We start from the raw sequence: 50862 nt of genomic DNA on the forward strand, positions 1-50862 counted from the left end.
CACCTCGGCCTCCCAAAGTGCTGGGATTATAGGCATGAGCCACTGCGCCCAGCCTGTTGTTTGTGGGTTCTACATTGTGTTGATCCATTCATCAATTGATGGATCTTTGGATGGTTTTCTACTTTCGGCTGTTTCTGGCCAGAGCCCCAGAGAGCCCCCTCTAGACCCTCCATACTCATCTCTGAGTGAGGCAGTCATGCAGCCAGCGGGCCTCCAAGCTTCTGTGCCAAGTCAAACAGAGCTTGACCCTAATCCAACACAGAGAAAATTTGGCAACGCTAAGCCAAGTTCTTTGGTGAGGAGCACATTTGCCTCATGATCTGCCGCATGCCCTCTTCAGGGAACACCCTTTCCTCCTGGGGGCGGCTTCTCCCCCTACTCCAACCACGTGGCCCTAGCGGGGTTGCCATGCCATCCCGGAACCCTACCTGATGCAGGGTCTCTGCAGCTCGGCCTTTCCCACATGCAGAGCGGCCAAGTGTGCAGCTGCAGTTTTTGGTTGATTCTAGCAAATCCCTCCTTTCTGCCCAAGCTGGCTCATGTTGGATTTTGTCACTTTCAAGCCAGAGTCCTCACGAGGGCAGCTCCATCTCCCACCACAAATCCCAGGTGCTCCCTGAAGTGAAGAAAATGGGGCATCCTGCCTTGGCCCAGACTAGCACCCCCCCACAATATAATAACTCTGTGGGGTCCCCAGGTGTTTCATTTAACTTTGAGCTTCCTGGATGAACAGCATGGAGCTCCAATATTCATAAAACTGGACCTCTGGGGCACACCCAGGCTTGTCGACACCCTGGAGTTCAGAAAGTGCAAGAAAGTTCTCCAGGTGTTCCTTGCATAGTTTGCACCTGGTAACTGACCCTTAGCTTGTGGGATTCTCCCCACCCCATGTCATTTTGTGGCTAATGAATGGATCCTGCAGGGAGTCGCCATTCGCCTGGATAACATCCTTGGGTGGCATCCAGTGGGGCCTGGAAAAAGTTGCTGGCTTAGGCAGCATCGCCTCCAACCCAGCTGCTCCTAAGGACGGTGTTCCCACATGCAGAACACCTGGGCCCTCCTCTGTCCAGCCAGGACTTCTGCGTGCGTTGAACTGGCTATTGATACTTCCTAGGTAGAGTCCCCAGTGTCTTTGTCTGATCAGCAACCCTCCTCACCTCCTCCTCAGAACATATTGTGGAATCAGAAAGTATAAGATTTCCCTTTGGGGATAAGTAGTACAGAATGAGGCCAGGCGTGGTGGCTCACACCTGTAATCCCAGCACTTTGGGAGGCTGAGGTGGGGGATCACTGGAGGTCAGGAGTTCGAGACTAGCCTGGCCAACATGGTGAAAACCTGTCTCTACTAAAACTATAAAAATTAGCTGGTCATGGTGGTGTGCACCTGTAGTCCCAGCTACTCAGGAGGCTGAGGCAGGAGAATTGCTTGAACCTGGGAGGTGGAGATTGCAGTGAGCCGAAATCACACCATTGCACTCTAGCCTGGATGACAGGGCAAGACTCTGTCCAGACTCTGTCTAAAAAATAAAAAAAAACTGCAGGGCGCAGTGGCTCATGCCTGTAATCCCAACACTTTGGAAGGCCGAGGCGGGCAGATCACCCCAGGTCGGGAGTTCAAGACCAGCCTGGCCAACATGGAGAAACCGCATCCCTACTAAAAATACAAAATTAGCCGGGTGTGGTGGCGCATACCCGTAATCCCAGCTACTCGGGAGGCTGAGGCAGGAGAATCACTTAAACCCGGGAGGCGGAGGTTGCGGTGAGCCGAGATTGCGCCATTGCACTCCAGCCTAGGCAACAAGAGTGAAACTCTGTCTCAAAAAAAAAGTACAGAATGATAATTATGAAAATCAATTTTGTTTAATCTTCTCTAAAAGGGAACAATGAACCAAGCAATTTCCTGGGCCCAAAAAAAGAAGTAGTATTGCGGTTATTAAAATAGTGTTTACTTTGTGCTGATGGGAAAAGATGTGAAATATTAATGCCTCCACGGAGCCCCGATTATGTGACTCATTAGGCAAAGGCCCTATGTGCAATTAAAGTAGACTCTTCAGCATCTATCTTAAGTGACTTTGTGTTTTGTCCAGCCACTCCATACACAAGGATGAGTGGCCAGGTGCAGAGGCTCATGCCTGTAATCCCAGCACTTTGGAAGGCCAAAGCAGGAGGATCGTGAGCCTAGGAGTTCGAGACCAGCCTGGGCAACATAGTGGGACCCTCATCTCTACAAAAAAAAAAAAAAGAGAAAAAGATAATTTTTGTTGTTCTGATTTTTTTCTACAGAGCCTTTTTCATATAAAATATAGCCTTTAATATAATAACTTTGTGCCTCGGTTCCCTCATCTGTAAAATGGGATAATAGTACTTACTCCATAGGAATATTTTGAGGATTTACGACATATAACTCACTTAAAACTGTGCCTGATGCCGGGCACGGTGCCTCACGCCTGTAATCCTAGCACTTTAGGAGGCCAGAGCAGGCGAATCACTTGAGGTCAGGAGTTCATGACCAGCCCGGCCAACATGGTGAAACCCTGTCTCTACTAAAAATGCAACAAATTAGCTGTAAATCGCTTAAACCTGGGAGGCGGAGCTTGCAATGAGCTGAGATCTGCCACTGCACTCTAGCTTGAGACTCCATCTCAAAAAAAAACAAAAAACAAAAAAACCTGTGCCTGAAGAGTAGAAACAATAAGATACGTGAGTCATTATCATCCCCATTATCATCATTATAAATCTCAAGGATGTAGAACACACTTTAGGTAATTGAGTGAAATGAAGCTTCGATAGCACAGGACGCAGTCATGGTTCAGGACCTGCACCCACTGTCAATCACTTCAGCTGCAAATAAGCTCAGCAAACTCACTGGATTCTTGTCCTTTGTTTTGTGTTTCTTTTTCCGCATCTAAGCTAGGTCCCTCTGTTTCACTTACTAAGTGAGACCAGTCTGCTATTTTTCTCTGCAGATACTGGCTTTAAGATAAAGGTGCCTCTGGCTGTTTCTGAGTTTTAATGAAAGCAAAGCTTCTTTCTTTCCCCCAAGCCTCTGCCCCAGGCTGCAGGGTAAGGCCTATGATTCAGACTAAACTCGTTTCTCCTGGCTACAGAGGTTAGAAGCCAGACCCTTTGGATCTCTCTCTCCGGACTTTTCTGCCAAGCTTGCCTCACAGGCGCAGTGGGCAGGACTGGAAGGAGATGGCCTGGAGCCGCTGAAGCCCACAGGGGCTGGGTCTCTCACGGTGGCCTGTGAGGTCTGCAGAGACACCCCAGTTGCTGCCATTCTCAGCTTCCTGGTGTCCTTCCAATCGGGGCCCATTGTTTGATTTGGTTTTGACTCGTTTGAGTATACTTCCTAGGGTTCACCAGAGACACAAGAAACACCTACAGCCAGGCGCGGTGGCTCCCGCCTCTAATCCCAGCATTTGGGAGGCCAAGGTGGGCGGATCACTTGAGCCCTGGAGTTGGAGACCAGCCTGGACAACATAGTGAGATCTTGTCTCTACTAAAAATAAAAAATTAGCCGAGTGTTGTGGCGCACGCCTGTCTTCCCAGCTACTTGGGAGGCTGAGGCAGGAGGATTGCTTGAGGATGCGAGGTTGAAGCTGCAGTGAGCCATGACTGTGCCACTGCACTCCAGCCTGGGCCACAGAGCAAGACCCTGTCTCAAAAAACAAAACAAAAGTGAAACACTGTCACCTTTTTTCCGCCCCTCCTACCTCACAGCCAGCCTCCTAGAGAAGGAGAAAGGCCTGGTAGCAGCATGAGCTGCCAGGAGCTGAGAAACCAGTTTCTGTCTGTCCTCCTTGTTCCCTGAGCCACTTCACCCAGGGGAGTGCTATTTGTGCTCTGGTGGGGACATAAAATTGCAACAGGAAGCCAGCACAGGTGATCTCTGCCCCTGTCTATTTGGAGAAAGTTGGTCCTAGCTGAGGTCAACACTCCAGGCACAATTACACCCACAGTAAAGGAGGGGAATGAACCACTTTACAGGGTCTGGCTCCCCAAGATGGTACATCAGCACATCATAACATAATCATCCAAAGAAAATGACTTGGCTTGTGCCTCGTGAGGTTCAAATTCCACATCTGCTCCAGGCTAGGGGGAGCCAAAACTGCTGAACAGATACAGAATAGCCGGAGATGAAAGCTAAGAGATCTCAGGACCTAACGGCTTTGTGGCTATCTGTATTAGACAGGATCAGTTAATGCTGCAAGAAACAAGCCTGAGAATGATAATGGCACAAGCGTAGTGAGGTGGAATTCTCATTCACATAAACAGTCACAGGTGGGCCCAGTCCCTGGAGTTGGAGGAGGAGCTCTCTGCCACAGAGGTCTTCAATTACCCGTGATCTGTCACCTTCAACACATGGCTCCCAAGGTCACTTGGGATGTTGACATCCAGCAATGAAAGGGGAAAGGGCATGAAGAACTAGTTAAGTGGGGAAGGCTTTTATAGTTACAGGCAGGCCTAGAAAAGCAGTCACATTTCATCAGACTGTTCCCTCCACTGAGATGGAACTCAATCTCATGGCCACATCTAACTGCAAGAGAGGCTGGGCATATAGTCTTGCTGTGTGCCCAGATGAAAAGAGAGCACCCAGCAACGCTTGTCACACCATCCAGCTGTGGCTGCTGCAGTTGTGAGGATCACCTGTGTGCAGCATCTATGCTCCCAAATCGAGGAGCCATTGTGGTACCCTCAGAGGATGACTGCTAGGGAGCACTGGGCTGTCCTAGACCATCAGCTCCACTAGCTGCACCCTCCTTCTCTCCAGAGATGGCCACCACTCAGAGCTTCACTCCTCGGAGGGCTACCGCAGTCTACTGTGAATTACCCTCCAGGATTCTGAAGGCTCCTCCCATCATGGAGGACCCTGTTTAGCACTTGTGACCCTTGACCCTGACCTCAGACCGAGAGCCCATCTAGGGTCCCAGGGCTAAGGATTTCATTCCAGGTGAGGCCCCTGGTACCTGCACCCCACTGCCTCCACGGTTCCACCACCACCCTGAGAGCAGAGGACCCCTCAAGAAGACGGCATTGGCCATCTGTTACCTTGACTCATGCCAACCCCAGCCACTGCCGCTCTCTCCATGAATGATCCAGCCACCTGAAGTCCAGTTCCTGGCCCAGGTTGGATAAGCACAGCCACCTGTCAACCACTCATCACCCAACAGCCAAGGACCAAAGAGAACTTCTCAGCCACATCTCCCAGGAGTTAGGACAACAGCAGGATGAAGCTGAAACAGCCTCAGGTTCAGGTCGTCCTGGTTTCACAGCCCTTCTCTGCTACTGACTAGCAGAGCTTCTTGCTTAAGTCACTTACCTCTCTCTGAACCTCAGCACCTGGGCTATAATACCCTTGTGCAGGACTCGATGGAATAGTGTGCACAAAGCCCTGGCTCAGTGCCTGGCGTGCAGTAGGCCATCAGCTGAGCGCTGTTATAATGGGGGCTTTTTGCTGCTACAATGCAGCACCTTGGACCCTGGGGGTAACGATTCACTCAGGCTTCCATCCAGGGCGAATAGTCCCAAAGCAGCTGCAAGCTGAAGCTCTTGCTCAGCCAGCAATGCCCAAGGGAACTTGATCAGGGGCAGCTCTCCCCGCTCCTCCTCCTCCTCCTTGTCCTCCCCCTCCTCCTCTTCCTCCTCCTCCTCTTCCTCCTTCTCCTCTTCCTCCTCTTCCTCCTCCTCCTCTTCCTCCTCCTCCTCTTCCTCCTCCTCTTCCTCCTCCTCCTCTTCCTCCTCCTCCTCCTCTTCCTCCTCCTCCTCTTCCTCCTCCTCCTCTTCCTCCTCCTCTTCCTCCTCCTCCTCTTCCTCCTCCTCCTCCTCTTCCTCCTCCTTCTCCTCTAAGAAGGCCGCTCCCCAGCCTTCATAACTGCTATGCACAAGGAACAAGTTTCCAGCTGCCTGCCAGCCTGTGGCAAGCCCGCTGGCTTCAACCTCCTTCATGCTACACTCACGGAGGCCACCTCCCAATCACCAAACCCAATGATACATTCAGTTCTTGCATCACTTGACTTCTTGGCTGCCTCTGATGCTACTGACAATCCCATCTTCCCTAACCGTCCTCCGCCTGCCTTCTGAAGGCCCCTTTCTATCTCTTCCAGCCACTTATATACTCTCTCTGACCAGCTCCTCTTCCCGGCCTTCCCTCCCAGTTCTGACATTCCGAAAGGTGCGTCCTGGGCCACTTGTCTGCTCTGCGGGGTCATTCTCCCAGGTGGTCATACCACTGCCATGCGTTGGACCAATGACTTCCAAACAATTCCTGGCACCCCAGCAGCTTGCCCACTGCAGCCAGGATGATCCAATTCACAAATTGGATCAAGTCTTTACACTGCTTAAAACCCATCAGTGCCGTCCGGTGGCTCAGAAGATTAAACCCAAGCTCCCTGGTACAGACCCCATGTCGTCTGACTCCTGCCTGTGTCCTTGGCCTCAGCGCTTGCCCTTCCTGGCATCGGGGCTCATCCCAGTCCTGAGGGATGACTGGCACCCTCGGAGAGCCCCAGGGTCTCCAGGTCTCTGTTCCTTTGACTTGCATGCACTCTAACTGTAACATGTCCCCCATGGAGAATGCTCCCTGCCTCTCCAAACCAGATCCAGGGCCCTCCCCCAAGCCCTCTCCTCTGAGTGTAGCTGACCTCAGCATCTCTCCTGTTGTTTTGCTTTGGTCTCCCGGTCCGCATGTCCCTGCTATGTAATAAGTACTGGGTGAATGTTGGTGGAGCAAAGGAGGGAATTAATGACGAAGCCAGCCTGACTCTGAGGTGGGCTTGGGCTGACTCAGTGCTGTCTTAGGTCCTCCTGCTGGAAACCTGGCCCAGAGCTGAGCGGGCTTTGCACCCCTCCCTGACCCCAGCCTCACAGCCACCTCCCCCAGGGCCCAGTGGCTGGCCAGGGACTGTTGGTCAGGAAGCCCAGGCTGGAAACCTGGCTCCCTCCCTCCCTACTAACCCCTTGGAGCAGATCCGTGGGGAGAATTCTCCACTTGAAAGAAAAGCACCAGGTCTCCCCTCCTTCCCTGCCTTCCTGAGAGCCCCTGTCACCACCACATTCTTGCTGAGGCTGGAGGAGATTAACCGGGGGCTGGTGGCAGCAGCCGGTGCCCTAAGCTGCGTGCTGTGTGTTCCCAGCACGGTACCACTCACGAGCCGCCCTGGAAGGAAGGTTCTGGTGGCAGGAGCTGGACTTGGTCACCCAGGCACGGGCTGTGAAAGCCTCACAGCTCCTGGCTCTGCCAGGTCAGCGGCTGCTGGAGGCTGGTGTGAGGGTGGGGATGCCACAGTCCAAGGGTGTTCAGGGTCAGAGCTTCTTAGGGAAAGGTAAATTACCCCACAGGGCGTTATGGGTAGGACCGTGTTCCTATCACAAGGTATGCTCAAGGCCTAACCCCTAGTATCTCAGAATGTGACGTATTTGAAAATAGGATTGTTGCAGATGTAATTAGCAAAGGTGAGGTCATACTGGAGTGTAGGGTGGGTTCTTAATCCAACAGGACTGGTGTCCTTATAAAAGAAGCGAAGAGACAGAGAGACAGACATACGCTCCTGCTCTGTGTGAAAAAAAGAAGAGGCGGAGACTGCGGGGAGGCAGCCGCAAGCCTGGGCCTGCCAGGAGGACTGGCAACCACCGGAAGCCAGAAAGAGGCAAGAAGTCTTCCCCTCCAGGCTCGGAGGGAGCAGGCCCGTCCACACCTGAATTCCAGACTCCTGGCCTCCAGAACTGTAAGGCAATACCCTTCTGTTGTTTGCAGCTGCCTAGTGTGTGGTACTTAGTTACGGCAGCTCTAGAAGCAAATACACAGGGCCTCAGACGGGGAGGCCTCAGATTAGAGGGAAATGCCTCTGACTCCCTACGGTGATTGAGACACTGTCATATTCGTTCCTGTCCCCAGCCTTGCTTGTGAGGCCAAGAAAAGCAAAGGCTGAGTAATGACAGTGCTAGGCAGAGGGAAGCCTAGCTAACGTCAGGCCTCCCGCTCTCTCCTGATTCAGGGGTAGAAGGAAACAGACCGTGGGCTGCTGGACGAGGCGTCTCCTCACTCCTGGGTCCACCACTCCGCTCCGGCCACGCAGGGCTGCCTGACAGCTCAAGCTTCCGCCTGAGCTCACCCCTGTCTCTGCCACATCCTGAGCAAGGCCCTGCCTCTCTCCCAGCCTTGGGTTCTCCCTAGCCCTGAGGCTCCCACGGCCATGCCACCTGCTGATTCCAGACATCCCCTCCTCCCTGAACCCTCCCCTGACCCCTTCCCCAGACGCCTTCTGTGTTGGGGATGCCTCGGGACGACTGAAGAGGCCCTGTGCTGAACCATTACTGAAAAGGCCCCGTGCTGAACTGTTAAGGGAACGGGACAGTCAGACACACCTGCCTTCAAATTCAGGCATCACACTTGTAGCTGTGTGACTCCAAGCAAGTTCTACATGGCATCTATTTCCTGCTTTGTAAGGTAGTGATCCCAGCAGGGTTGTGGGAGGCAGCTAGTCAAGGTTGTAAGAGACCCTATAAGGCCGAAGCTCTTTCCCTGGGTCCCACAGGCTAGCCTCAGGAGGTCCATGAGAGCCCCGAGGCTGGGAGTGAAATAGCGCCTACAGCTGCCTACATTGCTCTCAAGCCTTAGCTCTTGCCTTGTTCTCAGAGGGGTTCATGACTCCAAGAAGTTAAGACCCCCACGTAAATCTCCCAGCCCAGAGCCCCTGAACACCTCTCCACTTTGGACTGAGCGTCTCTCCTGGGTCCTGCCACCTTGCATCTTGCCCTGAGCTGCATCTGCCGCGTGGTGTGGTGGCCTGTCCCCACAAGGAAAGGGGCCCTCACAAGGCCAGCCTCAGACCCTGTGCCTGACCCGGGGCTCCTTTGCAAAACAAGTTCTTTTTTTTTTTTTTCATACTTTAAGTTCTAGGGTACATGTGCACAACGTGCAGGTTTGTTACATATGTATACATGTGCCATGCTGGTGTGCTGCACCCATTAACTCATCATTTACATTAGGTATATCTCGTAATGCTATCCCTTCCCCCCCGCACCCCACAACAGGCCCCGGTGTGTGATGTTCCCCTTCCTGTGTCCAAGTGTTCTCATTGTTCAATTCCCACCTATGAGTGAGAACATGCGGTGTTTGTTTTTTTGTCCTTGCGATAGCAAAACAAGTTCTTAATACTGCTCCTTCCCGAGGGGCCCTGAGGCCCAGCTTGCCAAGCGCCCACAACGCACCTCCAGCCAAGGTTTCAACAGATCTCACGAACAACCCCAGTCCAATGGAACACACCATGGAAACCGTGTTGTTTACATTTCACAGATTTGCCGGGGATAAAGGCTACTTAATGAAGGAGGGCCTGAAAGTACTCATGGGAAAGGAGTTCCCTGGATTTTTGGAGAATCAAAAAGACCCTCTGGCTGCAGACATAACAATGAAGGACGTGGACCAGTGCCAAGACAGCACACTGAATTTCCAGAACTTGTTTTCACTCACTGCGGGGCTCACCACTGTGGACAACAACTATTTTGTAGTACCTATGAAGCAGAAGGGAACGAAGCAGGCAGAACTAAGCAATTACTCGGCCCCGTGAGAGTTCTCCCAAAGAGTCGCTATAGGAACCTGCCCACAGCTTTCCCCTGTAGAAGGCTTTCATGAGCAGACCAGGGCCAAGAAAACAGACACATCAAATCCAGATCTCATCTAACAAGCAAAGAAAGGAAATTAATTAAATAATAGGCTTTTGATCTTTAGATTGTTTGCATCCTCTTGGCCTCAATAGACACGTCCTTTTTAGTTTGGGAAAAATATATATATACTTTTTAAATTATTTTGTAAGCCTTTGCCTTGGTACATATATATTTTTATATTATATATATATAGTGTTTGGCTGGGCTCAGTGGCTCATGTGTGTAACCCTAGCACCTGGGGAGGCTGAGGTGGGTGGATCTTGGGCCCAGGAGTTTGAGACCAGCCTGGACAACATAGTGAGACTTCATCTCTACAAAAAAAAAAAAACAGCCAGGTGTGGTGGCGTGCATGCCAGTAGTATCAGCTACTCAGGAGGCTGAGGTGGGAGAATTGCCTGAACCCAGGAAGTTGAGGCTGCAGCGAGCTATGATCACCCCCACTGCACTCCAGCCTAGGTGACAGAGTGAAGACCCTGTCTCAAAAAAAAGTACATATATGTATGTATGTATGTATGTATGTATGTATACATATGTATCTAGAGTTTCTTCTCACTATGGTTTGAATGTGTACTCCCAAAAACATGTGTTGGAAACTTAATCCCCAATGCAACAGTGTTGAGGTAGGGCCTAATGAGAGGTGATTATGCTATGAAGTTCTGCCCTCAAGAAAGAGCTAATGCTGTTATCTCAGTGGGAGTGGGTTCCTTATAACAGGATGAATTTGGCCTCTTTCTCTCTCTCTGTCTCTACCTCTCTTGCCCTTCCACTGTCAGATGATGTGGCAAGAAGACCCTCACCAGATGCCGGCCCCTCAATATTAGACTTCCCAGCTTCCAGAACTATAAAAAATAAATCCCTGTTCCTCATAATTACCCAGTCTCAGGTACTCTGTTATTGCAGCATAAGACAGACTAAGACACTTCTCTCTCCACCACATTCCTTTTTTTTTTTTTTTTTTTGAGATGGAGTCTCACTCAGTTGCCAAGGCTGGAGTGCAATGGCACGGTCTCGGCTCACTGCAACCTCCGCCTCCCAGGTTCAAGCGATTCTCCTGCCTCAGCCTCCATAGTAGCTGGGATTACAGGCACCTGCTACCACGCCTGGCTAATTTTTGTATTTTTAGTAGAGAGGGGGTTTCACCATGTTGTCCAGGCTGGTCTTGAACTGCTGACCTTGTGTTCCGCCCGCCTCAGCCTCCTGAAGCGCTGGGATTACAGACGTGAGCCACTGCGCCCAGCCCATTCTTTTTTTTTGAGACAGAGTATCGCTCTGTCACCCAGGCTGGAATGCAGTGGTGTGAGCTCAGCTCACTGCAACCTCTGCCTCCCAGGTTCAAGCAATTCTCCTGCCTCAGCCTCCCGAGTAGCTGGAATTACAGGCACACACCATGACACCTGGCTAGTTTTTGTATTTTCAGTAGAGATGGGGTTTCACCATGTTGGCCAGGCTGGTCTCAAACTCCTGACCTCAAGTGATCCGCCTGCCTTGGCCTCCTAAAGTGCTGAGATTACAGACGTGAGCCGTCGTGCCTGGCCACCACATTCCTTTTCTTCCAGAAGGCCACTCTGCCCTCATCCTCTTCTTGCTTCCTTCTCAGTCTCCTTTGTGCCACCTCCGTGTCACCCACTCTTTAATGAGGTGTCCCCAGGGTCCTGCCTCTCCCTGCTCTGGCTGCTCTGCTTCAACTCTAGTTAAGGTGACACCAGCTGCTATTACAGGCAAACACCAAGGTTTCAGTGGCTTCATGTAATAGAAGTGTATTTCTTCATATGAAATCCAGTTGGCCTCAGTTCCATAAAGTCATAAAAGTTCTTTTTTGTTTGTTTTTTGAGACAGAATCTTGCTCTGTCACCCACCCAGACTGGAGTACAGTGGTGCAATCACGGCTCAGTGCAGCCTCAACCCCCTGGACTCAAGCAATCCTCCCACCTCAGCCTCCCAAGTAGCTGGGACTACAGATGTGAGCCACTGTGCCCGGCTAGTTTTTTATTTTATTATTTATTTATTTATTTATTTATTTATTTATTTATTTTTTAGATGGAGTCTCATTGCACTGTTGCCCAGGCTGGAGTGCAATGGCGCGATCTCGGCTCACTGCAACCTCTGCCTCCTGGGTTCAAGCGATTCTCCTGCCTCAGCCTCCCGAGTAGCTGGGATTATGGGCACCTGCCACCACGCCCAGCTAATTTTTTGTATTTTTTAGTAGAGACAGGGTTTCACTATGTTGGCCAGGCTGGTCTCGAACTCCTGACCTTGTGATCTGCCTGCCTCAGCCTCCCAAAGTGCTGGGATTACAGGCGTGAGCCACCACGACTGGCCCAGTTTTTAAATTTTTTGTAGAGATGGTGTCTCACTATGTTGCCCAGGCTGGTCTCAAACTCCTGGGTTCAAGTGATCCTCCTGCTTCAGCCTTCCACAGTGCTGGGATTACTGGTGTAAGCCACCATGCCCGGCCCCCTGCCATCTTTGACACATGGCTTCCACATTGGCCTTGGGCATCTGTATGCAGTCAGCAGCCTGGAGAGAACAAGGAGAATGGTTTGGAAGGTTGTGTGGGTTTTTATAATAGACAAGTACCTCACTTCCACCCACCTTCCACTGGCCAGAACTCCGCCCATGGCCACATCTAACGCAATGAAAGTGGGGAATGTGATCTAGCAGTTCCTCTGGCAGTAGAGGGGCTGGCGTTCGATATAGCTTAGATGTTTGGCCCCTCCAAATCTCATGTTGAAATATGAGCCCCAGTGTTAGGAGTGGGCCTGGTGGGAGGTGTTTGCATCATAGGGGTGGATCCCTCAGGAATGGCTTGGTGCCCTCCCCATGGTAATGAGTGAGCTCTCAATCTATTAGTTCATGTGGGTGCTTGGTTTTTGTCTGTTTGTTTTTTGGGACAGGGTCTCACTCTGTCATCCACACTGGAGTGCAGTGGTGCAATCACGGCTCACTGCAACTTCCACCTCCCAGGCTCAAGTGATTCTCTCACCTCAGCCTCCTGAGCAGGCCCACACCACCACACCTGGCTAATTTTTTTTTTTTTTTTTTTTTTTTTTGAGACAGAATCTCACTCTGTCACCTAGGCTGGAGTGCAGTGGCACAATTTTGGCTCACTACAACCTCTGCCTCCTGGGTTCAAGTGATTTTCATGCCTCGGCCTCCTGAGTAGCTGGGACTACAGGTGCCTGCCACCACACCCAGCTAATTTTTGTATTTTTAATAGAGACAAGGTTTTACCATGTTGGCCAGGCTGGCCTTGAACTCCTGGCCTCAAGTGATCTGCCTACCTCGGCCCTCCAAAGTGCTGGGATTACAGGTGTGAGCCACGGCGCCCAGCCTAATTTTTTTTAGAGATGGCGGCTTGCTATGTTGCCCAGACTGGTCTCAAACTTCTGGCCTGAAGCGATCCTCCTACGTTGGCCACAGTGCTGGGATTACAGGTGTGAGCCACTGCACCCGGCCTGGTTGTTTAAAGGAGCCTGGCATCGTTCTTGCCATGTGGCATGCCTGCTCCCCCTTGTCCTGAGGCCATAAGTAGAAGCTTCCTGGGGCCTTCCCCAGATGCAGGTGCTGGTATCATGCTTCCTGTACTGCCTGAAGAACCATGAGCCAAACACCCCTCTTTCTTTATAAATTACCAGCCTCAGGTTCCTTTACAGCAATGGAAAATGGACTAAGACAGTGTTCGTAAGCCTCTAGCCAGTCTCTGCCATGGGTTGCCCAATAGCTACTAAGTAGCCATTTCACTCTTCCTCTCACACATGGAACACGCTCACTGCTTCCCAGAGAGGCAGCTGAGTCCATACCATCACTGCCTCCTGAGGCCTCCGCCACAGTTTGGGATCTCCAGCACACACAGGATTCTCTCCTCCAGGTCCTCTGTGACTCCCTGTGGTCTGGAAACCAATGCCTAAAAGAACAAGTTATCTGTGTCCTTCCTTTCCCCACCCCAGTACAGACATACAACACACTTCCGGATCCAGTGGTGCGGCACAGACAGGGCAAGTACAGGACAACATCCTCTTCAGAGAAGGGAAGAATAGAAGATGCAAAGCAGGCTCTGATGACAGCGATGATGCCATTTGGTCAGGCGGGTGCTGGGAGCGCCCCCACCCTTGAAGGAATTGCCCTGATCTCTTCTCTATGACTCCCGGCCCTGCCCTCCACACTGTCCTCTTCCGCGTTGCTCCAAGGCCGCGTTCACAGCAGCCGTTGAGGGGTAGACCCTCCCGGGTTGCTGCTCATCTTTTGCAGCCTGCAGCTCCTTCGGGTAAAAGTTTTAAGACCTCAAAGTGGTTTTGTTTTGTTTTGTTTTGTGATGAAGCTTCGCTCTGTCACCCAGGCTGGAGTGCAATGGCGCAATCTCAGCTCACCGCAACTTCTGCCTCCCAGGTTCAAGCGATTCTCCTGCCTCAGCCTCCCAACTAGCTGGGATTACAGGCATGCGCCACCATGCTCGGTTAACTTTGTGTGTGTGTGTGTGTGTGTGTGTGTGTGTGTGTGTATTTAGTAGAGATGGGGTTTCACCATGTTGGTAAGGCTGGTCTCGAACTCCTGATCTCAGGTGATCCACATGCCTCAGCCTCTCAAAGTGCTGGGATTACAGGTGTCAGCCACCACATCCAGCCTCAAGGTGGTTTTAAGGCCCAAAAGTTCAAACACTTTCTCTCTTTTTTGTTTGTTTATTTTTTGAAGTTCAGGCTTATGGCTTATTTGACATGCAGTTCCCTGAAAATCTGAAAAGTCTCCTCTACTTGCTTCCAGTCATTTCTGGATGCCAGCAACCACGTGCAAAATTCACAGTCAGACACAGTTCTCCAGCCGGATTCTTCTCTTGTCCACCCTCAGGCCATTCTCTCTCAATGTGCTGATAGCAATCTTGAGGTTCTCAGGCCTGGGGAAGGACACTCCCTGACTCTGACCTTGCCTAAGGTTGAGGCTTCATGGGCCTTTGCTGCTCAAAGGCCTTTAAGCTATGATTTCCTTCTGTTTGGCATCTAGAAGCCATCAATGTTCCTAACCAAGACCCCGAATTCCGGGAGTCCCTATTTCGTCTTAGTTTTGCTTGCAAATCAGCCAGTGCTCACTGGTCCCATCTTATTCTTCTGAGACCTTGTTAAGTGCTGCCTGTACTTTATGACTTCTTCCCTTAGAGCTACAGGGTCAGAGGACAGCTGGCCTGTTTATCTCAGGCAACTATTTTACCAAATGTTTTGCTGTTGCCTAGCATGGGTCTCCATCTTTCCAAACCCTGTCTGACAAAGGTTTTCTCACCACCTTCCCCAACTACAAAACCAATGCCACACATTTTAGATTTTCATTATGGCAATATCCCGCTCCCAGTACCAATTCTATCTTAGTTAAAGTAACACTAACTCATGGAAGAGATATCCCCTGCCAAATTTCAGTTGCTAAACACAGTACAGGTTTATTTCTTACTCCATAAAAGGAGGATGGGGGCAAGGAATTAGGGGGCCTCCATTTCTGCTGTAAGAAACGGACAACCCCGATTCCTTGCACCCCATCTGCGTTTCTTGTCTGGGTTTCTTACAGTGTCTCAGACAACGGGAGGCTGTGCCACTTTCAACATGTGGCTCCTAAAGGCGATCTGAACATCAGAATCCAGGCAGCAAATAAGAGAGAGAGAAGAGTAGCTGTGGCCCTACTTTAGTAGATAAAGTTTTATTGAAACAGACACATTTACTTATTGCTTATGGCTGTCTTCACACAACAACGGCAGAGTTGATTAGGTGCAATAGAGATGGCATGGCTCATGAAGTCTAAAACCATTACCATCTGGTCCTTTGCAGAAAAAGTCGGCCAACACCTAGAGGAGAGGATTGGAGAGCTAAGGGTAGATTTTCATGGGCCAGACCTGGAAGTGGCTTTGCCACTTTACTCACATTCCGCTGGACAGAAAGCAGCCCCCTTGATGGAGGGAGGCTGCAAAGTGTGTTCTTTTGTTTTGTTTTGTTTTTTGAGACCAAGTCTGCCTCTGTTGCCCAGGCTGGAGTGCAGTGATGTGATCTTGGCTCACTGCAACCTTGAACTCCCAGGCTCCAGCAATCCTCCCACCTCAGCCTCCCAAGTAGCTGGGACTACAGGCACACACCACCATGCCCAGCTAATTTTTGTTGTTGTTGTTGTTGTTTGGTAGAGACGGGTTTCCGCTACGTTGGCCAGGCTGGTCTTGAACTCCTGGGCTCCAGCAATCTGCCTGCCTTGATCTCCTAAAGTACTAGGGTTACAGGCGTGAGCCACTGTGCCTGGCCCAAAGTATATTCTGGATGTGTCCCTAGAAGGAAAGGGAAACAGCTGGAGTTATCATCTGGTCGTTCTCTGCACAAGCACCATCCAGGTCCTGAGGATTTCTGACTGGGCACTTATGGGTCCAACTTCCTTCCTCAACTTCACATCCATGTTTCTAGAAATCTGCCAGTCATCTCACCCTTCGTGTCCTCAAACAGAACCTGATCCTTTTCCCTCCGAGCTGGCTTCTCCTTCTGTGCTCACTCTCAGTTAATAGTCCATCATTCACTCCAGTGCCCAAACTGGAACCCCCAGGAATGCCCATGGCCCTCCCAGTTCCTCAGCCTCATAACGCAACACTCTCCTAGCAGATATCATTGCTTCCTCTTCTCCGTAGCCTGCCACAGCCTCAGCGCAGGTTCTAGTATTCGTCTTGTTACTTGTCTCAATGACCAGAAACATCCCTGAAGCTTGCTCACAATTGTCTGAGTTCAGCTTCTTCAAAATCTCTTTTAACTAAATTGCTCCCCCATGTTAACTCTTGCTGTCCCCAAAGGACATGAACACATCACCTAAGGTCACCCATCTACACAGTGGCAGAGCTCAGATGGGAACTTTGGCTTATGAGCCTTCATGGGCCTCACTCTCCCATTCTTTGCAGGATAAAGCGCCAGGAAGCACAAAGAAAATTCTTTGCATAGCAGAAACTCTCAAATGGTAGAAAGTGAGCAACCCCATTTCCACACCCTCAGAGAAGAATTTTGCAGTGGGCTGAGCAGTTTTGCTCTGTGGGAACACAGCATATATACCTCTTATGGGTTCTCTGTTTCCTTTTTTTTTTTTTTTTTTTTTTTTTTGAGGCAGAGTCTCACTCTGTCACCTAGGCTGGAGTACAGTTGCATAATCTCAGCTCACTGCAACCTCTACCTCCTGGGTTCAAGTGATTCTCCTGCCTCAGCCTCCCAAGTAGCTGGGACTACAGGCATTCACCACTACTCCCAGCTCATTTTTGTATTTTCAGTAGAGATGGGGTTTCACAATGTTGGCCAGGCTGGTCTTGAACTCCTGACCTCAGGTGATCCGCCCGCCTTGGCCTCCCAAAGTGCTGGGATTATAGGTGTGAGCCACCACACCCGGCTGTTTCCTTTTTTTGAGACAGGGCTCCACTCTGTCTCGCAGGCTAAAGTGCAGTGGTGCAATCATAGTTCACTGCAGCCTCAAACTCCCAGGCTCAAGTGATCTCCTGCCTCACCCTCTCGAGTAGTTGGGACTGCAGGCATATGTGCCACCACGCCTGGCTAATTTTTTTTTTTTAATAGGGTCTTGTTCTGTTGTCCAGGCTGGAGTGCAACGGCATGATCTCAGCTCACTGCAACCTCTGGCTCCTGGGTTCAAGTGATTCTCCTGCCTCAGCCTCCCAAGTAGTTGGGATTACAGGCATGCACCAACACGCCTGGCTAATTTTTGTATTTTTAGTAGAGATGGGAATTCACCATGTTGGCCAGGCTGGTCTGGAGCTTCTGACCTCAGGTGCTCCACCTGCCTCAGCCTCCCACAGTGCTGGGGTTATAGGCATGAGCCACAGCGCCCTGCAAAGAGATTCTTCCTCTAGGACAAAGCCCTCCCCCAAAGACCCCTGAGGGTCACTGCGAGGCCGCTCCTCTTCCCTCCCCTTCCTAATGGTATAGCAGCCATTCTGTGGGACAAAAAGAAGACAAACTGAGGCAGGTCCTCCTGGGAGTCTGAGACTGGTCCTCGGGGCTGCCTGAGTGACCTCCTACCCAATTCCGATTCCCTGGCACTCCCCACCACCCTCTACTACTCCTTGTGACACCGTCCTTCTGTAAAATCATCTTCTCTTTTACACGTGTTTGCTTATTCATTACCTGTCTCTTCTACCTGGAGGTAAGGAACCAAATTAGACTGGCAACACCGCCTCTTGTTCTCCGCTATTTCCAGCATCCAGAAAAGTGTCCGGCTTATCCTTTGTGCTCCATAAATTTTTGCTGAATGAATGAATAAATGAACTCGTGAATGAACAGGATGGCTCATGAAACCCTGACGGCCTCCTGCTTCCCCCACACTGTGGAAGGTGGGGCTCCCCAAGCCTGCACTCCTACCTGAGATGCCAGTCTCTCTGTCTACCTCAGACACCAGGTTCCAAAGACCCTGTGCTCTCAGATACCTTTTATGTCTAAAGCAGAGGCTCTACCCCAGCACTCCCCATCTCACTAGACAGTAACTCCATTTACCCGCTTGTTCAAGTTCAAAATGTCAGTCATCCTTGGCGGGGCGCGGTGGCTCATGCCTATAATCTCAGCACCTTGGGAGGCCAAGGCGGGCAGATCACCTGAGGTCAGAAGTTTAAGACCAGCCTGGCCAACACGGTGAAACCCCCTCTCTACTAAAAAACACAAAAATTAGCCGGGCGTGGTGGCACGCACCTGTAATCCCAGTTACTTGTGAGGCTGAAGCAGGAGAACTGCTTGAACCCAGAAGGAGGAGGACGTAGTGAGCCAAGATTGCACCACTGCACTCCAGCCTGGGTGACAGAGTGAGACTCCATTCCAAAAAAAAAAAATAGTGTCAGTCATTTTTGACTCCTACCTCCCTTTCCTCCAATGCATTGGCGAATCCTATTTGGGCCCCCTTCAGCATGCATCCTGAATCTGACCACCATGGCTACCACGAACTCTCGCCTTGACGATGGCAATACCCTCCTAAGGGGACTCCCCACTTCCCTTCTTCCCCTTCTCCAACCCAGGTTCTGTCTGCACGTGGGGTGTTGGAAATATCATTCGGATTGCCTCACCTCCCTGCCTGCGACCCACTAACAGTCCTCTCTCTGCTTTGCTCACTCTGTTCCAGCCACTGAAACTGTCCCCACAGGGTTAACAAGAATCACATGTCAGGTTCTGGACAGAAATAGAGTTATAATTAAGCTTTAATTCAGCTGCACTCTGACCCACTTCCTTGTTGCTGAGATTCACATAGCACTAGATATTGATCACTTGCCTCCCCGTTGTCCCTACACATAGTATTTCTTTTTCTTTTTTTTTCTTTGAGATGTAGTTTCACTCTTGTTGCCCAGGCTGGAGTGCAGTGGTGCGATCTCGGCTCACTGCAACCTCTGCCTCCGGGGTTCATGCGATTCTCCTACCTCATCCTCCCGAGTAGATGGGAGAATCGCTTGAACCCAAGAGGCAGGGATTGCAGTGAGCCGAGGTCACACCACTGCACTCCAGCCTGGACGACAGAGAGAGACTCTGTCTCAAAACAAACAAACAAACAAAAAAACTTTAAAAGGGCAAAGCCTTAGTCTACTTTATGTGCAGCTGCCTCACAGTGTCTAGAACAGAGCCTGCACACTGCAGGTGCTCCACAAATGTCTGCTGAATGAAAATGGGATGGTGGCTGGTGGAGAGAGTTACTGATGGTGGCAGGTCGCTGTGCAGGAGGAGGCCTGGGATTTGGAGCTCAGATCAAGGGGCTGTAATCACGTGTGCAAGGGCCCCAGTGCTTTACTCCCTGTGTCTTTACCGTGTGCATCTACCATCCCTAGTGCCCTCCCACTCAGACTCTGGGCTCAGCCACGTGCTTGCTGTGGCCAGCAGGATGTTAGCAGACCAGAGGCAGGCAGAGGGCTTAGCATCTCCATCTGTTCTTGCCCTGAGCTCCACTATGAGAACATGCCCAGGCAGGCCTGCTGGAGGATGAGAGACCCATGGATATGTGAGGAAAGAACATTCCGGACCAAGGGAACGGGCAGTGCAAAGGCCCTCCTTCTGGATAGGAGCTTGCCTGGTGTACTTGAGAAGGCGCACAGGGCCAGTGGGGCTGCGGCCAAGTGAGAGAGGGGACCCCGTTGCAGGAGCTCCTGGGACCCAGACTGTGGAGGGCTTTGTAGACCATTGCAAGACTTAGGCACTTACTCTAAGCAAAATGAGAAGCAGAGGCCTGGCAAGCTCTGACTTCCATGCAAAAAGGATCACTTTATTGCTGAGAAAGAAGAGATATGGGGGCGGTGCAGAAGCAGGGAGACCAGTGGGAATGGGAGGGGACATTGCAATAATCAGACTAGGGTGGCCGCAGCGGAGGTGGGGAGAAGAGGTTGGATCTGACTGTGCTGTGAGGTCGGAGCTCAGAGGATGGGGTGGGGGTCAGTGAGAGGAGGTGAGGGGTTCTGAGCTGAAGAACACCAAGGCTCAGCCTGGCCCTGCCTGATGGCCCCACCCAGAGATCCCCAGCTCCCTCTGCTCCTGCTGCATTGGCCGTTGTTTCCATCCCCCGAACACATTCCCCTATCTCCTGCCTCAGAGGTCTCAGTACTTGCCACTGCCTCTTTCCCCTCGCTCTTGGCCAGGCTAAATCCATCATTTGGGTCACAGCTTAAATGTTCTTCCAGAGGCCTTCCTGGGACCCCCACCCATCCCACCCCTATGGATTGTCTTCTCTGTCATCCTTCCTCCTCCTACCCTGTTCTTTCCCTTTCCAGCGCTCCTTGTAATCACGTATGTAATCCTGTGGTTATTGGTTTAATGTCTGCTCCATTAGATCACCAGGGAGCAGGGCCCGACAGGCTGTGTGGGGTCAAGTCCCTGTTATTCCCATCTAGACCTGTGTGAACTGGGGAAAGCTACTAAACCACTGGGCCTCAGTCTCTTCCTTGGAAAAATGGCAGTAAGGCCCAAGGCAATCCTCCAGGTAGAGCGCTGAGCTCAGTGCCTGGCCCACTGTTCAGTACATGTTAGCTACGATGGGGGCCGTGGAAAGGAGGCCGATGTATTTATCTGGAAGCGCTCAGGCTGTTCAGATGACTTCACTGTATTTGGCAAGCTCTCCGAGTGGCATAAACAAACAGCACTCTGAGTAGACTGCTCAAATGAGGCAGGTTTGAAACTGCCTCTTGGCAAATGCAAATTCAGGGAAATTAGAGAGATGTGTGCATTTGCTGATTTTAGTTGCTTGTCATCCAAATACCCATTGAGAGAGGAGGATACAAATCTCAAGATGGGCCGGAGGCAGTGTTCCCCCTATGGAAGCCTAAGGGGGCCAAAGATCCAATTCCTGCAGGGGGTGCTTGGGCACTCAGCCTTGGTTCATCCTGCCTAGGACTTTGACACTGATTGAGGGTCATTGAGAAGCTGGGACCATTGAGGTGTCGCTCCTTTAATGTTGGGGTCCCAGCTGCCACCATCAAAGGGCAGTGGTGGTTGTGAGGTTGGCATGATTGTCCTCATAAGCCCCTCCCTGTGATTCTGCCTCCCAGCCTTCTGGGTTCCTGCCCAATTTGTCAGGCTGGTTCTCCAGTTTACCCTGTGACTCTATGAACCACCCATCATCCTTCCAGAAAATTATTTTTGGGCTATAGTTAACCAGGGTTGTTTTCTATTGTTTACAACCAGGATCGTCTCCCCTCCCAGAAGGGGCTGAGTACCAATCCTCAGAAAACCTCTTCCACCACCTTGGCTCTGCCCTACTCATTACTGGGAGCACAAACTTCCCTAGGGTGCTATGGGGCGGGCATGTTTTAGTCTGTACTAGGAGTACCCTGAAAATAGGGCAAAAGGTGTGGCAAGCTAGATTAGGAAATGTTACCCAGCCTTCTTTCTCTAGCATGTCATACCACCCCGCCCCAATGCAGGTGGCAGCAAGGATGTCCTTGGGGCAGGAATGTTTCAGAAGAAATGGAGAGAGAAGCCAGTGGAGCTAGGTCTTGGATATTGAGCTTCAAAGTTGAGGTCTTTGCCTCAGTAAAAACACTGATCGCGCAATGGCTCTCTCTTCCCCACTCCAGCCCTGTTGTCTGGGCTGCAGTAGGGGCACTGCAGAGCTCAGGGAGTAGAGGGGCCTGCTTCCTGGTGCAGGCACCGAGGTACCATCTCCCAGAACACCCTCATGTCTTTACACGTAAGGAGACATGCTGCTGTGGCTTCTCTGGTCAGAGAGGGCCTGAGACAACCCCCTCCCCACAGTTTCCCACTGAAGTAGCTGAGAGAGGATTCTGGGACCACATGAAGCTCAGGATCAGGATAGTATAACAAGCAGGCCGGGTGGGCCGCGGGCCCTGGTGGTGAATGCTGATGGGGTGGACACGGGCAGTAATGAATCCAGTGTGAACGGACATGGGCAAATGATGCCCAATAGGGCCAGAGACCATCTTTACAAATACCAGCAGAGAAAACGAGAATGACCAAGATCAGAGCCCTCTCCCTGCTGACACCATTAGCTGGGACCCCAGGGCAAAGGGGGAGGCAAAAACTTAGAATTGACTGAAGAGGCCAGGCGTGGTGGCTCACGCCTGTAATCCTAGCACTTTGGGAGACCGAGGCGGGTGGATCACAAGGTCAAGAGTTGGAATCGAGCCTGGCCAACATGGTGAAACCCCATCTCTACTAAGAATACAAAAATTAGCCAGGTATGGTGACACATGCCTGTAATCCCAGCTACTCGGGAGGCTGAGGCAGGAGAATCACTTGAACCCGGGAGGCAGAGGTTGCAGTGAGCAGAGATTGCACCACTGCACTCCAGCCTGGGCGACAGAGCAAGACTCCGTCCCGGAAAAAAAAGAATTGACTGAAGAAACCCTGAATTCTGTAATAAAAATGTTTCCACATTGTGCAACATGGGAAATGGAGGTGGAAATCCAAGTCAGTTATAGAAAATAAAAACGTTCACACATCTGACTTTGTAACTCATGAAGCTTGTGCCCCTACAAGGAGATCTCACCCCATGTAACCCGGGTGCCACCCCATTACCTAAGAAAACAGACAGGCCTGGAGAGCTTTAGGGAGAGTTGTGCAGGGACAGACTTTGAACCCTTGTAAAGTGACTTGCTTTTATTAGGCACATACTGTATACCAGGCACATTGCTGAACACTACATATTATTTATTTTTCTTTTCTTTCTTTCATTTTTTTTTTTGACAGAGTCTCACTCTGTTGCCCAGGCTGGAGTGCAATGGTGCGATCTCAGCTCACTGCAACCTCCATCTCCCAGGTTCAGGTGATTCTCGTGCCTCAGGCTCCCAAACTATATATTATTTCTTTCTATTTTTGTTTGTTCGTTTTGTTTTGTTTTGTTTTTGAGACAGTGTCTCAATTGGTTGCCCAGGCTGGAGTGCAGTGGTGCGATCTCAGCTCACTGCAAGCTCAGCCTCTGGAGTAACTGGGATCATAGATGTGTGTCACGATGCCTGGCTAATTTTTGTATTTTCATTAGAGACGGTGTTTCGCCATGTTGCCCAGGCTGGTCTCAAACTGCTGGCCTCAAGTGATCCGCCCGCCTTGGCCTCCCAAATTGCTGGGATTACAGGCATGAGCCACCATGCCCAGCCTACATATTCTTTCTAAGTGAGGTGGAAATTATTATTTTCATTTTGCAGACAAGAAAACTACAGCACAGTTGCTGAATGAGGGAGCCAGGGTGCATTGGGCTGATTTCCCACAGAACAGTTTATGGACTCCTTGGATAACCAGGAATACTGCTCTGGGGCATTACACCCAAAGGTGGTGCTGGGAGAGATGGGAGGCTAGGGAGGGACTGAATTAAAAACACAGGTTCTTGGAGGAAGCTCAGGCAGGAGTGGGGCGGCCCCTGGTGGACATGGGGAGAATGGCAACTCGGTGGTGCGGACCTGCCCTGCCCAGTGGCCTTGCATGGGAGTGGCAGGGAAGCAAAGGGGCAGGCTCAAGAGGAGGTGTTGAGAGGGACTCCCATGTTGGAGCTCAGTGCTGGGACAGCAAAGGCTACTCCTGGGGCGGGGGGCGGGGGGCGGTATGGGAAGGAGCATTTCATGAGGACAGACAAGAGGAAGGAAGCTGACCTTCACTGAGCGTTGACTATGCTCACAAGATACAGGTGGGAAACGATAGCGACTTTTAAAATGGGAAGAGACCTTGCGCGGTGGCTCATGTCTGTAATCCCAGCACTTTGGGAGGCCGAGGTGGGCAGATCACTTGAGGTCAGGAGTTCGAGACCAGCCTGGCCAGCATGGTGAAACCCCATCTCTACTAAAAATGCAAACAAATTAGTGGGACATCATGGCACATGCCTGTAATCCCAGCTACCTGGGAGGCTGAGGCAGGAGAATCGCTTGAACCCGAGAGGCAGCGGTTGCAGTGAGCCGAGTTCCCACCACTGCGCTCCAGCCTCCTGGGCGACAGACCAAGACTCCATCTCAAAAAAAAAAAAAAAAAAGAAAAAAAGAAAAAAGAAAAAAGGGCAAAGATACCCAGGCACATACGAACCAAAAGAAAACCAAGGTCATGACATGAAGCTCAAAAAATTATATGAAACACGACAGATCTCTTTGTACTAATAAAAGAGAAAGACCCCAGAAAATAAAATGTGCACCAAGTAACATAATGTAAAACACATAGGCCGGGATCGGTGGCTCACGCCTGTAATCCCAGCACTTTGGGAGGCCAAGGCGGGCAGATCATGAGGTCAGGAGATCGAGACCATCCTGGCTAACATGGTGAAACCCCGTCTCTACTAAAAATACAAAAAATTAGCCGGGCGTGCTGGCGGGTGCCTGTAGTCCCAGCTACTTGGGAGGCTGAGGCAGGAGAATGGCGTGAACCCGGGAGGCGGAGCTTGCAGTGAGCCGAGATGCAGCCACTGCACTCCAGCCTGGGCGACAGAGTACGACTCCGTCTCAAAAAAAAAAAAAAAAAAAAAGTGCACATCAAGAAAGTGAAGAGACAATCCACAGAATGGGAGAAAATATTCATAAATCATATACCTGATCAGGGACTTGTAACCAGAATATGTAAAAAGGCTCTTACAACTCAAAAAGAAGACAACCCAATTTTAAAATAGGCAAAGGCCAGGCACGGTGGCTCACGCCTGTAATCCCAGCACTTTGGGAGGCCAAGGCAGGCAGAACACTTGACGTCAGGAGTCCTAGACAGCCTGGCCAACATGGTGAAACCCCATCTCTACTAAAAATACAAAAATTAGCCTGACACGGTGGCAGGAGCCTGTAATCACAGTTATTCGAGAGGCTGAAGCAGGAGGATCACTTGAACCCGGAAGGCGGAGGTTGCAGTGAGCCAAGATCACATCACTGCGCTCCAGCCTGGGCGACAGAGTGAGACTCAGTCTCAATAAAATAAAATAAAATATAAAATAAAATAAAATAAAATAAAATAAAATAAAATAAAATAAAGTAAAATAAAATAAAATATAAAATAAAATAATAATAAAATAAAATAAAATAATAAAATAAAATAGGCAAATTATTTGAATAGATGTTTCTCTAAAGAAGACATGCAAATGGCCAATAAACACATGAAGAGATGTTCAACATCACTAGTCATTGGGGAAATGCAAATCAAAACCAAAATAAGATACCACTTCACGCTCACTGGTATAGCTATAGTTTAAAAGACAAATAAAAAATAGACCTTCTCAATCCCCTTGTCTCTGTGAATTTCCGCTGGGAAAAGCGATGCACTGGCGAAAGCCGTGTGAGGGGGGCCTTTTGCTCCAGAGAGACAGCGCGAGAGCCCCAGTGGGAACCACCCCGAGACCCAGAAGATCGAATACGCCACTGCCCTGCGCGGCCGCCACACTCGCCGGGATCGGCCGGGTTTGAAGACGCGCCATGGAAGTCAGAGGGGTCTGACGACGTCGTCGCCCTGCTACTGCGCCTTGGCGGCCGCGCTCCGTCTGGAGACTTCCTCGTGACGCATACGCAGCCTGGCCGCCAAGAAGACCGTCGCCTGCCTGGGACGGCCGCCCTGGACACCCGGAAGCCAGGAGATTTCCAATGAGGCCCTTCGCTGCCTGATCTTCTGCCCAAAAACTGGGTTTCCATAATGCGTCCGCTCTGTTCCCATGCCACCCAAGAGGCTGTGGCTGAGCAGCGCTTCTGACACATTGCTCTCTTTAGTCTGTTCTCGGAATAAAATCCAACGCCAGTGCAAAATAATAATAATAATAAACATAGGGCCAGGCACGGTGGCTTACGCCTGTAATCCCAGCACTTTGGGAGGCTGAGGCAGGCGGATCACTAGGTTAAGAGTTCCAGACCAGCCTGGCCAACATAGTGAAACCCGGTCTCTACTAAAAATACAAAAAATTAGCCGGGCCTGGTGGCACGCCCCTGTAATCCCAGCTACTCGGGAGGCTGAGGCAGGAGAATCGCTTTGAACCCAGGAGGCAGAGCTTGCGGAGAGCAAAGATTGCACCATTGCACTCCAGCCTGGGCAACAGAGCAAGAATCTGTCTCAAATAATAATAATAATAATAATTAATAAAGGCCAGGCATGGTGGTTCACACCTGTAATCCCAGCACTTTGGGAGGCTGAGGCAGGTGGATCACTTGAGATCAGGAGTCCAAGACCAGCCTGGCCAACATGGCGAAACCCCATCTCTACTAAAAATACAAAAAAAATTAGCCAGGCATGGGGGCGCACGCCTGTAATCCTAGCTACTTGGGAGGCTGAGGCACAAGAATCACTTGAACCCGGGAGGCAGAGATTGTGGTGAACCGAGATTGTGCCACTGCACTCCAGCCGGGGTGACAGTGAGACTGTCTCAAAAAACACAAACATACACATAGTGAACCCCCATCTCTACTAAAAATACAAAAAAAATTACCGGGCACGGTGGCAGGCTCCTGTAGTCCCAGCTACTTGGGAGACAGGCAGGAGAATCGCTTGAATCCAGGAGGCAGAGGTTGCAGTGAGCTGAGATCACGCCACTGCATTCCGGCTAGGGGGACAGAGTGAAACTGTGTCTCAAAAAAAAAAAAAAAAAAAAACCCTACAAAACATATACACAGATTTTTTTTTTTTTTTTTTTTTTTTTTTTGAGATAAGATCTTGCTCTGTTGCCTAGGCTGGAGTGCAGTGGTGAGATCTCAGTTCACTGCAGCCTACACCTCCTGGGCCCAAGCGATCCTCCCATCTTAGCCTCCCAAGCAGCTGGGACTATAGGCCTGTTGTTGTTGTTTATTTGAGGCAAGGTCTCATTTTGTCACCCAGCTGGGAGGGTAGTGGCACCATCACGGCTCACTGAAGCCTCGACCTCCTCCTAGGCTCAAGCAATCGTCCCATCTCAGCCTCTTGAGTAGCTAGGACTAGAGGCACCACCAACATACCTAGGTAATTTTTCTTTTTTTTTTTTTTTAGAGACAGAGTCTCGCTGCCTTGCCCAGGCTGGTCTTGAACTCCTGGGCTCAAGCAATCCTCCCAACTCAGCCTCCCAAAGTGCTAGGATTACAAGCATGAACCACTGTGCCCAGCCAGAAAAACTCTAAAATGCATAGAAAAATAGACAAATAGAAACACCTCTCAGCCCGTATCAGATACTTCTAAAACAAAACAATAAGGTTCCTCAGAAGTTCATGTCACAATCAATGGCTCCAGCTTTACAAGGGCCACAAACTTATATTGCGAACCAACCACATGCCAGGTATTGTTCAAAGCCCTGGGGACACAACTGGGGGGAAAATCTCTGTTCCTGTGTAGCTCACATTCTACAACAAATATTCACTCAACAAGTATGGGGCATCCTTTTGTTCCAGGCACTGTTCTGACCTATGCGCTGGGCACACATCATTAAACAAATGATAATAATGTAAGGTTTATAGATTTACAAAAATCGACCCGGAGTAAGAAGGAAATCTCTATAAGTTTAGAGCAGCCTAGGCAACATTGTGAAACCCTGTCTCTACAAAAAAAAATAAAACATAAACTAGCCAAGCATGCTGGCATGGGCCTGTAGTCCTAGCTACTTGGAAGGCTGAGATGAGAGTGTCACTTGAGCCCAGGAGATCAAGCCTGCACGGGCCATCATCACATCACTGCACTCTAGCCTGGGCAATAGAGCGACATCCCGTCTCAAATAAATAATACAGGCCTATTCTTTGACCACAGTTGAAAAAATTAGAAATAGATAATAAAAGCAGAAAACAAAAATCCCCAATCACTGAGAAACTTCAAAGCTTCATATATTGTCATAAACAACTTTATCTTCAAAGAGAACATTCAAACTCCCACTGCAGACTGTTTGGGAAGTGAGTTTATATTCATATGAAGCATACACATACGTCGTAACTATGTGATACTAGTTATTCCAAGTGCACTGCCAAAGTCAGGGCCAGAAGGGGTTGTTCGTGGTCATTACTGTTATTTGACATTTTTTCTAGAAGGAACAGTCTATACAATTATACAAGAGAACAAGACAAGAAGCGCTATTGCTTACAAACCACATCAGATTGGCAAAGATTAGGGCGGCAGTTCCCACCACCATCAAACATGGAGTGAAACAGCTCCGTCATGGTCTGTCCATAGAGGCCCAGCTTGGTCCCAGCCTGCTCTTGCTTCAGTCCTGAAGCTTCTTGTAGAAACACACAAGTGCTCAGGGAGTCAAGGGCCTGGAAACAGTTGTGCATCAAAGAGAAATTAGCTAAAAAAAATTCCACAGCCACACTCTAGAATACTCTTATGCTGCCAATAAAAGAGGTAGATTGATATAAACCCATGGTTCTCCACTGGAGGCGATTTTGCCCTCCAGAGGACATTTGACAACATCTAGAGACATTCTTTATTATCCGCAGTGGGGTGGAAGGTGTTAGTTGCATCTTGTGGGTAGAAGCCAGGGATGCTGCTCAACATCTTGCCATACACAGTACAGCTTCCCTCCAACAAAGAATGATCCGGCATCAAATATCAGTAGTGGGCCCAATGCAGCGGCTCACACCTGTAATCCCAGCACTTTGGGAGGCCGAGATGGGCAGATCACCTAAGGCCAGGAGTTCCACACCAGCCTGGCCAATATAGTGAAACCCCATCTCCACTAAAAATGCAAAAATTAGCTGGGTGTGGTGGTGCACACCTGTAGTCCCAGCTACTCTGAAGACTGAGCGGGAGAATCACTTGAACCCGGGGGGTGGAGGTTGCAGTGAGCTGAGATTGTGCCACTGCACTCCAACTTAGGCGACAGAGTGAGACTCCTTCTCAAACACACACACACACACACACACACACACAAACACAAATATCAGTAGTATCCAAACTGAGAAACCCTGGTATAATGTAACATGGAGATATATACACAATGAATTGTTAATAAAAAAGTAAGTTCAGAACCCAATTTATACCATGACCCCATATTTTTTCTTAATATACCTGTACTGGTATATACCTAGAAAAAATTTTAGAAAATTCATATCAAACTGCTCATACATTCATCATTCTTTCATTCATTCAACAAATATGGGCACCATCGTGTCTCAGGAACTGTTCTGACCTATGCGCTGGGCACCCATCATTAAACAAAACAGACAAGGCCCATGCTTTTGTGGGAACCATTGTGTCTTAGTGGGAGACACCTGGGAGGGGTGTCTTATTTTAGGAGGCTATAAAAAGATACCATCAACTGGTGCCTTAAACAACAGGCATTTTTTTTTAATAAATTTTTTTTAGATAGAGTCTTGCTCTGTCACCCAGGCTGGAGTGCAGTGTTGCCAACATGGCGAACAGGGCACACTGCAGCCTCGACCTCCGGGTTCAGGCAATCCTCCCACCTCAGCCTCCTGAGTAGCTGGATCACAGGCACACACCACCACGCCTGGCTAATTTTTTTTTTTTTTTTTTTTTTTTGAGAAGGAGTCTCACTCTGTCGCCAGGCTGGAGTGCAGTGGCATGATCTTGGCTCAGTGCAGCCTTGGCCTGCCGGGTTCAAGTGATTCTCCTGTCTCAGCCTCCCGAGTAGTTGGGATTACAGGCATGTGTCACCATACCTGGCTAATTTTTGTATTCTTAGTAGAGACGGGGTTTCACCATGTTGGCCAGGATGGTCTCGATCTCTTGACCTCATGATCCGCCTGCCTCGGCCTCCCAAAGTGCTGGGATTACAGGCCTGAGCCACTGCACCCGACCAACAAGCATTTATTTCTCAAGGTTCTGGATGCTAAGAAGTACAAGATCAAGGCTCTGGCAGATCCCATGTCTACTGAGGGTTCTCTTCCTGGCTTGCAGATGGCCATCTTCCTGCTGTACCCTCACATGGTACAGAGACACAGGGGAAGCAAGCTGTCTCCTGTCTCTTCTTCTTCTTTTTTTTATTTTATTTTGAGACATGATCACAGTCTGTTGCACAGGCTAGAGTGCTGTGGCGTCTCAGCTCACTGCAACCTCCACCTCCTTAGCTCAAGCGATCCTCCTGACTCAGCCTCCCAAGTAGCCAGGACTACAGGTGAGCAGCACCACACTCGGCTAATTTTTATGTTTTTCTTAGAGAGGGGATTTCACCATGTTGCCCAGGCTGTCTGTCTCTTCTTAGAAGGAAACTCATAGCTGCTGGGCATGGTAGCTCACGCCTGTAAACCCAGCACTCTGGAAGGCCGAAGCGGGCAGATCACCTGAGGTCGGGAGTGCGAGAACAGCCTGACCAACATGGAGAAACCCCATCTCTACTAAAAATACAAAAATTAGCTGGATGTGGTGGCATGAACCTGTAGTCCCAGATACTCGGGAGGCTGAGACAGGAGAATTGCTGGAACCTGGGAGACAAAGGTTGCAGTGAGCCGAGGTGGCACCACTGCACTCCAGCCTGGGCAACAGAGCGAGACTCCGCCTCAAAAAAAAAAAAATTAGCCAGGCATGATGGTGCACACCTGTAGACCCAGCTACTCAAGAGGCTGAGATAGGAGGATTGCTTGAGCCCAGGAGTTTGAGGGTGCAGTAAGCTATGACTGCACCACTGCATTCTAGCCTGGGAGACAGAGTAAGACTTTGTCTCTTAGAAAAGAAACAGCATAACTTGTTGGGTAGCAGGATGGCCTGTCTGTTGCAGTGCCGCCTATATTACAAGGCTTCAGTGTGTAAGAATTCTCCATGCCATCTGTGTCTGTCTCCTTATGGTGCTGCTTCTGTTTAGTTTCTCCTGGGTTGTGGGTATCTTTCTCATTCCGGAAGATTTGAGCAGACAGGCCAGCTGAGAAGAGCTATGGGGTGAGAGTCCTATCACCTGTCCACCCAGCCGTGATGTTCTCTGACTGCGGGACTCTCCCTGCCCTGCTCTGTTTCTTCCCATTTGTATCTGTATGCTTGCTGATTTTTTTTTTTTTTTTACCATATTCATTGTTTTTTATTTACAAGGTAATACAAAGGCCCTGGGAAATTTTGTTGTTGTTGTTGAGACAGGATCTCGCTCTGTTGCCCAGGCTGGAGTGCAGTGATATGATGATGGCCCACTGCAGGCTTGATCTCCTGGGCTCAAGTGATACTCTCACCTCAGCCTCCCAAGTAGCTAGGACTACAGGCCCATGACAATATGCTTGGGTACTTTATGTTTTAATTTTTTTTCTAGAGACACGGACTCGCCATGTTGCCTAGGTTGCTTTAGAACTCATAGGCCCAAGCATCCTTCTGCCTCAGCCTCCCAGAGTGTGAGAATTACAGGCATGAGCCGCCGTGCCTGGTCAGAATATATATATATATATATTTCCTGACCAGGCACGGCGGCTCATGCCTGTAATATATATATATATATATCTTTTTTTTTTTTTTTTTTGAGACAGAGTTTTGCTCTTGTCACCCAGACTGGAGTGCAATGGCATGATCTTGGCTCACTGCAACCTCTGCCTCCTGGGTTCAAGCGATTCTCCTGCCTCAGCCTCCCAAGTAGCTGGGACTACAGGCGCACGCCACCATGCCCGGCTAATTTTTGTATTTTTAGTAGAGATGGGGTTTCACCATATTGGTCAGGCTGGTCTTGAACTCCCAACCTCAGGTGGTACACACATCTTGGCCTCCCAAAGTGCTGGGATTACAGGCGTGAGCCACCATGCCCAGCCACGTGCTCCTGGCTAATTAAAAAAAAATTTTTTTTGGCCAGGCGCAGTGGCTCACACCTGTAATCCCAGCACTTTGGGAGGCTGAGGCAGGCGGATCACAAGGTCAGGAGATCGAGACCATCCTGGCTAACACAGTGAAACCCCCTCTCTACTAAAAATACAAAAAAGTAGCCGGGCATGGTGGCAGGCGCCTGTAGTCCCAGCTAATTGGGAGGCTGAGGCAGGAGAATGGTGTGAACCCGGGAGGCAGAGCTTGCAGTGAGCCGAGATTGTGCCACTGCACTCCAGCCTGGGTGACAGTGCGAGACTCTGTCCACAAAAAAAAAAATTTTTTTTTTTTTTGAGACGGAGTTTCACTATGTCACCCGAGATGGTCTTGAACTCCTGGCCTCGGCCTCCCAAAGCTCTGGGATTACAAGCATGAACCACTGTGCCTGGCAAAGTTAGGCTTTTTGACTTGCCCTGGTTCCCTTCCATCCCTTGTTCAAATTGCCATCTCATGAAGTCAAAACCCAGCAACTGCCCTGGGGCTCTCCTCTTCCACCTACTCTTGTGGCCCCAGCACTATAAAGTAGTCAACAGCCCACATGTGTGTTCAAGGTGAAGTCATCATCCTACTCAATCAAGCCTTTTTGCTGATTCCAAGATCAAAGAAAAGAATGGTATGGCTACAACAGTGGCCCACTCCCAAGAAGAAAACAAAACTAAATGGTGGAGGGAAGGTGGGGCTAGCGGGTGAAGGGTCTTTGGTGAAGAGATCTGTCCCTGAAGAAACATCCAGTCCTCTCCTGACCCCTAGTGGTTGCCCAAGGCCTTTATCTGAATTGGCTTCTCTAAGGCCTCCAGGATTCCCTCAAGGAATGGCAGGCAATAGACAACAACTGATACAGGACTTTAAAATTTACAGAATGAGCGGGCGCGATGGCTCATGCCTGTAATCCCAGCACTTTGAGAGGCTGAGGCGGGCGGATCACCGGAGGTCAGGAGTTCGAGACCAGCCTGGCCAACATGATGAAAACCTGTCTCTACTAAATATACAAAATTAGCCAGGCATGGTGGTGCATGCCTGTAATCCCAACTACTAGGAAGGCTGAGGCAGGAGAATCGCTTGAACACAGGAGGCCGAGGTTGCAGTGAGCCGAGATTGTGCTGTTGCACTCCCGCCTGGGTGACAAGAGCGAAACTGTGTCTAAAAAAAAAAATTCACAGTATGTATTTTTGTATATTCTATCCTTGAATCATCCTCACAAGTAGAATAGATGGTATTATTATCTCCCATTGTACAGATGAAGAAACTGAGGCTCAGAGAGAAGATAAACAAATTGCCTATGACTCCATACTCAGAAGTAAGAATAGGACTTCTACCCCATGACAGTATCGCCCTCCCAGAGCTGCCATATTTTTTATACAACGAAATTGGATTATTTGTTGAGTCTCCAATCTTAGAAGCTGGTATAGATTTTTATTTTTTCTTTCTCTCTCTCTCTCGGGTCTCCAATCCTAGAATCTGGTATAGATTTTATTTTATCTGTCTCTCTCTCCACCCCCGCCAGGCTGGAGTGCAGTGGCATAATCATGGCACAGTGCAGCCTCAACCTCCCAGGCTCAAGTGATCCTCCTACCTCAGACTCCTGAGTAGCTGGGACTATAGGCACATGCCACCACACCCAGCTATTTTTTAAATTTTTTGTAGGCCGGGCGCGGTGGCTCACGCTTGTAAACCCAGCACTTTGGGAGGCTGAGGCGGGCAGATCACGAGGTCAGGAGATCGAGACCATCCTGGCTAACACGGTGAAACCCCATCTCTACTAAAAATACAAAAAATTAGCCGGGCGTGGTGGCAGACGCCTGTAGTCCCAGCTACTCGGGAGGCTGAGGCAGGAGAATGGCGTGAACCAGGGAGGCGGAAGTTGCAGTGAGCTGAGATTGTGCCACTGCACTCCAGCCTGGGCGATAGAGCGAGACTGTCTCAGAAAAAAAAATTTTTTTGTAGAGACAGGGTCTCACTATATTGCCCAAGCTAGTCTTAAATTCATAGGCTCAAGTGATCCTACCCCCTAGGCCTCCCAAATTGTCAGGATTTCAGGCGTGAGCCACCATGCCTAACTCTATAGATTTTCTTCATTGATTCAATAAATACAAGGGTCAGCTAGGAGCCAAGTACATTTATTAGGTTCGTGCAAAAGTAATTGTGGGTTTTGCCATTACTTTTATTTATTTAGAGACAGAGTCTCGCTCTGTCGCCCAGGCTGGAGTGCAGTGGCATGATTTCAGCTCACTGCAACCTCCACCTGCTGAGTTCAAGCGATTCTCCTGCCTCAGCCTCCCGAGTAGCTGGGACTACAGGTGTGCACCACCACGCCCCGCTAATTTTTGTATTTTTAGTAAAGACAGAGTTTCACCATGTTGGCCAGGCTGGTTTTGAACTCCTGACCTCAAGTGATCTGCCCACATTGGCCTCCCAAAGTGCTAGGATTACAGGCGTGAGCCACCGCACCTGGCCTGCCATTACTTTTAAATGGCAAAAACCACAATTATTTTTGCACCAACCTAATAGTTGCTTTACAGTCTTATCTCCTAGGAGCAAGCAGCCAAGCTATTTTTGTCTGGTCCCTGTATTGTTTATCACAGAAACAGGAAATTGTGTTGATTTCAGTCTCACCCTTCACTGCAACTTCGGGCCCAGTGGTTTCACAGAGCCTCGAGGCCTTCTGGGGTGCCGAGAGCCCTCAGCTGTCTTCTCCACAGCATGGGTGTGCGGGGCTCTGTGAGGCTGCCTTCTCAACTGTGTCAACTGAAGAATGACGGGGTTCATACATTTGGAAAGGAGAGCCTTCTTTCTCACACAGGGTTGCAGTCTTCAGGGTGGCCATTGGGACAGGCTGGGAAGCATGGCCAGAAGCCAACACCTCAAGGATGGGAAGAATAACACAGGGATTTACGCTGAACGAGGTGGCCAGATATACATATTCAATAAGCTATTGAAGGAGTCATGAATATTTATGAATGGAGAAATAGGCCCATGTGCAATTGTGCTTCTTGCTTCTCCACGGGACCCATGTTCAAAAAATGGCGGCATTAGCATGATTGGAGCATGGAGTTTTTAGCCCTCTGATGTCAAAAGGTGACGCAGAGGACAGGAAGACCTTCACTGCACATCCTCTGCAGAATGGCCAGAACCACTCCATGGTTGGTGGTCACCTATCAGAAGGAGATGCTAATGGGTTGTTCTGTCAAAACCACAAAACAGTGGAGGGAGGAGCAGTATTAGGTGGTGGGTTAAAATCAGGCTGCTATGGCCAGGCACAATGGCTCACACCTGTAATCCCAGCACTTTGGGAGGCCGAGGTGGGTGGATCACAAGGTAGAAGATCGACACCAGCCTGCCAACATGGTGAAACTCCATCTCTACTAAAAACACAAAAATTAGCTGGTCATGGTGGCACGTGCCTGTAGTCCCAGCTACTCAGGAGACTGAGGCAGGAGAATGGTGTGAACCCGGGAGATGGAGCTTGCAGTGAGCCAAGATCGTGCCACTGCACTCCAGCCTGGGCGACAGAGCGAGACTCCGTCTCAAAAAAAAAAAAAAAAAGTTTTTTTTTTTTTTGATACAGAGTCTCTCTCGCTCTGTCACCCAGGCTAGAGTGCAGTGGCACGATCCCAGCTCACCACAGCCTCCGCTTCCTGCCTCAGCCTCCCAAGTAGCTGGGATTACAGGTGCCCACCCCGTCGCCTGGCTAATTTTTGTATTTTTAGTAGATACGGGGTTTCACTATCTTGGCCAGGCTGGTCTCGAACTCCTGACCTCATGATCTACACGCCTTGGCCTCCCAAAGTGCTGGGATTACAGGCGTGAGCCACCACGCTCAGCCAAAAACATATCTATTTAATTTTGCAAAAAGAAACATAAGAAGGGTAAGTCAGAAACAAATGAGATTAGTTTCCTACAGGGGATAGATAGATGGGAATGAAATGGAAGGGATAAAAAAGTAAAACGACACTTTTTAAAATATCAATGTTTTGACTCCACCTACAGAACCATTTAATGATTAATATGTTCAAGAAATAATAAATTGACAGGCATAGTGGCTCATGTCTGCAATCCCAGCACTTTGGGAGACCGAGGCAGGCAGACTGCTTGAGGCCAGGAGTTTGAGACCAGCCTGACCAACATGGCGAAACCCCGTCTCTACAAAAAATACAAAAATTAGCCAGGCGTGGTGGTGCAGCCTACTCAGGAGGCTGAAGCATGAGAGTTGCTTGAGCCCGGGAGGTGGAGGTTGTAGTGAGCTGAGATCATGTCACTGCACTCCAACCTGAGCAACAGAGTAAGACTCTGTCTTAAATAAATAAATAAATAAATAAATAAATAAATAAAATCAACAAGGACTGGGAAGAATGAATCCTCATATACAAACAGAAACAATGAACCTAAATATATTTCAAATGAACAATTCTGAAACTTTTTGTGTATTGGACTGAGCAAAGGAGTAAATGTATCAAAGATGTTAGGAGCCAGATTTCACCCTTTGGAGAAGAGAGTTACAATATGGAACTGAAGACAGCTAGGCCAGAAACACCAAGAATTTTGGCAACCACCATAACAGGAGAGCGGCATGAAACAGATTCTTCCTCAGAGCCTCCAGAAGGAATCAACGCTGCCAACATCTTGATCTTGGGTTTCTGGCCTCTACAACTGTGAGAGAATAAATTTATGTGGTTTAAAATAGAAAGAAAGAGAGAAAGGGGGAGGAAGAAAGGAAGGAAAGCAAGCCAGCAAGGGAGAACCTTTTGGTGTTGGAATGGGACTAGAAATATGAAGTTGTTCTCTTAAATATATACACACACAAAAGAGGAAACTAAATAAATTAGATTGATTTTAAAACATATATCTATATACAGAAATAGATGCGTGTGTTTATGTGTTTATGTGTGTATGTGCATGTGTGCATGTGTGCTCCTAGCTCTGCACACGGGAAGAGCCTAGAAGCAATGGCATCTCCATGGGAATGATCACACCTGTGCCTCATGGAAAAGAACCTGGCTCCTTGGAGAAATGTGTGATTGCAGGGCTGGGGCAGGGAAAGTACAATGGAACCCAGAACATCTTGATGTGCCATGAGATAAAGTGCTCACAGTCCGGGTGCGGTGGCTCACGCCTGTAGTCCCAACACTTTAGGAGGCTGAGGAGGGCGGATCATTTGAGGTCAGGATTTTGAGACCAGCCTGACGAATGTGGTGAAACTCCCTCTCTACTAAAAATACCAAAAAATATTACCCGGTCCTGGTGGCGCGTGCCTGTATTCCCAGCTACTCGGGAGGCTGAGCCGGGAGAATTGCTTGAACCTGGGAGGTGGAGGTTGCAGCGAGCTGAGATTGCACCACTGCACTCCAGCCTTGGCAACAGAGCAAGACTCTGTCTAAAAAATAAAATAAAATAAAAAAGAAAGTGCTCACAAAATAATGGGAATATGTCAAAGGATATGGGAAACAGCTGCCAGGATAAAATGCTGGACAAAGTTGGGATGATTAAAGCATCAAAATAGATCATGATAGTGATGGATTATGACCCACTGAATAAAATAAGAATCCATGAGTTCACAATGATAATAAATGAATGAATGGATGAGAAGGAAAGCTCTTTCTTTTTTTTATTCTTTGTAGAGATGGAGTTTCAGCATGTTGGCCAGGCTGGTCTCAAACTCCTGGGCTCAAGCCATCCTCCCTCCTTAGCATGAGCCACTACTCCCGGCACAACTTTCTGTAAGTTTGAAACTATATCAGAATTAAAAGCTACCTCTCACAGGCTCACACACACGCAAAACTAATACATGGATAAAGGGGCCCACTAAGTGCCCAGCATAATGAATGGAACAAGTCATATGCCAAGGCCTGTGTGGCAGTTGATTGTGCCCCCCAACACACTTTGCTTTCTTCCTTCCTAATCGGCTCTGATCTTTAGTACCAGTAGATTTTTTTTTAACTAGAACATGTAATATTTTAATTTTAAACATTAAAATTCCTCCCCCTCTCCCTCCTCCTCCCCCTCCCCTTCCCCCTCCCCCTCTCCCTTTCCCTCCCCCTCTCCCTCTCCCTTTCCCTCCCCCTCCTTCGGTCTCCCTCTCCTTTTTTCGGTCTCCCTCTGTTGCCGAAGCTGGACTGTACTGCGGTGATCTCGGCTCACTGCAACCTCCCTGCCTCGGGCTCCTGTGATTCTCCTGCCTCGGCCTGCCGAGTGCCTGGGATTGCAGGCGCGCGCCCCACGCCTGACTGGTTTTTGTGTTTTTGGTGGAGACGGGGTTTCGCCCTGTTGACCGGGCTGGTCTCCAGCTCCTGGCCTGGAGTGATCTGCCCGCCTCGGCCTCCCGAGGTGCTGGGATTGCAGACGGAGTCTCGCTCACTCAGTGCTCAATGTTGCTCAGGCTGGAGTGCAGTGGCGTGATCTCGGCTCGCTACAACCTCCACCTCCCAACCACCTGCCTTGGCCTCCTAAAGTGCTAAGATTACAGCCTCTGCCCCGCCGCCACCCCGTCTAGGAAGTGAGGAGCGTCTCTGCCTGGCCGCCCATCATCTGGGATGTGAGGAGCCCCTCTGCCCGGCCGCCCCATCTGGGAGGTGAAGAGCGCCTCTGCCCCGCCGCCACCCCGTCTAGGAAGTGAGGAGCGTCTCTGCCTGGCCGCCCATCGTCTGGGATGTGAGGAGCCCCTCTGCTCGGCCGCCCCGTCTGGGAAGTGAGGAGCGTCTCTGCCCGGCCGCCCATCGTCTGGGATGTGAGAAGCGCCTCTGCCCGGCCGCCACCCCGTCTGGGAGGAAGTGAGGAGCGCCTCTGCCCGGCCGCCCCGTCTGGGAAGTGAGGAGCGCCTCTGCCCGGCCGCCCTGTCTGGGAAGCGAGGAGCGCCTCTGCCCGGCCACCCCGTCTGGGAGGTGAGGAGCACCTCTGCCCGGCCGCCCCGTCTGGGAGGTGAGGAGCGCCTCTACCCGGCCGCCCATCGTCTGGGATGTAAGGAGCGCCTCTGCCCGGCCGCCCCGTCTGGGAGGTGAGGAGCGCCTCTGCCCGGCGGCCCCGTCTGGGAGGTGAGGAGCGCCTCTGCCCGGCGGCCCCGTCTGGGAGGTGAGGAGCGCCTCTGCCCGGCCGCCCCGTCTGGGAAGTGAGGAGCGCCTCTGCCCGGCCGCCCTGTCTGGGAAGCGAGGAGCGCCTCTGCCCGGCCACCCCGTCTGGGAGGTGAGGAGGGCCTCTGCCCGGCCACCCCGTCTGGGAAGTGAGGAGCGCCTCTGCCTGGCCGCCCTGTCTGGGAGGTGAGGAGCGCCTCTGCCCGGCCACCCCGTCTGGGAGGTGAGGAGCACCTCTGCCCGGCCGCCCCGTCTGGGAGGTGAGGAGCGCCTCTGCCCGGCCGCCCCGCCTGGGAGGTGAGGAGCGCCTCTACCCGGCCGCCCATCGTCTGGGATGTAAGGAGCGCCTCTGCCCGGCCGCCCCGTCTGGGAGGTAAGGAGCGCCTCTGCCCGGCGGCCCCGTCTGGGAGGTGAGGAGCGCCTCTGCCCGGCGGCCCCGTCTGGGAGGTGAGGAGCGCCTCTGCCCGGCGGCCCCGTCTGGGAGGTGAGGAGCGCCTCTGCCCGGCGGTCCTGTCTGGGAAGTGAGGAGCGCCTCTGCCTGGCCGCCCTGTCTGGGAGGTGTACCCAACAGCTCCGAAGAGACGGCGACCATCGGGAGAGGGCCATGAGGACGATGGCGGTTTCGTTGAAAAGAAGGGGGGGAAGTGTGGGAAAAAGAAAGGAGAGATCAGATTGTTGCTGTGTCTGTGTAGAAAGAGGTGGGCATAGGAGACTCCATTTTGTTCTGACTAGGAGAAATTCTTCTGCCTTGGGATGCCGTTGATCTATGGCCTTTCCCCCAGCCCCCTGCTCTCTGAAACACGTGCTGTCAACTCAGGGTTAAATGGATTAAGGGCGGTGCAAGATGTGCTTTGTTAAACAGACGCTTGAAGGCAGCATGCTCTTTAAGGGTCATCACCACTCCCTAATCTCAAATACCCAGGGGCACAAACACTGCAGAAGGCCGCAGGGACCTCTGCCTAGGAAAACCAGAGACCTTTGTTCATGTGTTTATCTCCTGACCTTCTCTGCACTATCATCCTATGACCCTGCCATATCCCCCTCTCCGAGAAACACCCAAGAATGATCAATAAATACTTCATAAAAAAAAAAAAAGAAAAGAAAACTAGTAAAAAAGAAAAGGTCCAATATTTGGAAAAACAGCAGGTTTAGAGGAAGTACATAGAATCTAAGAACAAATGATGTTTATTTTGTTAGACTCGCATGTAATTATTTTGTACTTCCCTGATTTTGCTTTATCTTTGTTAATGCTATAATTAAAAACACATTTGGGTAAAAACAAAACAAAACAAAACATTAAAATTAACTAAAAGGCCAGGCGCGGTGGCTCACGCCTGTAATCCCAGCACTTTGGGAGGCCAAGGCAGGTGGATCACCTGTGGTCAGGAGTTGAAGACCAGCCTGGCCAACATTAGCAAAACCCCGTCTCTACTAAAAAAAAAAAAAAATTAGCTGGGCATGGTGGCACACAGCTGTAATCCCAGCTATTTATAGGGAGGCTGAGGCAGGAGAATCTCTTGAACCTGGGAGAAGGAGGTTGCAGTGAGCCAAGATCCCACCATTGCACTCCAGCCTGGGCAACAAGAGCGAAACTCCTTCTCAAAAAATAAAATGAATTAAAAGAAGAAAGTGTGTTCCCCTAAATAAGAAAAAAATGAGTGTTGTTGAGTGAACGTGTGAGTGAATGAGTGAATCAGTGAATGGGGAGTGAGTGAATGAATGGACCAAACAGGTGAGCAAAATGAGAATGAACTGAGGCTTTCCCTCAAGTGCCAAGCCTTTTCATCTACAGTTCCCCTGCACCTGTAGCCGCACCCACTCAGGGGAGGAGGTTCAGGATGCCTTTTTTATGGCTGACCACACCCTGGCAGCCAGGCTGGCCAAAGTGCATTTTCTCAGGAGTTCAGGCCAGGGGATTCCTGCTACTTCCGCCTCTCCATTGCCCCACCCCGCCCTTCCCCTGTTCTTGCAGAAAGACACGCCAGCATGCTGGGAAGACAGCGTCGGCCTGGCAGCCAGGTGACCCAGGTCCAGTGCCAGGCCTGTGCCTGGCTGGCCACGTGACTAGTGGTAAACATTTCACTTCCTAAGGCCTCAGTTTCCCTGTTTGCTCCTTTAAGCAGTTTGGCCAAATCAGTGGTTCACAGTCTTGGCTGCACATTGAAATCAGCTGGGAACCTTTCGAACGTTCTGGGGCTCTGAGTGCATCCAGACCAACTAAGTCAGACTTTATAGGGTGGGACCTGGGCATCCACGGTTTTTAAAGCTTCCCAGGTGACTTCAATGCACACCACGTTTGAGAGCCGGTGGGCTACAATCTCCATAGCTCCCTCCAGCTTTTTTTTTTTTTTTTTTTTTTTTGGTTTGTTGTTGTTGTTTGGTTTATGGTTTTTTTTTAGTATTTATTTATTTATTTATTTATTTTTTGAGATGGAGTCTTGCTCTGTCACCAAGACTGGAGTGCAATGGTGTGATCTCGGCTCACTGCAACATCTGCTTCCCAGGTTCAAGCGATTCTCCTGTCTCAGCCTCCTGAGTAGCTGGGATTATAGGCGCATGCCACCACACCCAGCTAATTTTTTGTATTTTAGTAGAGACGGGGTTTCATCGAGTTGCCCAGGCTGGTCTCGAACTCCTGAGCTCCGGCAATCCACCTGCCTCAGCCTCCCAAAGTGCTAGGATTACAGGAGTGAGCCACCGCACCCAGCCAGTTCCCTCCAGTTTTTGGATGCTGAGGCCCACCCTGATGCCCCATCTGTTTGCCCGTCTTTTGTCATTGGAGGGTTAAATGAAATGTGAGCGTTACCCGAACATCTGGGTTCCTATCTGTGCACCTCCTCCTGTCTTCAGCATGCCTTTGAGGCAGCAGCCTCACTGGGGACTTTGACCCGCCCCACCCATTCTTCACTGAACCTCCTGCTCCAGCCTCTGCCTCCTCCATTTTGATGTCTAGAATCAGGGGATCCAGGATCATCACCAAGGTCATTTTCCCAGGTATGGAGGGGTCTTTCTGCTTCTTTCTTGTCATGCACAGCTGCTGAGGAAGGGGCTGGGAGAAAAGACAGTGAAATGGGGAGGAGGAGTCCGTTCAAACTGAGAAACAAAGTGTTTGGTTTTTCTTACCCCTGATATAGAAGCTACCAACTTTTTCCAAGAAAGAGGGCCTGGCCCACTTCTCGGGTCTGGCTGGGTGCCTGCTGTGCCTCTCAGGCCTCCCCTCCGAAGGGCACCATTCTCTTGGGTGAGTACTAGTGGCCTGCACTGTCTTCCAGTGGAGACAGCCTGAGAAGGGAGTCTGGAGCCTTGAACTTCAGTACCTTCCTTCACTGGCCTCACCCTGTGCAAATCATGCCACACACTGGAGCCTCCTTTTCCCTATCTATAAAATAAAAATGACCCTGCTCTATCTCACTGGGCTGGCAAGAACACACTGTTGTTGCCTTGCAGACAGATGTGCTGAGGCTGTAGAAAGTGCTTTTTATTTGGTTGGGAGCTTGTGCATAAATGTGAGAGGGGCTGCACATCTGACGGACTAGAGGTGACTCATGGCTGAACCGGAACAGGACATCGGGGAGAAGCCAGCAGGTGAGTCTGGGAGTCCTGTTCCCAACATGGTCCTCAAGGATGATGGGACAGGGGGCTGGGGAAGGCTGGGACATGGGTGATGCTGTGGCCAGCAGTGCCCCGTGGCCTCCCCCACTCTGCCAGTGGGGTAGTGAAGAGTAGAGCAACTAGACCAAAGGTCCTTTCAGAAGGAAGCAAGTCTCTGTAGCTACAATAAATAATAATAGCAGCTGGCAATTACTGGTGCTCACAACTGCAAGGAAGTTGTACCTTCTGTGTACTTTCTCATTGACTTCTTACAATCTGGTGAGGTAGGATTGTTAACCCCATTTTCAGATCAGAGAGGTTATGTAACTTGCCCAAGGTGTCAAAGCTACTAAGTGGCAGAGGAATTCAGACCCAAATCTGCCTGAGTGCAAAGGGCATGCAACTTTGTGACCTCTATGAGACTGTCGATTCAGAGAGCTGATACACTGATCACAGAATAAAATGCTTTCAAACGTAGTGGACGGGGCAGGGAAAGTTCTCGGGCTGTGTGTTGGGTGAGTAAGCAGTGAGGCAGGAAGGCCTCGTTTCAGGTCAGGTTCTAGTATCTGTATCAGGTATTGATATCAGGTCAGGTACTGGCAGGTGGGCTGGGGCCCAGCTGCTACAGGGGCTGCCTGAGAAGGAGCCACAGCCCTGAGCCACCTCCAGGGCCCAGAATTGAAAGGCAAAGAGAAGACTGCAGATCCCCGCTCACTAGAGGAGGGGACATTACTCCTGTCCTGGGAAGGGGCTGAGTTGGGCAGGAGCGTCTCATCTCCTTGGAGGCATGTGGCAGGGTGGCAAAAACAGGGCTGACTTCATAAGGCTGTGATCAGTGCAGCTGCCCAGGGCCTTGCATTCAGAAAGGCCATGGGCTTGGGCCCAAGTTCAACATTCTATGGTTGTTGACTTGAAATGTGTCATAATTTTAGCCCTGAACTTGTTTTGTAAGTGGTGTCAGATGGGACAATGGAGCATGTGCCAGGGTTGGGAGTTGGAGCCTCAGCTCATGCGTATGGTCTCCACACCCAGACCAGCCCCACAACTGCTGTAACCCTCTGCCAGAGTCCCTCATTCCGCTGTCACCTTTGCCCAGGCAAAACAAGGATCAGAAGTTGAGGAGTGGCAGGCAGCCCTGGCTATACAGCTAGTTGGCGCGTTCAAGTGGGGAGGTCGCAATACCTTGGGCGTCACCCATTTGCCCTGGGTTAGAGCAGCGGCTGTGAGAAGGGGAAATTGGCTTCCTCTTCATTTTCCTTTTGCACTCGGCTTTGCAAATTATGTAGTTGGCCCTGGTCACATCCATGTCTAGCCATTTACCAACCTGAACAAATTACTTCCCCTTTCAGCCTCAATTTTCCTGTCTGAAAATGAAAATAATAATGTGCATACCCCACAGGATTCTTTTGGGGACAGTGAGGCTTTTCTCTTTTCCAGAATGCAAGTCTGATTATGACAGCTCTCTGCTAAAAACCAGAATGGCTTAGTGGTGTTTTAGGACAAAGACCAAAACCTTTCATCTAGACCAATGCTGCCCAATAGAAATGTAATGCAAGCCACATATGTAATTTAAAATTGCTAGTAGCCATGTTTTAAAAAGTAAAAACAGGTGAAACTAATGTTAATAATATACTTCGCCCACTATATACAAATCATGATATCAACATATAAGTATGAAAATTTTTTATTGCCTCCGAAATCCAGGGTATATTTTACCTTATCGTGTATCTTATCTCATGTGACAAGGAGCTACGTAATTGGACTAACTGGCCCCTGCCAGCCTGTCTGACACTCAGTCCCCCCATGCTCTCTGCCCTGCAGCCATGCTGAACTCTCCACAGGGCCCTGTGAAAAGCTCTTCACCTCCTCTGCCCTCTGGATCTAGTTAAGCCTATTCATCCTTCAGATGTCAGCTCAAATAATCAACCTTCATGGAGGCCTCCCTTGACCGCTGACATGCTTTCAAAGTACTGTGTATTTCACATTCATCATGCCCCCCACAACTGTGATTTCCCATTTATTAATATCTGTCTCTTCTGCTGGCCTGCAAACTCCAGGAGGACAGAGACATCTTTGGGATTTTTGAACATGATTTCCCCAGGGCTTAGCCCAGTGCCTGGTGCAAAGCAGGCTTTCAACATGTTCAGTGGATATTGTAAGAAAGAAAGAAGTACGCAAAAGGCCTGGCATATGCAAAGCACTCTAAATATTCACTCCTTTCCCTTCCCTCTGGGTGAGAAAATTTCTCCTTATAAAGACACCCTCCTAACTGTATCTCTGCTAGAGAACTGAAGACATAAAGCACTCTGTGCCAAAAATATTTAAGTAAAAACTTGAGCTAAGCACAGAGATTATAAATATTTCTTCCCCAGATTACGCATCATTTAAAAATACTGTCTCAGCTCCTTTTCATGATTTGGGTGGTGATTAAAGAAAATTACTCTTCAAGACTGAAAGTCATTACTGCCCTTTTCCTGACTTGCCTTTTCCCTTGAGAAGGGGAGGATAAGCTGCAGGGCAGGAAGTGGAAGTGGGGCATCCTTGTCCTTTGTCTGGCAGACAGCCAACTGGTGAGGTACTGCTCCTTCTCAACTCTTTCCTGATTCTTTCCCAGGTGAATATAAACAAGAAGGCACAAATCCGCACTTGCCAACGGACCCAAGTGATAACAAGAAACCCAGTGACACCTGTCTAGGTGAAGACTCAGCCCCTACGTGACCATGTTGCAAAGCCAAACTGACCATCTGCTTTCCATTTGGACTTTTAGTTCATACTGTATCTTCTCAGGACAGTTAAGTTGGAATACAATGCCACTGTCCTAAAAGATGGTAGAATTATCCTATTTCTGGAGGAGTGGGGGTGGTGGGTAGGAATCTCAAGAGCGATTTGCTCCTCTGCACGATGGCTTCTTTAAGGACATCAGGGCCCCCAGGGCTATACATTTCCCTGAAGCTTTCCAGATAAGCAACCAGGTATGAGCACCTGCTATGTATTGCCCAAGGGTGATGTGTTTAAATATCCATTGCATATTTTAAATTCTTGGCTGGCTTAAAGCTGCAAGCTTTCTGTTTTCAGTGGATATAATGGGGGCATACATCCTAGAGCTTGCCTAACACTCCAAGAAAAGAACCCTAAGCTGATGCAAAGTGTGTTTGTGCCCATGAAAGCTCCATGTCTACTTAACATTCAGTTTCTAGGATTATTTATGCTGTCATAATAGATAGATATGAAAATCTCTAATGGGTATTTTGTTTCCTTTACAAACTGTATTTGAATTTATGGGTGATTTAGAGCTTGTGCTTAAAGTCAGAATTCAGAACCCCAAAGAAAATGACTTCATTGAAATTGAACTGAAGAGACAAGAACTGAGTTACCAAAACCTACTAAAAGTGAGTTGCTGTGAACTGGGGATTAACCCAGAACAAGTGGAGAAGATCAGAAAGCTACCAAACACACTGCTCAGAAAGGTAAGAGTTAAGAGTTTCTAAATGCAGAATCACAGTGGGTGACATCATGTTCTCTGGAGCCGATCGTTTACACTTCTGCATTTCATGACACCAGAAATCCTGGCTGCAAAATGGCCAAACATGGTAGCTAGGTCATTTTCAATCTGGCACTTTTAAGATTTGCATATCTAGTCCATAAACCTTTTAAAAACCTCTAAATGGTCCGATCACGGTGGCTCACGCCAGTACAATCCCAGCACTTTGGGAGGCCGAGGTGGGCAGATCACAAGATCAAGAGATCGAGACTATCCTGGCCAACACGGTGAAACCCCGTCTCTACTAAAAATACAAAAATTAGCTGGGCATGGCAGCGCGTGCCTGTAATCCCAGCTACTCAGGAGGCTGAGGCAGGAGAATTGCTTGAACCCAGGAGGAGGTGGTTGCGGTGAGCCGAGAGCACCACTGCACTCCAGCCTGGTGACAGAGCTAGAGACTCTGTCTCAAAAAAAACAAACCTCTGAATGACAAGTGACTCCCCAATTTAAGGCTTTAGTTCAGTGCTTTTGGCCCCACCAATCTCTGCAAAACTGACCGGTTAACATAAAATGGCATAGTCCTCAGGAAAAAAAACACAAACCCATCCTTGTTTGCTTAGCAAAGGGTGGGTTTGCTAAGTATTTGAAATATTAGCAAACAAAAATTGTTTTGCATTTTTATATATTTCCCAGATTCAAAATACAGATCTTAATTTTTAATTTTGGAAAGGAAATCTTATTTCTTTGGAAATTTTTTTTAAAGCTTTCAAAATTCCTTTGGCAATTTTTTTGTTTTTTATTTTTTTGAGACAGAGTCTCACTCTGTCACCCACAATAGAATGCAATGGCGTGATCATAGCTCACTGCAGCCTCGAAATCCTCGGCTCAAGTGATCCTCCCTTCATCTCAAGTGAGCCTCCAGAGTAGTTGGGACTACAGGGACACACCACCACACTCCACTGATTTCTTTTTTTTGAAATGAGTCTGGCTATATTGCCCAGGCTGTTCTCAAACCCCTGGCCTCATCCTCCTAAGTGCTGGGATAACAGGTGGTGAGCTGCTGTTCCTTTGGCAATTCTTACTGGTGTCTTGGCTTATAGTGTATATTGTTTGTAAACTAACATGTCAAGGGATGATCATGCTTTCCAGATACCTTAACAACAAAAATCTGCTGGGTGTGGTGTCTCACGCCTGTAATCCCAGCACTTTGGGAGGCCGAGGTGGGTGGATTGCTTGAGCTCAGGAATTTGAGACCAGCCTGGGCAACATGGTGAAACCCTGTCTCTACAGGAAAATACAAAAATTAGCTGGGTGTAGTAGACTTGGGAGGCTGCAGTGGAAGTGGAAGGATTGCTTGAGCCTAGGAGGTTGAAGCTGCAGTGAGCTGTGACTGTGCCACTGCACTCCAGGTTAGGTGACAGAGCAAGACTCTGTCTCAAAAAAATACAGAACTATCTTATGGGGACCAGGTGCAGTGGCTCACATCTGTAATCCCAGCATTTTGGGAGGCCGAGGTGGGTGGATCACCTGAAGTCAGGAGTTCAAGACCAGCCTGGCCAACATGGTGAAACCTGTCTCTATTAAAAATACAAAAATGAGCTGGGCATGATGGCGCATGTCTAAATCCCAGCTACTCAGGAGGCTGAGGTTGCAGTGAGCCAAGTGAGGCAGGAGAATCACTTGAACCCGGGAGGCGGAGGTTGCAGTGAGCCGAGATCGCGTCATTGCACTCCAGCCTGGGCAACAAGAGCAAGACTCCGTCTCAAAAAAAAAAAAAAAATACCTTATGGGTTCAGAACCCAAGATGCTGAACAATATTAATATTAAGGCTTTCTATTACATTCAAATTTATTAAGCATGATATAATTTCTTTTCCACATTAAGGACAAAGACATTCGAAGACTGCGGGACTTTCAGGAAGTGGAACTCATTTTAATGAAAAATGGAAGCTCCGGATTGACCGAATATATGCCATCTCTGACAGAAAGGCCCTGCTATAATAGCAAAGCTGCAAAAATGACTTATTAAATAATCCCGGGAATGGCCGGGCGTGGTGGCTCACGGCTGTAATCCCAGCACTTTAGGAAGCCAAGGTGGGCAGATCACCTGAGGTCAGGAGTTCTAGACCAGTCTGGCCAACATATAGTGAAACCCCATCTCTACTAAAAAAAACACAAAAATTAGCTAGGTGTGGTGGCGCACACCTGTAGTCCCAGCTACATGGGAAGCTGAGGCAGGAGAATCACCTGAACCCAGGAGGCAGAGGTTGCAGTGAGCTGAGATTGCGCCACTGCACTCCAGCCTGGCAACAGAGCAAGACTCTGTCTCTCGAAATAAATAAATAAATAAATAAATAAATAAATAAATAAATAATCAATCCCAGGAATTAAAAAACTGAAATCATTATTTCACAGATAATGAAGTCTAGATGCATATACCAATTTGGCTAACTTCATGTTTGAACTGTGAGAAATTATTATGTTTCCTCATCTCCAATTTCTCTGGGCTGGGAGAAGAGTTAAGTTCAGGGTTTTGACAAATAGCTATAAAAAACATCGCAAGGTATGATACTTACACCAAGGGCAGTTTATTTTGTAGAGTTGTGCCCCAATCCTGATGTGTGCTTTATGAGACTCAGTCAGGTCAAATGGCCAGAGTCTCTTCAGGTGAACCCACATGGACAGGGTGAGCTGATGGTGCTGGGAAAGCCAGGACCCACTTGGCAACACAAGTTCTATCAGTGTCCCCCTACCCCCCTTTTTTTTTTTTTTTTTTTTTTTTTGAGACAGAGTTTCACTCTGTTGCCTAGGCTGGAGTGCAATGGCACGATCTTGGCTCACTGCCGAGTTCAAGCGATTCTTATGCCTCAGCCTCCCAAGTAGCTGGAATTACAGGCACACACCACCATGCCCAGCTAATTTTTGTGTTTTTAGTAGAGATGGGGTTTCACCATGTTGCCCAGGCTGGTCTTGAACTCCTGACCTAAGGCGATCCACCCGCCTCGGCCTCCCAAAGTACTGGGATTACAGGTGTGAGCCACTGTGCTCAGGCCCCCCAACCCATTTTTTTTTCTGAGACAGAGTCTCGCTCTGTCGTCCAGGCTGGAGTGCAGTGGCACGATCTCAGCTCACTCCAACCTCTGCCTCCTGGGTTCAAGAGATTGTCCTGCCTCAGCCTCCTGAGTCGCTGGGACTATAGGCATGTGCCACCACACCTGGCTAATTTTTGTATTTTTAGTGGAGATGGGGTTTCACCATGTTGGCCAGGATGGCCTCGAACTGACCCCAAGTGCTCTCTTGGCCTCCCAAAGTGCTGGGATTACAGGTGTAAGCCACTGTGCCCAGCCAATTGTCCTCATTTTAAAATGTGTCCCATACTATCACTTCCTGTTTACACCTTTTTAAACTCATCTACAAAATGGCATGATTTCTGAGTTGAGTAAATAACTCCTTTTTTTTTTTCTTTTTTGAGAGGGAGTCTCACTCTGTGACCCAGGCTGGAGTGCAGTGGCGCGATCTCAGCTCACTGCAACCTCCGCCACCCGGGTTCAAGCGATTCTCCTGCCTCAGCCTCTCAAGTGGCTGGGATTACAGGCATGCTCCACGATGCCTGGCTAATTTTGGTATTTTTAGTAGAGACGGGGTTTCGTCATGTTGGCCAGGTTGGTCTCAAACTCCTGACCTCAAGTGATCCGCCCGCCTCGGCCTCCCAAAGTGCTGGGATTACAGGTGTGAGGCACCGCATCTGTCCAAGTATTTTTTAAATTTTATATTTTAAGACGAGGTCTTGGCCGGGCGCGGTGGCTTACATCTGTAATCCCAGCTACTCAGGAGGCTGAGGCAGGAGAATCGCTTGAACCTGGGAGGTAGAGGTTGCAATGAGCCCAGATGGCGCCACTGCACTCCAACCTGGGAGACAGAGCGACTCTCCGTTTAAAAAAAAAAAAGACGAGGTCTCACTATGTTGGCCAGGCTGGTCTGGAACTCCTGGGCTCAAGTGATCCTCCCACCTCGGCCTCCCAAAGTGCTAGGATTACAGAGGTGGCCACCACGCCCAGCCAATAATGATTAATACCTTGGAGGCTATTTTTAACATACCACTTACAGAACAGGCGAGGCACAGCCCACACCACTAGTCTGTTAAATAAGCTGAAAAACCAGCTGGTGCCCTCACTAACATCTAAAGTGAGCTGTCATCACATCCCATGCTATGTTCCTCCCTAACACACTCCCTAGGATCCTTCCGGGTCAGCCCCCTTGCCAAATTCTAGTTAATAACTCTGCTTGCACCTTGTACAGGCTCATGCAATGGCTTGACCCTATCTACCCACTTTTATTCACACACACCGCACTGTCACTTCTTTACACACCTGTTCCTCCTAGACCACGAAGTCATCTCTAAACCTTGTGGGAGAGGTATACATAAAATACCAGAACTCCTTATGGCCAAGCATAATGTCTTACTTGCATCCCAGCACATGCCATCAGCCACTGTTCCTTCAACTCCAATTTCTCAGTAGCTCAACTTTGATGAAGGGCAGCGGACACATAAGCAGCACGTCAAGACTTTTCTTACCCAACTGTTCAAAACAGAGAAAAATGGTTCCAATAGTAAGAAGCGTGTCCTTTTCATTCAGAAAACGTCATGTGAGACCACCTGCAACTTGCTTAGCATTTGCAGCCTCCTGTGACAAGGTGACAGAAGCACTTCAGGTCAGCATCTAAATTGCTTATTTTTTTTTAATTTTGAGGCCAGGCACAGTGGCTCACGCCTGTAATCCCAGGAGTTCAAGTTTAGCTTGAGCAACATAGCAAGACCTTATCTCTAAAAAAAAAAAAAAACAAACTTTGGGGGGTGCATATCACTGTTACCCAGGCTTGAGTGCGGTGGCATGAATTCGGCTAACTGTGCAACTTGTCTCGTAGGTTCAGTGATTCTCATGCCTCAGCCACCCAAG

General features: G+C 49.5%; 1 protein-coding gene and 1 long non-coding RNA gene across 3 annotated transcripts; one reads left to right on the top strand and one right to left on the bottom strand.

Annotated features, from left to right (window-relative positions):
- Positions 1 to 15326: 15326 nt before the first annotated feature.
- LOC134738616 (uncharacterized) lies at positions 15327 to 25660 on the bottom strand. Its single transcript, XR_010124480.1, has 2 exons — positions 25320 to 25660; positions 15327 to 15955 (listed from the first exon to the last, which is right to left on the bottom strand). It is a non-coding gene; the product is annotated as an uncharacterized LOC134738616 (long non-coding RNA).
- Positions 25661 to 41771: 16111 nt separating this feature from the next.
- Positions 41772 to 48258, top strand: LOC129018385 (putative ANKRD40 C-terminal-like protein). 2 transcript variants are annotated; one of them, XM_054460076.1, is made up of 5 exons: positions 41772 to 41827; positions 42281 to 42418; positions 45039 to 45119; positions 45731 to 45891; positions 47790 to 48258. In XM_054460076.1, exons 2-5 carry the CDS (start codon positions 42379 to 42381, stop codon positions 47931 to 47933), a joined length of 426 nt encoding a protein of 141 aa, XP_054316051.1. In that variant the 5' UTR covers positions 41772 to 41827; positions 42281 to 42378; the 3' UTR covers positions 47934 to 48258. The 2 variants fall into 2 exon arrangements, with proteins under 2 accessions (XP_054316051.1, XP_054316052.1); XM_054460077.1 differs by lacking the exons at positions 41772 to 41827; positions 45039 to 45119 and having other exon boundaries at positions 42379 to 42418; positions 47790 to 47933.
- The last annotated feature ends 2604 nt before the right edge of the window (positions 48259 to 50862 follow it).

The sequence above is a fragment of the Pongo pygmaeus genome, chromosome 19 (assembly GCF_028885625.2).
Source record: "Pongo pygmaeus isolate AG05252 chromosome 19, NHGRI_mPonPyg2-v2.0_pri, whole genome shotgun sequence".
NCBI classification, from domain to species: domain Eukaryota; kingdom Metazoa; phylum Chordata; class Mammalia; order Primates; family Hominidae; genus Pongo; species Pongo pygmaeus.

Excerpts from the sequence above, each read along its gene's own strand:
- LOC129018385 (XM_054460076.1), top strand. The coding sequence starts at position 42,379 with ATGGCTGAACCGGAACAGGACATCGGGGAGAAGCCAGCAG. Across the intron at positions 45,120-45,730 it reads ACCCAGTGACACCTGTCTAG|TCAGAATTCAGAACCCCAAA; the intron begins GTGAAGACTCAG and ends TTGTGCTTAAAG. Across the intron at positions 45,892-47,789 it reads CAAACACACTGCTCAGAAAG|GACAAAGACATTCGAAGACT; the intron begins GTAAGAGTTAAG and ends TTCCACATTAAG.